General features: G+C 39.0%; 2 protein-coding genes across 8 annotated transcripts; one reads left to right on the top strand and one right to left on the bottom strand.

Annotated features, from left to right (window-relative positions):
- The first annotated feature begins 37,143 nt into the window (after positions 1-37,143).
- On the top strand, positions 37,144-42,716 carry tmem98 (transmembrane protein 98). Of its 2 annotated transcripts, none has more exons than XM_063472319.1 (8): positions 37,144-37,303; positions 38,188-38,278; positions 39,119-39,334; positions 40,923-41,054; positions 41,166-41,199; positions 41,475-41,590; positions 41,669-41,728; positions 41,963-42,716. In XM_063472319.1, exons 3-8 carry the CDS (start codon positions 39,204-39,206, stop codon positions 42,162-42,164), a joined length of 675 nt encoding a protein of 224 aa, XP_063328389.1. In that variant the 5' UTR covers positions 37,144-37,303; positions 38,188-38,278; positions 39,119-39,203; the 3' UTR covers positions 42,165-42,716. The 2 variants fall into 2 exon arrangements, with proteins under 2 accessions (XP_063328389.1, XP_063328387.1); XM_063472317.1 differs by having other exon boundaries at positions 38,185-38,278.
- A 1,750-nt stretch (positions 42,717-44,466) lies between these two features.
- svilc (supervillin c) lies at positions 44,467-65,625 on the bottom strand. 6 transcript variants are annotated; one of them, XM_063472313.2, is made up of 31 exons: positions 63,880-63,977; positions 62,829-63,052; positions 62,199-62,686; positions 60,209-60,243; positions 59,408-59,469; positions 58,421-58,566; positions 57,056-57,284; positions 56,277-56,857; positions 55,893-56,019; positions 54,636-54,695; positions 53,912-53,986; positions 53,731-53,824; positions 53,555-53,638; positions 53,183-53,360; positions 52,797-52,963; positions 52,585-52,704; positions 52,369-52,505; positions 51,053-51,200; positions 50,771-50,916; positions 50,416-50,591; positions 49,687-49,831; positions 49,006-49,324; positions 48,746-48,897; positions 47,422-47,524; positions 47,137-47,344; positions 46,905-47,038; positions 46,667-46,822; positions 46,263-46,403; positions 46,041-46,153; positions 44,871-45,026; positions 44,467-44,638 (listed from the first exon to the last, which is right to left on the bottom strand). In XM_063472313.2, exons 3-31 carry the CDS (start codon positions 62,462-62,464, stop codon positions 44,549-44,551), a joined length of 4,548 nt encoding a protein of 1,515 aa, XP_063328383.1. In that variant the 5' UTR covers positions 62,465-62,686; positions 62,829-63,052; positions 63,880-63,977; the 3' UTR covers positions 44,467-44,548. The 6 variants fall into 6 exon arrangements, with proteins under 6 accessions (XP_063328383.1, XP_063328384.1, XP_063328382.1 ...); XM_063472314.1 differs by lacking the exons at positions 62,829-63,052; positions 63,880-63,977 and adding an exon at positions 65,580-65,625; XM_063472312.1 differs by lacking the exon at positions 62,829-63,052 and having other exon boundaries at positions 63,880-63,992.
- Between the last annotated feature and the right edge of the window lie 890 nt (positions 65,626-66,515).

Here is a 66,515-nt window from a genome sequence, read left to right as displayed (position 1 = left end):
GTTTTATTTTGTTGTATTTATCTGCGACACCTTAAAGGCCGGTCCGTGAAAATATTGTCGGGCATAAACCGGTCCGTGGCGCAAAAAAGGTTGGGGACCACTGGCGTAGACAGTGAAAACATCCAGACAAAAAACTTCCCCGTTTCCACTGCCAGCAACTGATGCAGGTAAATATTAAAAAAAACAAAATCCATCAGACAATAGCTGAATTTTTCAAAATTGGCTTCAGGACTTTTCATGCATGCAACCAAAATCTGCTCAAATCCAATCTCTCAGTGCTACTCGAACTATAAACGGAAAGCAGACAGAAATCAAAATCCTGACATTTGAGTAGCTGCCAGTTCCAAAAACAAAGCTAAAATAAATAAATAAGTGTGTATATATTGACCACTTACGAACAAGATGATGCCAGAGGTCAGAGGAAAATAGTCAGACTACTTCGAGCCAATAGCAAGGCAACAGTATCTCAAATCATCACTCGTTAAAGCCAAAGCATCGAAGCAGAAGCCTGAAGCTAAAATAAAGGCAAAAGAGGGCTCAACCCTTTTAAAGCATGGCGTACCGAGTAAAGTGTTATAGTTGATTGGCTGGACAGAAACTCGAGTGATCTATTTTTTTTTTTTACAATTCAAACAAATGCCTCTATTTACTCATTAGTTCACAATAACTACACAGAGTTTTCCTGCAGACAAACAGCAATGCTACATTCACTGATTCGCACCCTGTTTATCCTTAAGGTCTAACAAACATTTTAAGGTATTTTTCTTCTCTCAAAACATTGATGAAGCTATTTAAATATACATATTTTTCACAGAAGTGCCTGTAAGGTGAAGCTCATCAGTGAGTATTTTCAGCTTGCAGGATACAATCATCTTAGAATCACCTTATTCTACAGTGACTGGCAGCAGTAAATGCAGATTCTATATCAGCTTGTACACATACTGACTTATCTTTTTACTGAAATAATATGTTTTCACCATGAATTATTCATGTGATGGCACCATTTCATCAAAATCAAATATTCTACATTGTTATGTATACAATAATAATGCACAGATTTCATATTCTCAGTCTGTTTGGAAACACTGTACACGCGTCCACACAGAATGATTCTTTAATTCAAATATAACCTCCAATAACCTGATCACAAACAGGTGCACACATTACGTGTACACAACTGAAGTGTTTCTTAGAAATTGCACGTAAAACTACACAATAACAAGATGCCCTTTGCACAGCACTAAGTAACGTGAAGTCATAAATGTTGTCAATAAGCTCCTGACCGCTGTGGTCAGCCAGTCTGACAACAGAGGGGATGCTTCTGTTGCCACATAGGAAACACTGATCCTCTTTCACTCTCCCCTGCTGGTTTAATTATTGCAACCCTGAGGATTATTTGTGCGGCAGTAGTGGAAAATTTACACCCAGCATGGAGTTTAAACAACATAAAAGCCTCACAGAGAATTCCCGAAATCTATCTGACGCAGAAGTGTCTGCCTCTCTGTGTCTTCGTTCCTGGTTGAACCTTTTTTTGATCACTTTTCACAGTGTGAGTCACCACCTAAAGCACAAAGGGGATGATTTGTCTCATCTTTTTGTTAAAAAAAAAAAAAAAGCAGCCACGTGGAAGGGTTTTAATGTAGACTTCAAGATTTAGAAAGCGTCGAGTACAGTTGCAGCTCATCCTGTATTAGCATAAACATTACCAAAGGCAGACATGTTTCATCTGCAGATTTCAATGAAACAATATTCAGCCCATCAAAGAAAACTCGAGCTTTTGTGAATGTTCATAAACTGAGACAGTGCCTACAGTAAAGGTGAAATAGGAAATGTGGGAAATGTCTGTAAGATGCTCACAAAGAGAGTACAGTTTTTACTCTCTGATGATGTAACAAAGTGTCTGTTAAGGAACATTTTGGGACACATTTCAAAGCTATGAAGATGGAAACCACTCTACTATCATATGTGGTAAATGTGAAGCTCAGGCCAGCGGGCCTAAAGTACATTAGCTACACTAAGCCTCTTCTTAAAATAACAAAATCCAGCTTACAGTACCACTTCAAGTACAGTACCACTTTTTCACTTAACTTCAAGTAAAAGGTCGCTAGTTCGAGTTCATCCAGCTAACCGCTGGCAGTACAGCTTATTACTTATCAAAAACTTTTTTGCAGCCTTCATATATTAAGACAATTTCATATAGATTTATCACATTTGGAAATAAATATTTCAAACAAATGTTGCAAAGAAGACTGAAGTAAGGAGGAAGGCGAGGAACCATCATGTGTATTCACTGTGTCTGTGTGTGGCAGAGGTGCACTTCTACTTTCCAGGTAACAGACAGGAACTAAAAGGCATTTAAAGCCTCAGTGTAGCCTTCAAGTAATAAGATGCTGGTGAGACACACATTTGTGGTCTCTGAGCTGAGAATACGATACAGTGATTTATGTTTTTACCCCAAAACATAGCATGTGTCCGTCTGCATCTCAAGTTGATTCATCACTGACATGAGGAGGCGATACACGCACAATACCATCTGGTTACTTCCCCAAAGAAATTATACAAAAGCAGGCTGATATCGGACACCACAAACACATTACCTTCTCACCCTCATGTCTATAAAAATAATCCTGTCTATACGTGTGTTGACTCAGTAAGGATAATATTAAATGAGAAAAGAAACCAATAAATCTTTAAAAGTGATACAGAATGTATCAAACTAAGTACACCACCTGACTCAGTAGCTTGTCGAACCACATTTAGCAACAATACATTGATCTGTGTGACATTATCAGGCCCTTACTTTATTACAGAGAAATTTTGACCCCCTCTTTACAACGTTTTTCTGCTCATTGAGACTTGAAAGCATTTGTTTATGCTCAGCTCTCGAGGTTCTGCAATAGTGTTTTAATTAGTTTGAGTTAAAACACAACTGAATTCTCCAAACCAGCAAAATGACAAAAACTTCTGTTAGAAGCGGTCAGTCTTATTCATTATTAGGTTAAGTTGTGTCTGACTTAACCTCTTAAATCCTGTGGAAGCAGTCTGCGAGTTGGTAGTTTTTCATATGACTGTATAGGTGTAGTCTCACTGATTTTAGTGTTTTTTACAGATAAAGACTTTTCCTTGAACTAATGAAGAAAAAAAAAAGTTGTAGATTCCGGCTAAGAGGAATCAAGCAATCAAATTTCTTCTAAACAATTTAACTTTACTATAATGTTATGAAATTGCAATAAGTTTAATTTTTACATCAAACACTGCAAAGAGTTATTTGTATAAGAGCAGACACCTATGAATTCATTCTGTTTAAATGATTGTAAAGAAGCCTGAGATTTTATTTTTTGTTGTTGTGCCAAGCTTGAAAGAATGTGTAATGATTCCTTGAGGAAGCTGGGTGTCTACTCCACAAGTGATGGCAGAAAAGAAAATATATGGTGTAGTAGAAGAATTGAGCAAATGGGGTGAAAGGGACGAAAGTGAAACCATTTAAATTGCAGCAGGTACCAAAACACCATCAGTATGACATGAGGAGATACAAAGCAGGTCTGCCAGAGTGAAACACGTTAACATTTCTCAATAAAATGCAGAAACTTGTATCACACTAAAGTAAAAAGACAAGAAAACATATGCAGGAGTCTGCACAAGGAAGTGAAAGATATGGGAAAAGAAAAAATGAAAAAAGAAACGTGAAAAAAATGAAAGTGTTTTAATTTCTATACAAAACGAAGCAAAACAAATTGTTATGAAAATGGCAGAATGATGGCCCGATTATGTAAGCTGTAGGCTTTTTTTTTTTTTTTTTAAAGTTCAGATTATATAAAGTTGTGGTAGCAACTTAAAACAGCATGGCATAGTTGCTCAGGAGACAACAATGTTACATCATATTAAATTACATTGTCCACAGAAAATTAGAAACGTTCTTTATCTTTTTTTTGGCAAGTTATTTGCTGAAAATATCACAGGAGCAAAGTGGGGAGACACCACAAAAACAAAAGTGCTTGAAAAAATTTAAAGAGAATTAGTTCGTACATTAGGTTTGATGTCATTAGCAAACTATACAAACCAGCGAGCATCAACTCATCAATCTAGTAAGTCAGCAACACTGTTTCACAGCCAAAACAGAAGAACATTAAACAGTTTGTAAAGCTCTAGTTTGGTTCCACAAAAAAATGAGATATTTTGCATTGTGAATGAAAGTTTAGTCTGTAGTCAAAAGTACCAGCACAAAGGTAAAACTGCTAACCATTTGTATTCTTTTCTATTTTTTCCCCCTTTTAGAGCCAATGTTTGTTTGGTCCATTCTGGACTTCACTGGAAACCGTCAACTGTATATACAGGATTTAGCTACTGTGAATAGTCTGTTACTCAAAAACACAAAGTAACAGACTAATAAATTGCTGCAATACCAAAAACTGGAACACATATCTCCCACGACTCTGTTATTTCTTATAGATAACTGCAGTAAAACCTCTACAAAAGGCACCAACTGCACATAGGTCAGTAACTTTAAGCCAAATCCAAAGGGAAGAATTAAACATTGTTGTAATGAGAGGGTAAGTAAGCTACAGACTATAACCATTTTTTGAACCGGGATGCAAACATGTTACTGTAGTTTCATCGTTTAAGTTTTGCACTTTAACATGTGAGCCTATGGGGATTAACTTGCTTCTAGAGGCAGCCTCACGTGGCTATTGGAGGAGTAGACACTTTTCCATTGGCTTCATTTTTAGTCCCAATGGTTTGCCACTTGGCAGTAAACACCATGGTGTACCACTAGTGTAATGTGGATTACATTTAAAGAGTTTTAAAAGTTTCTTATGTCTGTCTTTTGTCAACGCAGAGGGAACTCTGTAAAAATAACCTTTTTTTTTCAGGATTATTAGTGCTGCAATTTAGCTCAGTCTGCACTTTTTAAAGGTCAGTATTCTGAAATAGGATCACTATGTCTTTTTAATTGACTTTTTCTGAGAGCAAACAAACACAAACAATTATGCTTTATAAGTTTATTATGTTACTGTTAGTAAAGAAAACCAACAACCTCCCTTCTACCCTGACTAATTTTCTGACTTTTAGATTTGTAGTGATAAACACAATTGTTTTGAAAACCTTTATTGAGCTGCCATCAAATTCAAAACTGTGTAACCCTGCTTTAGGTGACTTATACCAGTGTTACACAGTATTTTTAACACCAAAGTCTTATAGTTAAACTCCAAAGGTTAATAATCAGGGTTCAAGAGTCTGCTCATATGAACATAATAGCTCATATAAAACAACAGGGTTGGTATAAAAACACCCTCAGGTCAGGAAGAAATTGACCCAAACCAATCAGTAACAGTTCTGGAACCTTAGCCTCCTCGTCTGACCCATGCACACTGACAACAGCCTGCCTAGAGATTATCTATGCACAGCATGATGGAACTCGAAAAGGTCAGCAACCATGATTAGTTTTCGCACACTCCTTTGTCAAAGCACCCGCCGCTGATGAGCCTGGACATATTAGCGGGTAAACACAGGCATACACAGTAAGCGATTTCGTGCAGTTTTCTTCTGCTGGTATATCTTTCAAAAAGAGAAAATTTGTCACGCATGATGCAAATACATTGAAGATCAAATCTGAAGTAAGTGAATGGTTAGAGTATATCAGGGACTTGGGTGTATTTCAATAAGTTAGGTAAAAGTTTCTATTTAAATATGCATGTAAGAAATCTTCTTGGCACAAGACACTGCAATTAGCTCTTCAATTTTTATGCAAACTTCCTTTGAACCACCATTCTCTCCAGAATCCTTCTCTCTCGCTGTCTCATAGAGCTTGTCTTTGGTGAGTCAGCCAGCACAAAAAGCCAGACATCAATACTTGATCGGAGTCCAAGGCAGCCTGCAGCTACCCAGCTCCACCAGCTGGTCAGGGCAGCTTCACCATAAAGCGGGAGAAGAGACGGCAGGGTGGAAAAGGCTGGAACAGGCACTGCTCACAGGCTCTTCCAGTCTCACAGTATCCAGAGAGCCAGCAGAAAGCAATCTGTGGTGTGCAGTCAGCCTCAGGGGGCACCAGGAGGGCACGACAGGGATCTGTCTTAAAATATACCAAACACAAAAAATAAAAATAAAACTGCTTCCTATCGAACAGCTGAGGGATGCGCCTGTGTTTTTATAGAGAGGCCATTGTTTTTTTGTTGAGTCCCATGGGGTACTAAATGTGTTAAGTCCCATGTGAGACAATATGAGACAGCCCAGCATCTGCCACAGAAACTTGCTTCCTCCATTTCTCTTTGTCCTGTCACAGAGCAAAGCCACGGTTCACCTCTGAGGAGTCAGTCAGACCCATCACACTGCGCTAGTCCCTGTGAGAGCTTTGTCTTAAGGCAGCAGCCTGCTAAAACAGTGAGCAATCCACTGCTTTCACACCAATAATCATGAAGAAAGTATGAATAGCATTTAAATACTATGTCGCAAACAGATTTCCTCATCATCCATCAACGAAAAGATAGCAATTCAACATTCAGAGCAAATAGATAATATTTTTGCTGAGCATGTTTTCTGCACAGTTTTTGCAAAGATTTGCTTTAATTTGAAAAGCTGCGGTAAAGTCAAAAATGTTTATTGGGATCAGTGGACGATGACACATAAAGCTCAGAAACATGTTATAAATATAAGAATGTCAAAATTCTAGCTTTAGCAAGACTTTAAACATTACTGCTTAAGCAATGGCACCACATTGTACCTTAAAGTACACAAAAATTGAAACTGTTGTTTTACAGTAATATAATAATGACTATTGACAAATAAGTATTACCAGTGCATTAACATCCAAATCCTCACAGTGCAACACCCAAGCAAGACAAGGAAACTACGCAGGGTACCCGTACCATACAATTCAATGATCAACAGTTCATGTCACATTAAGATGAGAGGACCATTTCTCATCATTTGAACTCTTTGTTCTTTTCTAGCTATAATAGCTGATCAGCTCTTCATAATATCAATAAATAAAGCTAGCATCAAGAAGAAACGTTATGATAGCAACAACAACAAAAAAAAAGAGCTATAAACCAGTAAACACATCATCATTATCAACATGAAAATAAGAGTCTGGCATTATATAATTATTAATAATAATAAATAGAAAAAAATCTATTCTTTCTATATTTTTAATAAAAGTTATAAAATGTATTTTTAATTTATTATTTCTATTATCATGATAAAAACTTTTCAAAATTATTTTAATTCTATACATTATTTTTCAAAAGTATTTTTAAAAAGCTGATAAAATTTTAAAAAATTTTATCAGTATATTATGAAATAATATTAATTACAATTCAGTTTAAATGGACTGGAATCTTGACTTCTGTCTCAAATTAGATCTTTCAATTACATCTATCACTCTTCAGTTAAGCAGGTTTACCTATGTTTAGGTTCTGAGGAAAGAAGTTGAAAATGGACATGGAAGCAGGTGTAACAGTGAGGTAGTGAAGGTGGTGAGTTAAAATAGCTAGGGTCAGCTATCTAAAAGTAACAGACAGTGCACAAGAGAGGTGGGAAAAGAGTGGAGATGAGTGTCAGGAGGTATCTGTGAATGAAGGACAACACTAAGAGTGAAAGGAGTTTATAAGATGGTAATGAGACCTGCTATGATGTCTGGTTTGGAGACAGTGGCACTGACAAAAAGGAGGTGAAGATGGAGGTGGCAGAATTGAAGCTAAGCTAATTTTCATAGGAAGTGACCATAATGGAGAAGATTAGAAAGCAGTGTGTCACAGGGACAGCTCAGGTCGAGCAGTATGGAGACGAAGTTAGAGAGGCACTCTGGTCTTCCACTCCTGTCCTCTCTTCACTACCATTTTTTCCTCTCCCTGGGAAATACAGCAACTATACATTTAGCTCACAGACAGTTTCTGTGTTTGGTTGTTGAGCTGAAATTGAAAGCTTTGAAATTACCTGGCACTTCATATTTTAACACCAAAAACACATCACAAGATGAGAAGGAGAAAAGATGAGCTGAATCCGTTAGCAGCTGTGGGACATCTTTATTTTCTTATTACTGAGCAAGTATATCTATGCCCTCACTGGAAGCAATGACAAGCTGCAGCGCACGTTCACTTAGTCACACCCACATACACCCACACACAAAATTAACTTATTTAAGAGTAACCTGTATCAACCTATCACATTTAATTACTTATTAACTGAAGGTGCCGGAATGCTATTCCAGATCATTGTGGCTCAGTTTAACCCCAGCAAATGATGTTGAATATGGAGCTGCCAGGCAGGAGAAAAAGACAAAGGCCACAGAGACGATTGATGCACTTAGTGAAGGAGGATATGCAGAGGGTTAGGTGAAAGAAGAGGATACAAGGGATAGATTGGAGGCAGGTGATCCCATTTGGTGACTTCTAAAGCCACCGGCCGAAAGAAGATTATGACAAAGTAAATCTAATGTTTCAGATATTAGACCTGCTGTCTAAAGAGTAGCAGTTATAGTAATGTAGTCTAAGAGAAAATTACACTAGCCCTGAGAGGCCAAACGGACTGCAACTTAAGAAAACACCAGCAATAAGAAAAACGCTGCAAAAGCACACAAAACACAACGGAAATAGGAAAAACAGAAACGGAAATAGGAAAAAAGAAAACAGAAATAGGAAAAAACAGATTTCCAAAAGCACAAAGGAAGTGTTTCTGGGGAAACAATAACCCGACGGACCAGTTGCAGGAACCAAAATATGCTAGGTAAGTGTGTTTTAATCTCATGATTCATATAATACTGATGACGGATTTTTAGGCTAATAGTTAGGCTAACACACTTACCTCTCATCTTTTCTTTCCTCATAAAACCGATAGATCCTCCACTTCTTTTAAGTGTCTCCCAGTGCAATTCTTAGCATATTTTAGTTACTGCAACTGGTCCGTCGGGTTATTGTCTCCCCAGAAACACTTCCCTTGTGCTTTTGAATATCTGTTTTTTTTCCTATTTCCGCTTTTCCTATTTCTGTTTTTCCTATTTCCGTTGTGTTTTGCTTGCTTTTGCAGTGGTTTTCTTATTGCTGGTGTTTTCTTAAGTTGCAGTCCGTTTGGCCTCTCAGGGCCACCGCAGAAAATTAACTAAAATTATTAACATGAATTAGAAACCAAACTTTACTTGCCACTGAACGTATTCGAAATTCTTTATAAGTAAATAACTGAAATAAATTGGTTGGCTCTTTGCATTGAATTTAAAAATGTTAATGCAGAACAGACTAGGATTTACAGAGGGAAAAAGTTCTTTGATGAGCAGAAGAAAACCTGAGGAATGGCTGATAAATTTCCACTACTATGTTATTTCATGCTTTCTATTGATTTTCGTTTTTGTTTTGTTTTTTTGAGGATTAGAAATATGAACATTTGAAAGGTCTGTACTGTTTGTGCTGTAAATCTCCATGAACTGGACATCAGAGAAATGCACAGAAACGTCGGTGATATACAATTTATATATTGCATGCTACAAATGTGTCTACTTGATGCTTGATACTGAGCTGTTTGTCAACGTGCGTACAGGATTGTAGTCCCTGCCTGTGAAGATTCAGAGTTGTATAAACCTGGCTCAGATGCTTGGAAGAAAATCAGATAATTGCTTTGAAAATCCAAACAGCAAGCTGATGCTCGTTTGTGCTGCCAACTCAGTTAATGTTCTGTGTCTGAGCGGGTTTTTTTCTTTCCCATGTAATATTTGTAAATCTTGTCTTGATCAACCACAGTAGCACAGAGATGTCACAGAGAGTTTTTTTACAGTACAGTTGGAGAGGATCAATCTTTAATCTTTCCTAGCTTGGGGGGGTCATGACAGCAAATAGCAGTACTAGTTATTGGTAAAGATTCAGCACATTGTAATATTTATAAATCCCCATCCTCAAGTCCAATTATTGTGGTAAATTTCTCTCTCTCATAAACAGCACTGCAGCTTAAACAGAATGACAGGCTTGGCAGAGCAGAGCAATGTTTGTGCAGTGGACATCCAAACGCAAGATCATCAAAGGATTTATGTGGCGCACAGATCTGAGCATGCGACTTGGAACTAAGCTTTAAACCACAATAAACAGACTATAGGGAATGCAGAGATGAGTCGAAGCGAATGAGCAACATAGGCGAGGATGGGCCAACAGTGCCATGATAACCTTTGAGCACCTGCACAACCAGACACAGCAGGGTAAATGGCTTAACATGCATCCCAAAACACTAGGCTGCATTTCAGCCAGTGTTATTAGAGATCTGGTAAAAATTGATGGAAATATGAATAAAGTAATGTCAGATTCTGATCCATCATGCTATAAAGCATCAGATTGGCAATGGCTTCATTTTCCAACATAACAATGATCCTAAATACATCACCAGTACATTAAAAGAATACCCAGATAACAACACACTCAGTGGAACACTATCAGTCCTGGATTGGCCTTACCAGGGCCCTAACCCTAGAACACTAGCATGCCGATTTGTAACACTATCACTATCATCAGGTATATTTCACACAGATATAATATAACACAAAAAAAAATTCTTCCAATTAAAAGATGCATGGCATACTGAAATATTCTTCTTTTATCGTCCTGGAGAACTATTGTTTAAAGCTTGCTTAAGTGAGTCCTGGCATTGTAGAAGAATAAAGGTAGTCATACTCAATATCCGGTCTTTAAGTCTGACGTCATTAGCCATGTCTGGGCCCAAACTCCACTGCAGGTCCCTAAGTCAAACAAACACTGCGGCATCACTGAGAGCTAGAGAAACTGTCTAATTTCTTTCATCTGCAATAAAATGATGAGTGTGGCTACTCTACCAGGTTTAACAATTAAGTTTAACATCCAGGCATCCATGAAAACAGAATTTATGAAATTTAACGGAGTTAGAAGTTAGCTCGCTAGTTTCCATCTAAAGATAATATATCATGTTCTGACTGAGAGATTTCTGAAAAAATTTAAACGTACAGCTCTGCTATAACTTCCGACATAAATGAAAACAGGAAAGTAAACACCAGTGACATCTGTAGGGTTACTGAAGTTGGACTAGCTGGTATATAATGATGTGCTATGTGATCGCTAGCGACACAGCTACGTTAGCATAACATAAACACAGTGAAGCTGGAGGATGAATGCTAACTTTTTTCCACTCGATAAAAGTTAACATGAGGGTTCCCGATGGTCAGGGAGAAATGCCATTGCATGGCAGGATGCTGTAAACAGACCAAACTTCAGTCAGGAGAACAACTGCAATATAAGGTTAGTCATTAATATACTGCTGCATGGGCAGGGCTGTAGTTACATCGTAAGGTTTTAAAAACAGCTTTAAAATGAACAGTGGTAATAAAAACTGAGGGAGGCCGACAGTGATCACTGACTGTTTTTAGGGGGTGTTGAGATTAAATAGAACAAGATACAAAGCATTAAAACATCTTAAAAACACAACAGGCTTAATAAATGTAGAGTCGGTTGGGACCGGAAGCAGGGTACATCACGTCATCACCTAAAGACCCTAAAGACCGAATTGAATTTCAAGCTTGTTAGCACTGTACAGACTCCGTTTGAAATACATATACTGTATTTCCATTCATATTTGTGCACGTTTCAATATATCATTGCATCTATTTCCAATTTTCCCAGCTAAGCAAAGAATTGAGGTGTGGTTCAAGACTTTTGCACAGCGGTGCAAACTTTTACCACTGTTCATTCATACACGCCTTTAGTTAAATTTAACAGAGATAAATGCTCTAACTCAAATTATTCCCTAAAATCTTCCACTTTGGGATTATTGGGTTTATTGAAAGAGGTAATAATTTCAGTTTTGTTCCTTTATCTCTATTGCACTGGAGTAGAAACCAATATCCCCAAATTTTGGACACCACCCAAAATCTCTGCTAGTGTTTCTCTGTAATATGGCTCTCAACTTTTTTTTCCCCCCCCCTTGATTCTACTTTTTGCAGATATACCAGAAACCCTGATTCAATCATAACCTCTTTCTTTAGAAACTATCCTAAACACTACTTTATATTATGGAGCCTGGGGAGACTTTAAAAACAGTCTCTCTCTGTCCCATGGGTTCTTGGGCTCAGCTTGCAAGAGCAACCCACTGTCAGAGTGGGAATCCCCTGAGAAATAACCTCCTCACTGGGACAGTTCACTCACGAGTGAAGCTGGCAGCTGAAATGCACATGTAAAAGCTTTTATGCAGACACCACAACAAAAAGCACACTCCTGACTGACAGCATGTGGTGCAGGTGCTGTGGTTTACAACCTTTTAAGTTGCACAGCCCTGCAGAAAACAATACGGTTTCCAAAGTACGACTCAAAACTACACTCATATAACTACACATCCAGGGCAACACACAGTCAGAAACAGTACATTCATGTCAAAGTGACACACAGGCAGAGCTCCTCTCTGCTTCACTGAGCACTGAGCACCTGAGTCTCTGGCCTCTTGCCTGGATGCTCCGGTTTAGAGACGGATCTTCCAGGAAAAACTGCAGCAAAATCAGATTGCTTATCCCTCTGAGGAGGGGGGGGAGAAGTGGGTTGGATCTACCTTTTATTACCTCTCTAACACTGCCCACCTATGGACAACAACACACAAGACACTGTGAGCCTGTCATGTGGGCTTTCATCCAAAACTCAAACAGGAACTCAATGCTTTCCTACAGGCTTCCTTTCAACCCTGCACTAAAAATCAGATCAGCAACCAACAGGCTGTCGTTGATGCAGACCAACCGGGAGACATCACTGATAATCCGAGAAGATCAAAAGGACAGAGCAGAGCTGCAGTTTGAAGGAACGGCTTATGCTTAAACCATTTCCCCAGTCCTGACATTTGATATGACTGCTAGTCTGTATCTTCAGGTGTGTGTCACAAACGCTCAGCTTCCATCAACAAAAGCATTAAAGTGGAGGGCTGAAATATCACTGCTGAAATATCCGTGGAACAGGCGATGAGAGGATGAGCCAGAGGACGGCTGAAAGGCCTGCATGCTTTTCTCATCCTTTTTATGAGGTGTCTCACTCATTACTGTGGCGAGCATGAGTCACCATGAATAGCTGAAATCACTGTGGGAATAAGTGCTGCATTATGTATTTGTCTATTAAGCATGTGTGGATGTATTTTGTAAAGACAAATTGCAATGATATGAAAGGAGGAAGGCTGCTGGTGTATATTGATTTTTTTGTAGCTCAATCAAAGCAGAAGAATGAAGCAGAAAAGTCATTAAGAAAGAAATCATTCTGCATGCATCAATATGCATTTGCTTTTCCAAGGCAGCCAGCCACTGCTTACACCTGTAGGAAATATGTATTGCACAGAAAATCGGTGTGATGGGTAAACTGGTTTTATTACCCAGAGGGTGCAGCCAGTCATCAGTCAGCGGGACGCCATCATTTCATTTACAGTGTAAATGAAGCCTGGATGAGTATCCTGTGGACAGTGAACATATTACCAGTCCTGCAGGTGCCGATTTCCCTTTAAAGAGAAAAAAAAAAACCCACAAAAATCACAAACCCACAGTGAGATGAAGGGATGAAATTAAACTATTATTTTAACAATATGTGTATCCATATTAGCCAAAAATATGTTTGTCTTAAGTAGGCGTCACTCCAGGATGCACACAGTTAATTTTTTATAGAAAATGAACATTAATTTTACTTTCTTAACAAATCCAGAAGATGCCTTTAATAAGATGCCATAAGAATAATAAAGCACACTGAAACTGATATAAAACCAAAACATAATTAGAAAATACAAATCTTTAATCATTCTAGTTTGCACTACTGTTTGTCTGTACTCCTCCTGCCGTCTCGTCTTTCTCCTCAGAGGGAGGGTAGACGTAAACCACAGTCGACATGTGACAGCGCTGTTAGAGGTCTGATAATTGACATGAGAAAGTGTGAACATGCAAATGACATCAAGCTGCACAGAGGTAAACGTCAGGGTTAGTGACCTCCCTCAGAGGAAACCCTGCAGTCTGACAAATGTTCTTCCCTGCCTTTCTGTCACTAACTGTTACCTTTACTGTCTGCCTTTAACTCACTCCGAAATATCCTCATCCTTGTCTTTGCTTTTATTTCTCTTATTTCCCCAAAGGTGATATGCACTTAAACGAACAGGCGTCCACATTTTCATTTCAGCAAACAGATTTACTGTCAATAACCATATAGCTACTTAATTCAGTCGGTTGTTTATGGAAGCTCTTGGGAATAAGCATGACTCTGACATGTTAAATAATATTCATAGCTACATGCTCAGATTTGCTCTAGTATCTGCTTTTCCAGTTAGCATGAATATATGAATTCTCATTTGGAAACAAAACCAGTTGAGGCCCCAGTTGTGGAAAACAGGCAGAGTCAGGATGAAGACACAAGAAAAACAATGTCCATAAGATGTAGTGCACACTTTCCAGTCAGCTTATTCCTAAAATGTTCTCAATCCATTACAAATAATTATTATTTATGATATCTTCTGTGTATCATATTAAACCAGAGTTGACTATCATAAGAGAAAAAAAAATATCTCCCATTAGTTTAATGATATAAGTGAACTGTATTCCAAATAAGAGGACGTTTTATGGTTACATTAATTCTCTGTGTGCCAAAAAGACCACGTACGAAAAAAAAGAAAATGTGCAGATTGAGGAGACCGTATTTATGCAACTCCAACAGACGGATAATATGTTCGAGTGGAAACCATAATTGATGCTTCCATATAAATTATGCTCCTTTTCCTTTCCTTTGAGATACTTGAACAACTTTTCAGATATGTAAAGTTGTTCAAGCTAAGGCTTAAAAATATATACTGTGAAGTAGAGCTGGGTGATAGAACGATAACGATATGTATTGCGAAATAACTTTTTCTCGATAGAATAATTAAACTATTGCGATAGACCTCGTCTCTCTCTTGCTCTCTTAAAAAAAAAAGAAAAGAAGAACAGCCAATCCAAATTAAGTAGCGCGGAGCCGAACCAATCACAGCCGCAGCGTCACGTCACGTGACTTGTTACGTACAGCACAAGTGCCAAGCCGCACATGTGTAGTTGTTTGGGAAGTAGCCAGCCGCCGTGCCGCCCCGGCAATGGAAGAAATGAGTGTGCCGACTAGAGAAAAATCAACCGAGAGCGTGGGTGACCAGGTTACCGAAGAGAAAACAGATGATGGTTCCAATTCCGGAGAGACTGTCGAACGGAAGGGCCATAGAAGTTCCGTAGTGCGAAGGTATTTCGTAGTGATGTGTCGGTCGCGAACGAGCCGGATCTTTGACGTGAACGACGCGAGCCGGCTCCTTATCGCGAGCCGTGGGGTTTTTTTCTTTCTTTCTCTCACCCTCTTTCTCGCACTTTTTTTTCGCTTCACTCTGCACGCGAGCCTTGTGCTTTGCGCTGGGAAGAGGGGGGAGGGGCGGTAGTTACACTCGCAGTAGCACAGGAACAGAGCGGGAGGGAGAGAGAGAGAGAGCCAGGGACAACAACGTCACATTAGAAAGGTATAAGTAATCATCAACAACTATTTTCAGTTGCAGATGATAAAGGATTCAGAAAGTTCAGAAAGCTATACAACAAGGAGAGATTGAAAATTTCCTTTTAGTTCTCAGTTTATTTGACATTGACAAAAGTTAGTCAATTTTGTCTGTTCTTCTGTAAAACAAACTAAGATTTATTTTTAGAATTAAAATTTTGTTTCTAAGTGGAATTGACAATTTAGTAGTCTGTTTTGTTTGTTCTATTTTGAAACTTAAACGCTTTAGCGGCTGCCTTTTGTGTAGTTTGCAATATTTGCCTTTATTTATCTGAAAAAGTCTCATGTTCCTTAAGTACATCTACCCTGTTGAACTTATTATGGGAAATAAATATTAAAATCAAGACAAGATGCTGATTATTTCACATTTTACTTGTGAGCACCGGCACATTTAAATCTTACAAATATAGTTATTTGGCTTATATCGTGATATATATCGTTATCGCCTGAAATGAAAAAAACATATCGTGATATGAAAAAATCTTATATCGCCCAGCTCTACTGTGAAGTAAATATTATATTGGAAATTACTTTTTAAATAATAAAGAGGCAAACTTTAATATAATTTCTTGATAAACCTTTTGGTGGAATGTTCCTGCTAGTCATATTTTTCAGTCACGAGTCTTCGCTTCATGAATACAAATCCTGAAGCTACTAACTAGCTTTTGTGAGGTGAAATTACTCCCCTTCAGCAGAAGAGGCTGGTGATAATAATAAGGATAATAATAATTAAATTTTAATTAAAGTTAATTTCAGTGTCTGAAGCAGGATTTTTTAGTGTTCCCGCCCTCGATGTCTCGATGTTAGGTAATGCAGAGAAGTTGTTCTTTGAGTTGTGTAGGAAACAGCGAGCACTCTGGGGGTGGGACACGAGGGGAGGGAGTCTTTTAATTATCACAGCTGAGCGCGCAGCACAAACAGCACCACTGCACAGCACCACTGCACAGTCACTATGAAGAATACAATGCTATCTTATAGTGAACCTCACTGCTGCTTCTACGGCTGTATATCTTATATAGAAAGCATTTAGTTGGGAGCTTCAAATTCCTGGAACAGTTTTTTTGCATATTTGATTAAAAAAAGAACAAGACTGCAGTCACCATATTTTGCCTTTGCCTGTTTTGCATGTTTGTTGGCTTTCTTTTACCAGATAGTTCATGCTGACATTGCAGAGATCCAACTGTGTTTGTTATTTAAATAGCTGTTCAAGCTGAAAGCCAAATAATATCTGGTTTCAGCTTCTCCAATCAAACAGACTTGCTACTCTTTGTTGCACCTGCCTCTGTTTTACACTAACAAATCTGTCTTGTTGCTTTGATTGTATTCAATTTATTATGACAGTTGAAATAAATAAGTTAAATCAGGAAGCACAGCAGCTTACCTTTTAATACAATACAAACAGTCCAGGTTTTTGTTGGCAGCCTTATTAGAAATTCAATCCATGGAGGAACCATTACAGAGTTCAGGCACATTTAACTCCCGTGAGTCTGCAAAAGCCTCAGGCACAGTGCCCCCTCTTACTTTAAAATAGCTCTTCATATTTCAAAAAGATTATTTCTTTTAAATTATCTCTTATAGCGACAAGTGTTCACCTCACAATTAATGTGACACCACAGGCAGGTAATTCTGCTAATTTAGCCTTTCTGGTCCAAGGAGCTGTGCAGTACAATAATTAAGCCAGAGTTTTAACACCGGATTCTGCCACATCCAATAAAAGGAATTGAGTGGTACGGTCACCCCAAGACAACCTAACCGAGCCCTTGGTCAGATCTTCAGATTGATATTAAATTGTTTCCCTGTGGTGCCGCGAGCCAGCATTATTAAACAGGTCAGACTCTAAGAGAAGATGTTGTGTTGCTGCTATGGATAAGTATAACATGAACCACATAAAGTTCACAGCGTGTCTATTGGAGTGGTAGATTTTATGTTAACATGGTGAAAGTAAACTTCACACCAAGCCACACACATCGAGTTATCCTGAGCCACTTTTTTACCCTCATGATGCTCGATATTCGACGTTATGTAACGCTCCCTGATGCTCCATCTGTTCACCTCAGCTACTACTCTGGAAAAAGAGATGAATTTACTCATGCATGCACCTTAAAAGTACTTACAGTGGCGTTCTGTTTGCAAAGACACAAAAGAACACATGCCCAAGGGAATGAAGATGAAGTGGAGGAGGAGGAGTCAAAAGTTTGAATTTTCTGCAACCCCCCACTCCTGATCAGCTGTTCTCCCCTCAACACTCGGTCACGCTTCAGTTCAGGCATCAGCCTCACGTCTCCAGAACAGATGTGATTTATCAGGGCACGTCTATCCAGCAGCCTACCCACCTCTGTACCCTCCTAGATTCACCTCTGTCAGAGCCACAACTCTGGGGTTGATATTCACAACCAGTGAAATTCAGAGGATATGCAATAACTGAAGTTCAGTGAGGAAAAAAAAAAGCACTCTAAGGATATGAAGGGAAACATGTAGAGCACAAATATTCAATAATTTGTACAGTCCAAAGTGCAAATGTATGAACGCTACCTGTATAACTTTGGTAAAGCTACTGTTACTATTACAATATAAGTTGAATTTTCTGTTGAAAATTCAGCATTAAGCTCCAGACTGTGGGCAGCTGATGGTTAGTTTATATTTCTTCTATTTCTAAATAATTGCAGCATAATGTGTTGATATCAGGAGTATTTGTAATAGATCAATAGTAAGCTGTGAGCCCATCTGTAGGAGCAAGAATTCTGGCTGGGTTGTGGAAGGTCAAATACTTATTTCACTCAATCACTTACTAATCAATTTATAACTTTTATGCATGTTTTTTCTGGATTTTTGGCGGATATTTCATCTCCATTGCTTAAAATAAAATACCATTAAATTTTAAGACTGTTTCAATGTAAGTGAGCAAACTTAATTCAGCAGGGAATCAACTAATTATTTCCCTTAAGGTTGGTTTAATAAGAGGGGACATCCTATTACCAAAATGTTTCTACTTTCTGTAGATAATGTCTAAAGTCTGCAATCACTGGATTTAACTAATGCTGAGAAGCTTTTTTGGATCACCTGGGAATCTTGTTTGGAAACATTGATTTTGCCCTCTATGCTCTCATTCCTCTATAAAAAAAAAAAAAAATCTTAAAAAAAAAATTTATGTGCATTTGCTTCATTTAGAAAATGGGGTATGAGTATGGGTAAAAACATACTAGCTCTACCAGATATTCAGTGGAAGGAGTTTGTAATGTAGATAAAAGCTTGAAAATTAAATAGGAAATCTTGAGGAGGCTACAGAGAGCGATGCAAGTCATTTTCCTTCACTCTTTGGAACAAAGACCTCAAAGGTGCTGTGATGCTGTGAGTTAATCACCCATGTGCAGCAACCTTCATTAGTATCTCTGAGAATCGATGAACAAAAGCTCAAGCAAAATGAACCCTCCACCCTCGACACCTTTCCAAGTATCTGATTTATTTTTATGAGTCACAAAACTACTTAAACTATTGAGTGATTCAAAAGTCCCAGAGTGGGACGTGAGAGAGAAAAAACAAAAATGCTTCAAAAAATTAGTTAGTAAATCATTTTTTAGAATTATTTAGTCAATATTTTTGATTATAAATAATACAATTCATTTTTGATTAATACTTTGATTGGTACACTTTTCAGTGTAAACATAAAACTGTATTAAACTTTAGTTTACACTTTATAATATTAATAATAAAAATAATAATACACTAATAAGCAACAGCGTTGCTGAGAATACTACAGACTAACAAATGTGATTTAAGCTGAATCCATGGAAACAAACTGCCTCAAAACATTACAGATACATATATATTATGAACACTAATAATAATAAGTATATTTTTCTGCACAGTCCTCAGTTATATGGTGGCTACCTAAAGTCATACTCCATTAGATAAGTGCTGCATACTAACCACAGCTGGGCACTAAAGCAATAAAGATAATTGTCACTAAATAACTTTTTCCTCAATAGGAACCTGAAATACAAACAATATCATGTCTGTAGAACTTATTCTGTCCATGTTTTGACAGACATGTCTTGTATTCAGGTTTACTTCCGCAATTCTCTGACATGCATTTAGACTTATCCTGCTGGAGTATAAAACATTCTCCATAACCACACTACCAAAAAGGTGGAGCATGACTACAGAAAAAAGAGGTAGTTCAATTCCAGAGTATGCACCCACACACCGGTAAAACACAGTGTTTACTGTGAGTCTAATACATTTCTGTTAATGCCATAATCCTCAAACTGGGACTCATCAGTAAAAAGTATTTTTTTTCCCGTCATCTGCTGTGAAATACTGGTGTTCCTTAGCCCATCACAACATTTGACCTTATTTCCTTCTTTTGTGGTTTAGAGGTTGTATCTGATCATCTCAGAAAACTAGGCATGCTTTACTTAATCCTTATGCAGATATAAAGCTTTCTATATGTATTTAACAAATGCTTTACATGCAGTGAAGTTGCTGTTCTCTCTTTTCCAAAGCTTTATGTATCGATTTCATGATGGTGTAGTCACTTTTTATCTGACTAATCATGCTTTGGACGCAACTGATCCAGTTTTTGTAAAGTGCTTTATAGTGCAACGCACTGCATGTTTCACTCTAGTCATGATTTGATGCCTCTCTTGGCTCAAAACAACACTTTATCTTCTGACACTTTCCCTTACATTCAATGTCACATTTCTCACTATCACAGTGCTACTTGATAAGAAATCCTTTGCAGAAAACTTGAGAGAAATAACAGATGAACAACAGCTGTAGGTTGAATTAGTTATCTGGGTGTCTTCTGAAGTCATGCATTAGTGGAAAGAAAGCTTAAGGAAATGTGGCAGCTTCTATAAAAGAGTTCATGTGAGTGTCAATGGTGCTTAATTGCTTGAGTAGTGCAAAAAATATAGATTTAATTTTTTTTTTTTTTTTTATTTACATCAAGTCATGACAGAATCTCAATGTGGCCTCAGATTCTACAGTTATAATTCAACATCAAATTATTCTGTAGTTTCTTGCTAAAAAAGGACATTTACTTTTAGAGCTTTGTTGTATATACTTTAGATGCAACCTTACAAGTATTCATACTTGCCCTTCTTGGGGTGTTACTTTTTTTTTCTTTGCACATCGCTGCCACCAACTGCCAATTACTGGAAGAGAATAAAAGCTTTTTTGCTAATATTTGGGCATTTAAAAAAACAGAAGCCTCCGGGTCAGCATCTCCCTTGGCAGCAATATTAGATCGCAGGCATTGCTACTGTAATAGATGAACTAAAGCTTTGCAGTGCAGTGCTAATTAGAGCATGTCATAGTTCTTATTAGCCTACAGACACATGACACACCATCATGTTTTTGACAAGCCAACATATTTTTATTACAGTGATAGATTCAATTAAGACCCCTGTTGAGTTATAAACGGTGCCTGTCAGAAAGTTTAAAAAAAAAAGCCAACTTGAATTTCTGATTTTTGTATCGATAGTTTTGAACAATGCTATAAGTGTAGAGGTGAAACGAACACAAAAATGCACTGTACATAATAGTTTTAGTTCAGGGTTCAAAGATCCAAGTGTGTCTTTTTAAAATGTGCATTTTAATTTTTAAAATCTTTCAAACTCTGGTAGCCAGCATAACTGTTTTAAGACAAGAAAGGAGATGGTTGTAAATATTGGTCCGAGTCTGCAGATGCTCATGTCAGAAAAATAAATCAGCATGCATATTAGCAACATGTTAGATTATTTTTAAGACTTGAGCCATTTTCAGATCTCATTTTTCCAACCTGGTCCTCTGTGAGATGATAGTGTCCCTTCTGCAAGCAACTAATCAGTGTTTAGACATGTACGCCATACAGATTTATTTCCCCTGAGCACACCTGCATTACCTATGAGAGTATGATATGCACAGTCCTATTTGCAGAAAATATAAGTCATTACCATCCTATGTTCTCACACAAGTCTCTTGTGTAACAAGTTGAAGCCTGAGGTGTCATTTTGTTCAACTGAGTCATGAGGATGAAAACGGCACTCTAATGTTCGCCAGAGGCAGCTTCTCAAATGCATGCACATGCAGTCATGTTCGTCCCTTAATCCCATGTATTACAATGGCATGTCAGCAAAGCAACATAAAAAAATAAATAACTGCGCATCCTTCATTGTGTAATTCTCTGTTCAAACTGACTATGTCTATCACCTGTACATCCACACAAAACTGAAGAACAAAGCGTGGGCTGCGGTCTGTACTGACAAAGCCCGAGTGAAACGGTGTGTCTGAACTCTTCCCCACTCCACCGTGGGAGTGGGTGAGGAGCAGGGGTGATGCAAGCTCAGGCAGTGGCAAATTCTCATTTCCCTGCTTCAAAAAGCCAGCAGCTCTGTAGTGTTTCGTGCCCTGCCAGTCGAGGCTTTCCCTCTGCTCCACTGGTGAATACAACCTGACCCAGAATCCACTGCGGGGGAGCTGCAAGCGCAGACTGCAGGGATCGCCTTCTGTTCAGTGTCTGCTTTCACGTGGAAGTGAGAGTGGGCATTTGTCTATGGTAGTAGCTGAGTGGGTGTAGGGTTTCAATGTGATACTCGCTACAGGTATAATTAAAGCAGTAGGATAATTAGGCCTGCAAAAGTCTGTCATTCCCATTTTTACTTCTCTTTGACTATTTCACTCACAGATACGGTCTACATCACCACCCTCTGTCTTTTCACTTGTCTTTCTTCCAGAGCTCTGTCCTACTCACTCACTATTCACCACTAAGTACAAACTGGACCCGTTACCAATCAGTAATATTTGAATAACACAACTATAATGAAGAAAAATGCTTCATTTGCACGTCTTAATGTTCCTGTTTATCAAGTCTGACTATTTTGCACAGCATGTGTTGTTCTTTAGGTGATTAACTCCGTCTCACTGCCAGCCCTCAGTGGTTTCACCAGACACAGAAAAATATGATGCTTTTGGTGATTCCCCCTCTTATTGCAGAAAACACGCTGAGAACTGACACCCAGAATCCACAAAAAACACATTTTTGACTAATAATTAATTGTCTTTATGAAAGTGCTTGTAAGAGAGATCTTACGAGCAATTAGCAATTAGCCTCAATAAAAGGATTTAGTAATAATAATAATAAAGTGCTAATTCACAACAACAACAATTATCTCAAAGAGTTTTATATTGTAAAGGCTCTATAATATTAAGAAGAAAATCCCAACAATAAGAAAATCTCCTATGAGTGAGCACTTGGCAACGGTGGGAAGGAAGAAATTCCTAAATTTTGCATCATAGCTATTACCACTTTCACCATTTTTTGGAGTATGAAGTGATTTCTTGGCTGGAGTGCCAAGTTAGCTAGTAATGAAAGTGAATCCAAAGCAATGTTTCACATAAAGCTGCATTATAAACTAAAAAAAGTAGGGAAACTTGTGCTTGATATATTATTTGTTATAACAACGCTTCTTGGAAATATATTTTATACAGTTGGAAAGCCTGTTTATTTCCCCCTAAACTGTGCCACATTTGTAAGGAACATGCATTTGAAAAAATGATAAATAACAATATAAGTCGTTTTTATGCCTTTCCAGGAAATAGCTGGAAATAGCATAAAAGTTGTAAATTTTTGCATGTCAATAAGTGAGATAAGTATTTAATCCCCTATATCCTGCAAACAGATTGCCATCTCCTGACCTCAATTTGTTATGTGAATAAAGTTTGTCCCCAGAGTTAATTTTTTCCATTAAGTCCTCTCACTCTTTAGTTTTGCCCACCACCATGGGCAAGACTAAAGAGCTGTCAAAGGACATCGGGGACAAGACTGTAGACCAGCACCAGATGAGAACGAACTACAAGACCATCAGGAACAACTTTGGACTTTGGTGAGATCTGTTTTAGCAACAGAGTTATGTCATTTTATTGGGGGGGGCGGGGGGGGGGGGGGGGGGGGGTTCAGAGTGTAATTTATTTCTGCTGTAAAGTTGGACATTTTAATATGGGGATCAGCCACAAGTGCAGTTTTATTTCTAAGATTAGAGAGATCTCCTCATCTAATAAATGCATGTAAAAATATTCACACAACCCAAAACAGAACTAAAAATGTAAGCTTTGAGTGCAGTAAACTTTAGTCTTTTTAAATTTTCTCTCTTCATGCTCGGGATTATTAAATTTGATCCTTTGACGTCCATGCAGGAAAAACACTTGACATGCTGCATACACATTCATACCTAATGTGTATGTAACCTGCATGGAAAACTTGAGTTGTAAGTAACAGATTAACAAATACTTACGGTTAGTAGAAATTTTTCATTTGCACTGCTAAGCTTTAGCTGCTGCTAAACAAGCAGTTTATATACAGAAAATCTTTCCAAAAAACTTTTAATTTAGGTTACTTTTACATTTGCTAATATATTCCAATTCACTTGCACCTCTTCGTGCATCACTGTCTATGAACGTTGCTTTGGTGACTACAAAAACATTTGAAACGAAGGAGAGCTTCAACTCAGCCTTTGAGAGGTTTCATAACATCCCAGGGCCAATTAGGAAAGTTCTGCAGCAACAAAGTTGAGATGAAACCTTCTTCCATCATATGTATGCTTAGCATTACTAATGAGTGCCACTCTAAAAATGTTAGTGAAAAGCTCCAAAACACATTAACAGCATTCCACAGAACCCCCTACAGCTGATTTATGATGTGAGACTCAGAGATAACTGAACAACAAAAGTCTCCAAATGATTTTTTTCTTTACATTAATATTTTAATGTTAATATTTTGACTGCAGTTTAAGAACAGCTGCATGCACAGAGGGAGCCTGCAATAACTGCACAGGAAAACCATGAGACACAAAGCAATCAAAAAGATCCTTTTATAAATATGCAGGTGCATGCTAAATGAGCATGGCACGAGTTACTTGTGGGACTGTGTGTTTTAGTGTGTGCTGGTAAACAGTGACAGTGACTCATTTGGCCCTGGGTGGCCCTGTCAGGCCTCTTTTCTTGCCACTGACTGAATGCTGCTGGTTCTGTAAACATAGACAAATGTATCCTACAGGAGTGCCGCCCTGCAGCTCCCCCATGCCTCAAACTAATGAATTTTTAAAGACAGCATCAATCAAACTGCAGGCCAGATCAATAGACCATAGAGTGGATTTCGTCAGCACTGCGGAGAGAGGTTTTTGGTATAAACATTGTTTCCACTGTCAAGCGACAAGCACCCTTTCACTTCAGCCAAGCTCCACAGTTACCAAAGCAGTCAACCAAGAGTATAGCAACAGGACTAAGGCTGCTCTGTCCAGTAATAGAATCTTATTAAAGAGCTTAAGTGCTTATGATGGCAGGGTGTCTTCTACATCGTACTGTTTGTCTGGCAACATGGTTAATTAGGACATCTGATATCCACTCAGTCAGACCTTCACCACATTAGCTATTGACCATCATCCATTTCATTTAATTAGAATTACAGCTGAGCCTGGGCCTGTCCAGCAGTGTCATTAACTAGCAGCGTACCAGCAGCGATTTACCAAGAAATCAATACACGTTTATTTGGATGATTTGAGTATTTGGTACAAACTGAGCTACCATACACAAAAAAACTGGCAATGTTTCTATTTTCTTTTAAGTCATAGATGGCAAACTGTACTTGTGGCTACAGATGCAATAAATGGGTGGAAAAATATGAGACAAAGATATAAAACTTCCAACATACACAAGTGGAAAAGGCATGTAAACCTTCAGTGATAAATGTGAAAGTAAAATTAGGATTAAGCGTTTTCAGTGGAATGTCAGTGACGTGTGAGTGGGTACCCTCCTTTTAAGTAGATAACACCGATCTATTAAAAAAAAAAGTCCAATCTTCACAACACATGTCTAATGATGTGAATCGTGGCATGTCACTTCAGAAAGTGGCTTACTTTTGTTAGGCTGGAAAAGGTTACAAAGCCATAACGAAATAGTCTCGACCAATTTGCAATCAGACTGTGTACAAATGAAAGAAGTTAAAGTCCTTTGTTAACCTCCACAGAAGTGGTCGGCGAACAAATATGACTTCAAGAGCAGGGCTTGCAGCAGTCTGGGAGATCAAAAAGGAACCCAGGACAACTTCAAAGCAACTGAAGGCCTCTCTAATATTGTATAATTCCAGGAGACTGCAGTCCATCTGCAGATTTCTAAAGATTTCCCTTTTAAGAGCCAGATTGTTTGAGCAATATTTTCTTTTAAAAAAGGAAAGGAAAACACTGCAGTCTAGTAGCATTTTCCTTCTTTGAAACCATTCTGTAAGTGGCTTTGTTATGATTTGTTTATGTGCTGATGCATCTGAGCCAGCACTACCTGCCATCACTCAATTTTGAATTAAACCAGCAAATTATAAGGAAAAATGAACAACTTAAAGGTAATGTAAATTGTGCTATAACAACACAAATCACACAAGCTATTCCACTAAAAAATGGTTACAGCAGAATAAAGTTGATGTTTTGGAAAGGTTACAAATGCTGTAAGAAAGTCTGAAACAAGCAGCTCGCGTGAATTAAAAATGCTTCTGTAAATCCCTCCTATCTGATGTGCAGAAATAATAGACAGTTACAGGAAATGCTGAGCAGCAATTTTGGTATATACTATATTCTGCCATATAGTGAATGCAAAGGTTCACATACAGAGTTATAATACTGTATCATACTTCTCCTTAAGAAATTAAAAGTCTCCAAAGTTGTTTTTTCCCCCATTTCTTAAACTGGGTTCTATTTTTTCAGGATGTGTTAAAATCTGACTCATTTTTTAGTCTATATTAGTGTCAACAGACCGAAACTTCTAAACGGTCCAAAACTTCGTCATATAAAAAAAAACATTTACAGAGATTTAAAAGAACACTTACAGATTAAACTAAAGATAAAATTGAGGCAAGTCATAACTTTCAGTAAATCTGAATAACAATAAATCCCAGTTACATATTTTATTTATTAAAGCATATGATGTCCACAAATGTCAGCAGTTCCTATATCCAGCCTACCTTCATGAATACTAAACAGATGGTAATGCTATTAAGTTGGTAAAGAAATCTCACACAGGCCAAGCTGCCAACTTTTAAATGTTGACTGGCAATACAAGTGATTTTGAATTTTCCAATATTTTTTTCATCTTCTTACTCCTTATATTTCACAAAGCTTTAATGTATTCATGCTGGATAATTATAGTTATTACTAGTCTAGTCTAAGCAATCTAGTTTAAAAGCATGGTACCAATTTCGGGTTACCTCTGCATTATGTTAATTTATCCATCTGTGCAGGTCCATCCACTCTAACTTCCTATATGAATAGTAAAGTAGTGGATCTATCAATTTACCTTCCACAAAGATAAAAGTCTTGGCTTTCTCATCTTCTCACTCTCCCTTCGGGTTTTGGGAAGCAAGAAATTGCTTAAAGATTAAGGACAGAATCTGAGCAGGAAGCAATTTCTCAGCTCTATGGTGCAGTGATAAGAAATCGAGACGGGAGTAATCCCTTATATCAAATTTGATTCAATTTAATTCAATTAGAAATGTTGGGAGGAATACAAAAGAGGCAATATCATCAAAAAAGATAAATGGACAGAGACGTGCAGTTAGAAAGTGAAGTGAAATGAGAAAGAAGATCTCTAAGTAGAATATATTCATTTGTTAGTTGTATTACTTTTCAGTCATAGTGTCTATTAAAAAGCAAAAGTAAAATGCTGAGGAACTGGAAATATCCAAAATGTACACAGAGCTCACAGAAATAACTGGCTAATTGGGGAAAACAGTAGACAGATGTCTTAATAAAAAACACACAGTTCTGCCTGCAAGCTGGAAATCCCATGTGAAGTCAGGAGGAACAAAGGACAGGGTCAAAGCACGTGGACGGTTCAAAAAGCTGGAGGCTCTATACGACGCTGAACAAAGACCAATTTCCAGGATGCCCTTGTCCTATAATTTCCCTGCCTTTAATAAAAAAAACATATTTGAGATATTCCAAGTCTGCAGTGACTTGATCTCGACTGATTTCAAAATTACATTTCAGCCTTTTGCCTCTGGCTCACAGAAACTGCATTCCCCATGATAATGTTTATTAAGAAAAAAGAAACTCACAAAGACCACAGTCGGGTGAAGATCTAAAGAAACCTCCTCTGATAAATGAATTACGTTGTATGTAAGCTTTACAAATGTGAAGTGAATTTTCTGCTGGTTACGTCGAATTACAGCAGGCTTCGCCTCAGATGAGTGAACAAAGCGTAAAAACTGAATGTCTGCAGAGGCAGGACCGCACTAACCATCTAAGTAGTTCAACTACTGTAAAGTGGATTTAAACACAGCACCAGAGTTTCTGTATGCATCTTTTAAAACTTATATACAGTGTGCATTTAAAGGAGACACGTGACTGATGACATCAATCATTAAATTGTCTTCAAAAAGGATTTTTGGGTCAATTTTCATAACTAAAATGTAACATTAATTCAATATACATGTTTCATGTAGTGCTATCCATCTATTATAATGCTGATTGTGTGGTGGCACAGGCCCATGCTAATTAGTGGACTTTCCTTTTCTTTCCTCTTTTATTTCTTCATACAAGTCTTTCAAGTTGTGTTTTTATGTTTGAAATGGGTAAATGCAGAGAACAATTAGATAACTAAACTAAACATTAGCTTTTTCTAAAAATATAATATAAAATAAAATACTAATGCCAAAATGCCAATCACTAATCATTTTGGTGCTCAGACAAAGCAAGGGGTCAATTTAGGTCTGCTGTAATATACAAGCAGAAAACCTGCAGAGTGCACAAAATCAGAACCTCCACTAAACACAAAATCATCATAATTAATACACCTGTGCTTTCCTTCTGTGAGACGATAAATTGTCTATTATTGTATTCTCTCACATTAAATGTGACTCGGTGCCTTTAATATTATTGCACAAATATACAAAAAAAACTGAATTCTCCTTTTTAAAGTAGATTTTAGCTCAGCCTAATGCAGAAGAAGTGATGAGTTGCTGGGGCTGAGAAGCAAAGAGACAGTAGACTCAGAGAGCAGCAGCGCAATAAAGAAAATAGCTGGTTTCACTCTAAAATGATCATCTACACACATATCACACTGGCATCAAACTATTAAGATAGATGTCATTTATGATGGCAACAAGCATTTACAATTTACTTTATTAGAAGCACCTGTTTAACTAGTGGGAAAGATGAGAAAGCAGAAAAGCCATGATCACTGGTGTCAGACGGACTGGTTTGAGCATTTTAGAAACTATTGATCTGCTGGGATTTTCCTGCACAAACATCTCTGGCGTTTACAGAGAATGGTCAAAAAAAAAAAAAATCCACTGAATGCACAATAAAAACCCTGAAGATGGGTTACACAAGCAGAAGCCCATGCGAGGTGTCACTTTTATCAGCTAAGCATTGTTTAAATGCCACAGTTAACCCAAGTATTGTTCCTGACCATGTCCATCAGTTTGATAACTGGACTGCTTCTTATATAGCGCTTTTCTACTTTCCCGGAGTACTCAAAGCCACATTGACCCATTCACACAAGCACTGTCTTCTAAGTTTCTTAGTGTTTCCTAACTACCATTCATACACATTGGACACGTCGGAGAGCAATTTGGGGTTAGTATCTTGTCCAAAGATACTTGGCATGCAGACTGGAGGAGCCAGGGATCGAACCAATAACCTTCCAATCAGTAGCTGACCTGCTCTACCTCCTGAGCTACATCTTCTGATAGCTTCTTCTAACAGGATAAAACATCATGTCACAAGGCTCAAATCATCTCAAACTGGTTTCCTGGACATGATAGTGAGTTCACTGCACGGCACTGTACACAGTCACCAGATCGCAATCCGGTAGAGCACCTTTTTGATGTGGAGGAATGGAATTTACATCATGGATATGCAGCCAACAAATATGCAGCAACTATGTGATGCTATCATGTCAATATGGACCAAAATGTCTGAAGAATCGTCCCGTCAGCTTGTTGGCTCTATCCCGTTTTAAAAAAAAATACAAAATAAAACAACTATCTCTTACACAGAGTTAAGAGTTAAATAGTGCCATGGTGCATTACAACAGATTTTTTTGCATTATGCATTAGATATATAAACTGTTTTCTACTATAAGTGCCACCTCTCACACTGCTGGCTTTCCTGTGCCTTGCTAAAATTTGGGATACTTCGGACCCATTTTTCCTCTTTTAAATGTAAGGAAGACACCATGCTTATATTAACTGCCCTGTGCACAGATTCAGTAGCTGAGACACGCACACACACACACACACACACACACACACACACAAAGATCCAATCATTTCTACTGTGAGGATATTTTAATTTTCACGTTTGTAAAAGTACACCCTAAAAGCTGTTAAGCACACCGATGTGGAATGTGGTCTCTCTAATCAATAAAGACTAAATATGACAAAAGGCAGCCTGGTAACATTGAAGGCACATTTTATTGAACCAAAATTTGCTTGAGGGACTTATTGCACAATTACTGCAGTGTTGTTAGACAAATCATCATTACACATAGATAGAATTTTCAGTGTTTGTGAAACCTTTTATCAATAGAAGCCTTTATAGAAATGACCCTCTCTCAAATATGCCAGGCCTCGTTTATTCCTGAGCCAGTTTGTTCAAATTAATCTCCTAAAAAAAAAAACCTTTATTCTGGTGGTATGCCTTTACAAGATGGCAATTCACATTTTTAGTATTTAAGATCAGGTCACATGATGGTATTTCGAATACATGTAATCTACAAATACTAGGATCATGCAGTACCCTAAAATCACCCTATAATCTGCAGCAAAAGCAACAAAACACTTGCCTTTTTTCTCTGTTTGCCTGCCAAAAAACGGATTTCTGCACTACTGAGGAGACTAGGATGAGCAAACTAAAGAAGCAGGGCCGTCTGGCTAAAAGCCTGCTCTATTCTGTGATTCTCAAGGACAATTCTATGTCCTATCCTCCACCGAGTCCTGCACCCTTTATCTAAGCCCACCCTACCGAGCGCCATTGTGTTGTTCTCAGTTGCAGAGAGCTTCCTGCAATTCCAGCTGCTTATAAATCAGAAAGCCATGTAAGCCTTTGGAGCAGCAGGGACTTTAGATCCCTGGAGTAAAGCTGGGAACATTCAGGAAAAAATAAAAAGTTTTTCTTTGGGTCTCTCTCTTTTTAAGTTCCTCGTCACAGAAAATTGTCTTTTTAAACATTTGAAAAGCTAAAAGAATTTTATAAGCAGCACAGGTCTTATAAAATAGGGTCATTAAAGGCAAAGTATATCATACGGTAGCTCTGTGTGGAAATACTCGATATATCCATATATCCATTCCAGTGATTCAGTCACGCCCAGCCATAGTTTACATGATGAGCTGAAACATTTTGTTCAGTTCAGGAAGAATACACAGCAAATAAAGCTAAACCTTTATTCTGTTCTTGTTGTCCATATAACAAAGCCTTTCCACCATTAATAACAGATATAGTGCCCTGGCACCAGGGACCTCTAGATCAAACTTATTCTTTATAATAAATTGTTATGACGAGGTAACTAAAGCTTGCTTTCTATTCAAGTTGAGCACTTCCTACTATAAATCTCATTTACCCAGAGCTTTTATCTATATTTTTCTAGTGTGCACATACAAATGCATCGAAATGTAAAGATGCATTCAGAGGGAGACTACGAGTTCAGTACTTCAACATGCAGACTGGAGACTTCACTATACAGACTGGAAGAGCTGGGGGATTGATCAACTGACCTTCCAATTGATAGATTACCCACTCTACCATCTGAGTCACAGCCGGAATTGAGGAACATAGAGGCCTGAACTACCTGCAACAGCAACTTCTGTATGAATGACACCAAATGTACCTTCTCTAAAGGAAAACATTGAGTCTGGCTTTGTTCTCCTAAGCTACTTTCAAACCAAACAGTTCTGGTAACACCTGTTCAAGTCCCTGGGGAATTAGATACCATCCAAGCCTTTATATTTTTACAGTTTTTATTTTCAACACCAATAATGACTCTGATGTAATGTAATAGTCTGTCAGCACTGATAATCTTCTCTTTAGTGGTCCTTAATTTCCTTGTAATCCTGTTTCAGTCTCTGCTTCACCGTATAGTGCATGAAGCAAAGATTTCTCCATTGTGTATAAGCTCATTAAAGACTGGACTGACTTGCGTGTTTTTGTTGGAATGCACTTCACTGTTTGGGCTGTTTTTGCTTCTTTTTAAATGACATTTATATGTTCAGCAAATTAATGTACACATATGTCTAGACCAATCACAGTACAGCTACATTAATCAACGACCCGTTTGGCTGAACAAGCACAAACTCCACCGGAGTGTTCAGTGTGTGCTCCCAACTTGTTTTCACTGCCCCCAAGTGGCTGAAAAAAGTGCCCTCACACAAGCCCCTTCAAGGTGTACAGGCTCCACATTTTTCCCATGCAAGTAATTCACTAAATTGTTATAGGCACTACACAGAATTCATGACTACTGGCTGAAATCAATAGACCATCTCATTCAACTGAAAGATCCACAAATCTTGTAACTTAAAATAAAAACTGCAAGCTGCAAATACATTCAATCCTCTTTGTATTGATGATAGAAGTGGAGTTGTTAAGGACTTCTTCTTTTTTTGGCCATCATGTCTAATGTGTAATGATTCTTAAAATACATAAACTCATCTCATGTAACGAGCATGAAGCAAAACATTCTCAAACCACTTCAGGTCACTGGGACATTTGGGTTTGCACTTTAATCTTACCTTTTGCACAACGTGTTTTGAAGTAAAGCCTCTCTTGTTGTATTTCTGCTTCTCCTGCATTTATGATACAGATGGTGCTGTCATGCTTTCCTCCCAGCTTCAGAGTGCTGATAAAACAGAGAAAACAAAACTTTTTTTCCTTAAATCTGGGAAGCAATACCACCCCCGCTAAACACATAAGACAGGCATAGAGAATACAATAGGGGGTAGACTGGAAAATAACATTTTCCATTATATTGTTGGAGGTGCTTGTAACATTTTCTTCATCTTTATTTCCAAGCAAACACATTCTCATTTTCTGGCCCGAGCATGTTTGAAAGCAACGGCTCAATTCATATGGGAAAACATAAGGAAAAGTATTAGGTTTAAAAACGTTTAAAGAGAGCATTTGATTAAATCTAAAGGATGAAAACAAATTTTATATATCTGTTTATGAAAGCACTTAATTTAATTTGATTAAAATAATATAAAATAACCCTGCAAAAAATTGACAAAATAGATTTTCTGCTTAAACAACCGCACCTGCAAGGGAGGCTGATGGAAACATATTTGTATAGCCGCTCTTTCAGCAGCAGGCATCAAACACAAAGACTGTTGTCAACCACTGATGGTGAAAAATGTTTCCCACCGTTTCTGATTAGGAGACAGCGAGGAATAAATAAAAATCACCAGAGCGCTGCTCTAGATCCACAGCTTCGCTAAGACCACCCTCAACCATCCATTACAGAAGACAGACCCCCTCCTCTCCACATGTGAACCCTTAATGACCCTCCATCCCCTGCCCGCAGAGCTGCACAGGGTCACAGGAGTCATGAAAGGGCACAGGGGCTGTAAAAGAAAGCACCTCCTCCTTCCATATCAATCAGCTGAAGGTGGATAATCGCCAGCTACTACCCTTCCTTTACATTTATGTTAAGGGTTCAAGGACAATACCACAAAGACTAACATGGTGTTTCATTATCGTCAGGAATCGGCTCATGTTCTAAGGAGATAGTAAGGAGAAAAAAAACAAAAGAGTAGCAAGAGAACTGTGCATTTTTTTACAACCTCCTGCCGGCAGCAGGACTCTACAGCTGGTGCACCAGTTTGTTACAAGTTCAGGAAAAAAATAGCAGATGGAGATTTCTGTTACGATACAGTCCATTGGTTCTGATTATGGACAGCAGGCAAACCTTCCCACATTTTGATAGCACAGTAATTGCTGTTTAAGATTCAAGATTTGAGAGGTAGCTTTAGAAAAATCAGTGAATGTCTTACCTGCTAGACAGAACCTTATCCTCACAATATGTCCACAAGAGAGAGAGAAAAGATTAAATGCAGCTAAATGTAACCTTACACATGGTGCCACTTCAAAGCTGGCTGATAATGATCATAAAGTATTGCAAAGGTAAGAGTAAAGTTTGCTTTAACAGACATAAGTTGGAGTACTCTACTTCCATGAGAGAAAAGATAAGCAACTGCCCTCAGGCAAGGTAGATGAATGAGCAGCACATACCGAACGACTTTTTGTGGTTGTGGCTTTAAGATGAAAAATATTTTAGTGAAACTAAGAAAATCGATACTGCGGCTCAGAGTCCAAAAATAAAAAGACATATTTTAGCCAAAAGCTGGCCTAGTTCTCTCTTTCCTGTCAGCGAATTCACTATTGTGCAGGGATAAACTTCAAAGATGCAGCTATACCAGGATGCAGCACAAACACCTAATGATGCACGGCAGTGACTGACAGGATTGCTCAAACATAAAGCAGCTTTTACTGGCTCTATGCTGAGGTACTCTGCTTTTAATGTTAATTTCCAAATTCAGGATAATTATCTCTGCCAGTGGTATGGATCAGCTCCGATAAAGTAGAACACACAGTGGATGTAAGACATTAATATATGAGAAACAGCACCAGACTGGAGTATCAGTGATGGATTGAATGACAAAAAACACATGTTACAACTTTGCACAGGGGTCATGCCTCTTAAGGTTGTACTCTATTAATTATTCTCCAAGTCTGGGATGAGAAATGGCCCTCTACAACTTTAGCATGGACTGAAAGCGCTGCAAAAGTTGCAGGTAGATCATATCATCAGGGATTTGTCATTTATCAGGGTATTGTGGATTCTTGAAAACTTTAAGGACTTAAGATCCACGTTGTCTTAAAAGTTTTAAATGCCATTCTTTAAAAACAGCCTTCTGACTAAAATTATTGAGATCGTGCTGTTTCACGGGTCACTAATAAAGGAAATGTATTTATTCAACTCGATAAGAAGAAAGCACACCAATGACTCAATATTCAAAACTAGTTGTAATTTGATATTTAAAAAGAAAGATAATCCATACGTTTTATGATGATTTTAACAGTGAAATGTGTAACTGTCCGAAAGTCAGACAAAACAGAACAAAGCAAAACAGACAGCATTTTTGACACGTAACGGCAAAAAGCTTTCACAAAACTCCTGTGGTTACATTAATTATGGCTTTAGTCTGCTGTTTGTTAAACAGAGCCACACCATGGCACATGTTTGCTTTTCCAGACGACTGACTGGAATGAAGCCGCTGCTAATTAATGCTATTAGTTCCACCTATGCTTCTCCGGCCATGAAAAACACAGCAAGGGTCTAAAATGCAGATACAGTGGTGAGCGAAGCTAGAGACTTATTTACAGAGTACATTTAAAACCAAAAACGGAAGCGCTGATCCTTTTTAACCCAAATAAAAGCCCACTGTGTAGAAGTGTTTAGTGTAAAAGTATAAGCGTTTGAAGCACGGCAACGGTTTAAAAACTTTCATTATGGAGAATAGTCCATTTTACAAAGTGTAGGCTGTTATATAGGCAGACTGTGAGGTATGATACTTGGCCATTTTTTATTTTAAATACATTACTGTCGGATAAGTATTTGTATTGATCTGCACTATAAAGATATGAATATATTCATTTATGTAGCCCAAAGATGCATCACCGGTTTCATGTGGCTATTTAAATATGGGGACAATTGAATTATTGCTGCTATTTAGTCTTATCTCATCTTTACTTAGAATTTTATTTCCTCAGTTTGTTTTCTATATTTCTAATAAAATTAGATTTTATACCATACTGTTCATACATCTTGAGCCACCCTCCATTTCTTTATATTTTGCTTTCATCAATTTACTGAAACATCAAAAAATACATGGAAATACAGTGTATAAAACAACAGCACTTTGATTTGATATGACCAATTTTGTTCTTCAAACCAGCCTGAACTCTCTTGGTAGATTTTCTTGCCATTTCTTCAAGCAGTCTTCAGGAATAGTTCTCCAGGCTTTTTGAAGTACATTCAAAGGTGTTCTTTGGATGTTGACTGCTTTTTGTTCCATTCTCTGTCAAGATGATCCTACACTGCTTCAATAATGTTGAGGTCCGGGCTCTGAGGAGACCAATCCACCACTAACAGTGTTCCATTTTATGTTTCTTTTTTTAAATCCAGGTATGATTCTGTTGGTTTACAGTCATTACTGCTGAAGAATGGAGCTGTGGCCAATCAGATGCTTTCCAGATAGTATTGCATGGTGGATCGAAAACTGACTGTAGTTTCCTGCATTCATAATTCTATAATTTTTGACAGGATCTCAAAGAGCACTGACAGCGCCTCCACTGTCCACCACAGACACTCATTTTTGTACCACTCTTCTGACTTCCTCCTTATACAATGATAATGGCATGAATAAAATTCAAAATTGGATTCAGCACTCTGTGAAACCTGCTGACACTGATTTTCATTCCAATTCATTCCAGTGAATTCTGCATAACTCATTCTTGTCTCCCCGTTTCCTTTCCTTTAGAATAGCTTCCTGACTGCCACTCTTCCACTGAGACCATTTCTGATGGGTCTTTGGGAAAGTATTAAACTGAAGCAATTTGTGAACTTGGAAAACTAACTAAGCTAAAATAAAAGAAAAAAGAAAAAATATCCTTAGTTTTAGTATCCATTACTTTGGTAAATAATTGCATTGCCACTTATCTGATGAGGCACTGACTGACATTTTTAGAGACTGTCTACAAGCCTGAGGTAATGGTTTTCAAATCATTTTGTTTTATTGTAATACTTGTACTGATTTTCCCCAGATCTTGTTACTAATATGTGCCCTTCATACAATAATAATTAAAAAACTAATTTAAAAAAAAAAAAACTAAACATTTGGAAACAATAAAATAACTAAACTGAAACAAGAAAATCAATTCTGTAAACTAATTAAAAATGAACTAAATGAAAAAATTTCTAATCATAAAAAATGATTAGAAAATATGCTGACACATGTTTTCAACTAATAGCTCTTTGGTATAAAAGAGTATTAGGACCACATTGAGAAAAAAATAGTGATCCTTTTTGAGAATAAAGTCGAAATTTCAAGAAAAAAGTCGAAATGTGCAGATAACAGTTGTTTCGAGGCAAAATGCCGCAGCTGCGTGAGATCAACATTGTAACTGAATATACTAAATGCGATGAAGTACAAATATTTTCCTGCCTATGAGTATATATGCAGATACATATATAAAGAAAAACGCGCAAAAAGTTCTTCCATAAATGTAATTTGCAGGTGTATTGGCAACAGCATCACTAGTAGCCCTAGTTTGCTAATTAGCTTCAGCCACTGCAGTAACTTCAGCACGGGACCTGACGGGTGTGGCGAGTCACCTTCGCACAGGTGTTAGATGAGCAGTGAGGGTACGCCACCCAGTGTTAGCTGAACAGCCGTGTGTGTCACACTCGCTGTAGATATTTCCAAAAGCAGCTTAACAGCCCAGCAAGAGCGCGCCGCACGCACACACGGTTCAAGCCTTCCGCATGCGCGCGAGACTAAACGCTACGCTGTCCGGCGCGCGCTGGGAAAAGTTTGATCATCAGTCACTCACCGACAGCTTCAGCGCTGCGCCTTCAAGCGGCTGCTAACGAGCTGCTTTCCTGCGCGTTCACGTGCCAGGTCTGGGGATGTCTGTGCCGTCTCCGCGCTCTCGGCGGCGGAGCGTAAACTGTTTTGTCTCCTCACAGGAAACGACTAAAAGGACAAAAATGTCCAGGTAAGTCACCGGGAAATGCATAATTTGCTATCTTCTTTTACATCAAAAAGTGGCCTGGGTATTAAAGCGTAACATTAGAAGTATTTACTAAGTTTTAGCCTTATTTAAAAAGTTAGAAAGTCGATGTTTCTAATTGTGAAACACCGAGAGTAGAAAAGTTTTATTGGGATTTGATTATTAACTGAGAATCAGAGTAGAGGTGTGTCTTCATTGATCTCTTGTTCAAGAAAAGACGATAAGAGCATGAATATGAAAAGGGAACCCAAACTCACATTTGCAGTGGTGATGTTTAATTGCGTTGCTCTTCTCGGCTGTTCTAATGAAGGCCTTGTAGTGTGTGTGTGTGTGTGTGTGTGTGTCAGTTTAGATTTATGTTTAGATGGACTATATGTAGTATTCATAATATTATCACCAGTTCCAGTAACTTTTTAACTTAGGTGTTTAAGTTTTGTTGCTCTTCTTTTTTCCTCTTCGGAAGTTACAGCTTGTGCAGTTTTAAAGTACTGACTGAGACATGATTATTCCTCATTACCGAAATGCTGTATTACCTGTGGAAGCTCTTTACTCACAATCTAAACTGACTCTGTACTTACAATTTTACTTAAGAGAAAAAAAATGGCATGGTATTTTTTATTGACTTTTTATAAAGGGCCACTTTGAGTACAGTTTTTGCTTTTAAGCATATTTACAGTTTTTGCCTGACTTTTGAGATCTAATTAGTTACTGTAGCTGTCAGAAATTTTCACTGAAGTGTAATGAAAAGCTGTGCTGCTGCTCTTATTAACACAGACTGCACTAAGGAATGTGGGAGCGACTCTGTGGAGATTTTCCATGCCCCAAAATACCTCAAATCAATCTGTTTACCTCTGTTTCTCTTTTAGCAGAAGGCTTTACTGATTTTTCAGAAACCACTGGCCTGTGAAAAGACAAAGAGTCAGAAAAGCTCTCAGGCAGGAGAAAGCCCTGTATGATACGGTGAGTGTAACACAAATTAATCTGATTAGAGAATTACAGCATTCCATGGCACACACTCACAATCATCCAGGCAAATATGCAGGTTTACAATGTTGTAATGTTGAAAGTTCAGCTGCCCTGCCTAATAAAATGTGCTTGTAACCATTTATAAAACCAAATCACTGCTTTTTAAGCGACCTCACAAATAACAAATCAGTTGTGCCGCACCTCGAGGCCTGCATTATTATTCAGTGAGTTTGCACACATAATAGTTACCAGGTATGGCAGGGGAAGTTAATGAGTGACTAGACTGGGCAGAGGGTGTATACTTTACAATCTGATAGGCTAAATACCATCTATATTAAACTGTGGATGATCCAAAAATACGTCGGTAAGTAGAGGTCAGGAGACTTTCTCTTTTGTTTAGACTGTGAGCTTAGCGACATGTCTGCATGTATACTAGTTACACTATTAATCAAAGTGAGTCTTAACAGGCTTTTTGCCACGTAGGAACGTTTAAGCTGTTGACTTTGTGACTTGCTACTGAAGATGTTTACCCAGTCTTGGAATAAGACTATGTACATTGAACAGTCTGTTCCCATTACAAATACTGTTTGAAGTGCAAAACAAAAGGGCAAGTGCACTTAGTATGCTTAGATAAGGTTCTCTTTTATGTGTGTATTATAGGTGTACCTAATTTAGAAAGAGACAAAACATTTATTGTATTCTCCTCTCTGGCATGCCTAAATTGTACTGCAACAAAAGTTTGTGAGAGAAATATCCAGAAGTGTTGTGATAATGTCTCTCCTCTGTGTTTTCATCCAATCAAACTAAACCTACCAATTATTCTCTCCACAACAGATGAGCGCCCATCTGTAATTGAGCTTGGGCACTTTTCCCCCTCGACGAGTTGCCATCTACAGGAGCTGTGGGAGCCAGAGTCACCATGGAGACAGTGGTGATTGTGGCAATCGGGGTATTGGCCACCATATTCCTGGCCTCCTTCGTTGCCCTGGTGGTGGTGTGCAGACACCGCTACTGCCACCCGCACGACTTGCTACACCACTTCGACTCAAAGTCAGTGAATCGGCACAAAGCCTCTAAATCTATGAGACATGAGTTTCTTCCAGTTGAATTCAGGGTCACAAAACTTTTACCACAATTCAAGTTTTTTAAAGTAAGAGAAATATCCGTACTGTAATTTTCCACAGACTTGATACATTCATGTGGCATTTTTGTTATATACATAGAACAGTAATAAAATAAAAAACATCCGGTTTTATTAATTTAGAAGTGCACCCTATTTATTCACTTTGTCTTGGGACTTACCAGCATTTGACAAGGCTTGTAAATACCGGGTTGGACCCCATTTACTTTTACAACTACCTGAATTTTTTGTGTTACATAGTTCCAACTAGTTGCTGGAAACATTACTAAGAGATCTTTCTCTATACTGACACCATAGCATTGCACATTTCCTGCAGATTTGTCAGCTGCACATAGATGATGCAAATCTCCCATTCCCTTAGTGTTATTCTGCTGGAAGTAATCAGTAGATGGGTACACTGTGGTCATAAAGGGATGGAGATGGTCTGGAAGACTGTGCGGTTTAAATAACTCTCAGTTCGTACCAAGTGGCCCAAAATGTGCCAAAATAAATACCCAACACTCCCTTATATCACTAACCCGAAATGTTTATACAAGGCAGAATAGATCCATGCTTTCTTGGTTTACTCCAAATTCTGACCCTACCATCTGAATGCCACAATGGAAATTGAGACAGACAGTTTTGGTGAGCTTGTGACAATCATACCCTCAGTTTCCTGTTCTTTGTTGATAGAATGGTACCCAATGTGGTCTTCTGCTGCTGTAGCCCATATGTTGAGTGCATACCACAATTGTAACAAGTAGTTAACTGGGTTACTGTTGCCTTCTTGTCAGCTTAAAACAGTCTGGCTAGTCTCCTCTGACTTCTGGTAGCAACAATGTATTTTCTTCCAGAGAATACTTGCATATTTTCCCTTTTTTAAAAAAATTTTGGACTGTTCTTAGTAAACCCTAAAGATGGTAGTGTGAGAAAGTGCCAGTAGAACAGTGGTTTCTAAAGTACTTGGACCAGCCAGCCTGGAATCAACAACTATTCCATGTTCATTATCACTCAAAGCACCTTTCTTCCCCATTCTGGTCTTCGGTTTGAACTTCATCAGGTCGTCTTGATCATGTTTAAATGCAGTGACGGGTGCAATGCAATCATGTGATTGGCTGATTAGATATTTGGATTAACAAGCAGTTGAAGAGGTTTATCTAATAAAGTGTCTGGTAAGTGTAAATCAGGCCTTTCATCATAATAATCTAGGCATGTAGGAATATAATTTGGCCTTAACAAATGAATATAATATGATTTAAATTAATAACAGTCCATCGCCATTTAATCACTTTAATCAGATTAAATCTGATTAACAGAGTAGAATACCTCCTTTTAAGGGACATGGTTTGTGTCTGTTCAGCATTTAGTCATTTGGTTTTTAAAAAGTTCTTATTTCTTAAAAAGTGTTTTGATATATTGCAACACATATATGTAAATGCTAAATAATCCCCAATCTGCAGTTACTCTCTGCTGTAATGAGTCTTTATTTCGCTTCCTCTTATTTCTGTTGTTTCACAGACCCACAGTGGATCTGATTGGAGCCATGGAGACCCAGAGCGAACCTTCTGAGCTGGAGCTGGATGATGTAGTCATCACTAACCCTCACATTGAAGCAATCTTAGAGAATGAGGACTGGATAGAGGATGCCTCGTATGTCTTACACGTGTCATTGTAGAACTATAGAAGTTTACAGCTTTTATGCATGTACTGTTTTCTGTCAGGGATTGCAAATAATTTCTTGAGTTTTCTTTTCTCCAACAGTGGTTTGGTGTCTCACTGTATCTCTATCCTGAAGGTAACAGAAATATTTAACTTACTGATTTAGCTCTAACTTTAATTTATATGTCTGTTTAGATTAAGTAGGCATATCAAAGTCTTGAAGGGTTTTCTGACTTGAGAATGTCTCGGTTGTCAGCTCCCGTTCGTTTAAGCCACAAAAGCAACTTGTTGTCTACTAAGCATCAAAGTTAAAGTTAAATATTGAGATTTAATGACATGTATGTAATTTTCTAATTGCTAGATGTTATTAACTTGACTAACTGCTGCTGTTACAATTACTTCCACATATAGATCTGCCACACTTTGACTGAAAAGCTGGTTGCGATGACGATGGGCTCAGGGGCAAAAGTTAAAGCCCCAGCCAGCCTGAGTGATATTATCACTGTGGCTAAGCGGATCAGCCCAAGGTAACGTGATACACTTTTTATAACTTTATCTCGTAACTAAGATGGACTGACCGTCTTTTATCGTTGTCCATCTCACAGGGTGGATGACGTAGTCAGATCTATGTACCCTCCTCTGGATCCAATCCTCTTGGATGCCAGGTAATTTGATCTATTTTTCCAGAGAGGTGTGACTTCGATAGCCTAATGCAAAAGACTTTCAGCTTCAGTGATTGGTTAGGTGCCTGAAGAAGCCAGAAAGGAGTGACAACATGACTTGATTTATCTGTAATAATTTTGGAGATGGCCAAATGGATGATAGAGGTTGGGATAAAAATGCTTTTCTTCCTTCAGCAGCTCATTGATTTGAATACGTTTGTTTTTATTCATTCTCAGGGCCACCGCTCTCCTCCTTTCTGTCAGCCATCTGGTCCTGGTCACCCGCAACGCCTGTCACATGTCCGGCAGTTTAGACTGGATCGACCAGTCACTCCATGCAGCGGAAGATCACATGGTAGTTTTGCGTGAAGCAGCACTAGCTTCTGAACCAGAACGATGCATACCTGGAGCTGATGCTCAGAGAGAACAGGCCATCTAAAGCAAACCACCTGGTTCGTCTGAAGGGTCAAAAAGGCACACTACCCAAACTCATTATTCATTCCAGATAAAAAGTTGTGATCATAGATGCAAGGACCATGAAATATTTTTAAAGTAACTTTACTACACCTGCATAGTGATATTTTCAAAGTAGATCTCTCAGGCTGACACACAGACATTTTTATGTAACCCTACAGCAGATATTTTTACAGCAGAATGTCTTTGGAAATGTCTTCGAGTGTGCCATCACTGAGCGGTGGGCCTAAATCCAGCCTAACCAGGCCTGCATAGTCACATGGTGGCTTAGTCAGCTAATCCATTTTGAGGAAAATAATACCCATTAGCCAGTGAACCCAAACTGGGTGAATTGAAGACTAACCCGAGATGGTTCCAATTTTGGAGGTCAGCTAGTCGTGGATGTTGTTTTTTTTTTTTTTTGTTGTTGTTGTTTTTTTTTTTAAATCCCTCAGATACTCTTATGCTGTTAAAAATCACCCAACTGTGAATTTTCTAAGATCAGCAGCAAAGGATTTAGATATTATTATCACAGAAAAAGATTTTTCTAGTTGTGTTTCTTCCTCTTGAAAGTTTTTAGCCACACTGGCAAATCTTAATATTAATTCAGATATTGCAATGCTGGTCTTACAATTAAGCTCTCAGTAGTTTGTTTGGCAAAAAAGAAACATGTACAGACAGATTGTAGAAGACCCCAAACAATGTTTTAATTCTTTGACTTATTCTTGAGAGATTCCTCAACAACTTACTATGAAAGTTGGTATAAGATGATTATCAAACACAGGCCAAGAACGGCTGATTTCAAGCCAGCCCACTATTGCGGACTGCTCGTCTATTATACATATATTAGCAAATCTTGCATAGGACATGATGTTTTAGGTTGTTGTTACAGTTGCTGCACATGTGCACATCACTTTGCATTGTTCAGTGTCGGACTTAATCTCGTCGGTTGTCATTTAGGAACCTTATTTTCTGTGAAAGTTGTTCTCCAGACGTAGAGCCATATTGTAAAATATAAATTACTCTAGATGGAAAAAAAATCTTAGCCTAATTAGCAAAGATTAGCATGCTATTATTAGCATGTTAGCATTTTCTCTCCATGACTCTGGACTTTGTCGTTGCTACACAGTAAGTCAAGAAATGCTGACAACAAAATGGAAAAAAAAAAAAGTGTTTCGAACTCAGCCACATTATGCTAAATATTAGCATGCTAGCACTGTCAATGTGATCATGTTAACAAAGTAGTAGGGGTTCTTTTTGTTTGCTACTCTTGTTTCTGTTTTGTTTTAGGGTCTTTTTTGTTTGTTTTTTTTATGTCAGAGATGGACAATGAACCAACCTGAGAGTGATATCTTAAAAACAAATAACAAAAAATCCAGCTGTAGCATCAGTTTCTATGTGCATACTACAAAAAAAGAAAAAAAAAACACAAACATTAAAGTAGACTGACACATTCACATCAAAATTTGTTAAGCAGTACATGTGTTACATAGATTGTTTTTCCTTTAATAAATAATGGGCTTCCATGCATCATTGAGAGATACAGTATGTCTTTGTGTACTGCTGTGTTATGAGGATGTTTGGAACAGTGTGTTGATTGAGGTGAAACTGAATTAGCGTGTTGCTTTGAGCTAAAGGGACGTTATTGGAGCATGTCTACCTGTCCCTTCATGCATAGCTAATAGTGAATCCCCAAGGAGCCTTAATAAGGCATCGCTCCCAGCCACAATGAGCACGTTGGCCACAGCTACAATACACATGGCACAAAGCTTTGTGCACACAAGGCTTCCAGACAAATGAACACATCAGTGTGACACATGATTGTAAAGTACACGTCACAGATTACAATGCCATACACTCTTATTTTAAGATTCTTGCAGCAATCGTTAAGCAGGGAAGAAGAATCAAAATTGAGGAAAAACTGCAGCTCAGAACATTTTGATGGAAAGATATTGATCAAGGAGGAAACATTTAGGAAGTGGTTAGCCTTTTTTTGTCTGTTTACATTGTTTATTAGCATTAATCTTTTTTGTAAGCACTCCTGTTTTCTTTCCAGTGTTTGTTACTGATGTCCTTATTTTACTCCCATATAACCTTTTTTATTATCTTTCACTGATTTGTACAGACAGTAAAAAGTTGTTTTGTTTTGTTTTCTCTCAACCATTTGGTAGCTTCAGAGAATGTCCAATAAAAAGTCCACACACTAATTTGACATAAATAAAAGTGATCTCTTTGTAGTTTTATTATGCTGTGAGCAATCCTTTGTGTGGAAACATGGTTCTTATGTCCCCCCATGCCATTTTCCTTTCGCAGCAGACAAGGAAGTCTCTGCTGTCAGAGCATCAGTCAGCCTCCAGTTTATTTCATTGTCTAACAAAACAGCCCTTTGCTCTTCTTCAGATCAATTTGCTTCCAGCTTGGGAGGGAGGCATATTCATCTCTCTTCATTTCCAAAATAGTCTGAAACATAATTGAAGTAATTTATTTATGGAGGAGACAAAGTAGGAATCAATTTTTAAATCCAATACAAATGTAAACATTAAAGTTGTGGCAAAACTTCCGCTCTATATTTATCATTAGCTTATAAACATGAGCGCATCTTCAGTATTTTCATTCGGAAAATCTGGTGAAGGCTGAAGCCTGCTGGTCAGGGGACATCACTGCAAGCTGGTGACATCATCCATCAGTTTACCTGAAAGTCCTCGTTGGACAGGTAGACCTCCAGGCACTGGGGGTCCACTCCTTCAGGAAGGGGGCTCCGCAGCAGCTCCTCCAGAGGATACTGGGTCTTCATGAGCTGGGCCAGGGCGTCCTGCACCAAGGTCAGCTTCGCTCGCCCTGTATCACCCTGAGTCACACCCAGGGAGTGAGACATGGCAAAAAAATAGACATTAAATGTGTATTCAGTAAAATTCTGCAATGCTTGAAGATGTATTTAAGCCTCAGTTACTGACAAACAATTTTTTGCCAAATGCGTGTTTTTTTGTATCGCCACATTCGACCTGTGACTGACACGTGATGCCCTTTCTTAACTAATGACCACACTGAAGGGACTCATGAAGGTGGGGCTGACCACTTTCAGATATGAGAGGTTCTCCACAGGTGATGTTTAAAGTTTTGAACCATGTGCAAAAAAATGTAAAAAATATTAGTCACCGAGACCCCCCTAAAAAATTGTTTACAATAATTTCCTTTTTAAAATCCACAGAGAAACAACAACAAAAAATTAACCTTGATTCTTGTGTGTGACCTTAAAGTTTTAAAACTACAGATATCACTTCTGCAACTTTAATCTTAATTTTTCTTATATAAATGAGGTTTAAGGAACAATTAGACCCTCACTTCCTTAGTGTTATAGTCATTTTGAGACCTGTGATGTAAGGACAAGGCAATAAAATAAGAGTGAAAGAAGGAAAGCTTTGCAGGTTATTCAGCAATGAATCTTTTTTATCCCCAGACATCAACATGAATTAAGAATTTATCCAACCTCTGTATCATTTGTGATGAACATAATTAAATCTAAAGTACCAAACACACATAGTGTTGTGATCTTGGTTAGCAGCTGCACAGCCTCTCCTCTGGCACCCTGCATGCAGGTGGTTGAAAAGAGTGCAGGACACCGAAGTATTAGGACTTGTTTTTGTATTTAGAAAAGGTGCTGCTCGTTGGCTAACTTATCTTAGATGCTACAAGGTCACCTTCTTCTATGACACAGTTAAAATTTGCACATGAGCCCTAAAAAGGAATGCTTTTTAATGTTCACAAAGTGGGAAGAAATATTGATTAGACAAGATTCAGAGGTTTGTTAAAATTAAACCAAATTATAGCATTTGAGCTCATTTCTGGATAAACATGTTCATACCTGTGCATGAGGTTCAAGGCTTTTCTCCCAGCGCGGGAAGACATTAGTGAAGGTGAGAGGCTCGGCCCCCTCGAGGATGAGATATGCATGTGGCGGCCTTCTCTGGTTTTTTTCTGGGATACAGAATAAACAATACATTTTAAAATTCATCAAGAATCGGCAGTACTTTAACTTCCAGGCAGTTCTGCATGAAACCAACTCCTCTCCCTCAGTTCTTACTACCTTTGCAGTACTGCAGCACTGTCTGCATGGCACACTTCCTCTCATGATGCCAGAGTCTCCAGGCTGAGGAGCTCTCAGTCTGCTCAGGCTGACCTCTCTGCCACAAGTAGACCTCCAGACGGTTGTCAAGAAGGAACAAAGCTGGCACGCAGACAACAAAGAGGGAAATTGGGCAATAAAGTGGAATTACATTAGATTGTGTATGACTTTGATTTTCCCAGGGATGTTTTTGGCGGGGGGGGGGTTAAGGATAGATAAAGTTAAACAATAGATGAGTGTATAGGGAAGCAATTTTCTGTTACTTTTTAAATGTGTTTATTTTGCTGATAAAAGGACAGAGGTGAGAAACTGAAAAGCAGAGTTTAATATAAAATGAATTTAGTTTGTTTTGTGTCTGTTTTCACCTGGTTGTGGTACACTGTACAGGCTCTCCTGGACAAAAGGCATTGCCATCACAAGCCCCGGCATCTGCATCGGACTCTGGAGCTCCTCGGCCTGGAAACTCCCAGAGGAGGCACTCAGGTGGAAGAGGCGAGGCGTGAAGTTATACTTTCCTGGATCTGCCATTACAAAAGTCTTGTTTCTTACTATGATTTGAAGGCTTACAGTCCAGAGCAAAGCACAGCGTGTGTTGTGTTGCACCTTGCAGCATGCAGTCATAGGCCTTCCTGTCCTTTTGTCCCAGTGCTGTCCAGAAGTCGTCTGGCTCTGAACCTTCCTGTACTATCTGCACCTTTACAGGGCTGCTTTTGCTTAAACCCACCTCTGATGGACAGCTAAAACACACAAACAAACAAAAAATAAAAGTACATTCAAGCTAAAAAAGATTGATACTGAGTACTTTTAAAAAGCACAATAAGAACATGTGACTCACATTTTAGTGAGGACCTCCACCACCCTCTTGCCGACTTCCTTTGTGCTGCTGTGAGCCTTACAACCAATCCAGAGATAGAGCACTCCCTGCTGGCCATTTAGCAGGACAACACAGCCTCTCGACCTCAGACCCGCACAGCAGCAGTCCACCTCTAACAGAAAAGCCTCTTCTGGGAGCTCCCCTCGCACACAAAACAGACGCCAGCTTTCTGTGTTTTGATAATCACAACATTAAAACAAAAAAGAGAAGGAAAATGGACTGAAAACCAAGCTGATTTTACTCCACCTGTGTTGATGGAAGCTTCCTCTTGCTTTCCTTTGTGAATGACCAAGCCTCCCTTGAAAAGCTGCAGGAAACAGGGCGGTTCTTTTCCCTGAGGCACAACCACCTTACAAAACACACCACACAAAAGATGGTAAACAGCTGCATGCACTTATGTCTGCTGGAAATATCATCAATAGTACTGGCTTCTCAAACTCTGTCCTGTGTTCCTCTCACTCTTGTAATATTATTTTTTTAAAGAAGGATTTGTTAGTGTTGTGAAGAAGAAAAAGATGCAAGAATGCGTTCTAATTGCATTTCATATGTCCTTTGTGAGCTTTTGCAGCTTTTTCATACTTCAGTTGTTTTATGGGATCTGGATTTTTTTGCTTTTAAGGTTTCGATGCCTTTCAGGCCCAACTGCACTAAAACGGACTAGCTAATACTGCTCATCCCAGAGCTCGAACACTAGTGGCTATCAAAGGAACCTCATAATAAATTCACCACCGATGTGCACATGCCAGCAGAAATAATCTCAACTTCCGTGGCTAACACTGTGTAATAATCTGTTCTCAAAAGGGTCAATGTGTGGGCAGGTTCTCAAAAGGCACCAAGGCAGAACTAGTAACTATCTAACTAGTAACTAACTCCAGTAACAGTAATAACACTGACCATAAGGTGGAAAAGATATATATAAATCCTATTCCAGTTTACTTTCCATCACACAAAAGCAAAAAATGATCTCATACAGCAAACCGTTAAAAAAGTTGTAGTGTGGTTTACAAAGTAAAATGTCATCACCTATGTCTGTTTTTTCATTCTTAATACTTTAAATACTTTAAAACAAGCCACTTTTCTCTAAACTACATTCAACTTTTACTGCAATTGTAAACCAACCATATGCCTCTGTGTATTGAAATATACTCTAATAAACATTAAAATGTTTCAGGAGCTTTTGCTGGGTGTTTGTTGTTGTTGGTGCCATTTTTATTGTCTGTTAAATTATTTATGCATTTCTTTCACTTCTACACACTTATTTAGGCTTATTTTCTCCTCCTACACTGCCTCTTTGCATTTTGCATTGTAATAAAAAAAATACTTGTAATAAAATAAAATAAAAGAGTTTTGCTTTTGCTCTTTGTTTCTCTTAATTTGTTTGGGTATACTCGCATAATGCAATGTTTCTACTAAGCGAAGTGCGTGCGTTCTTTGCCTTTATTTTATTGTGCTTTCTTTATACACAGTAAGTGAGGATAAAAACTAAGCTTTTCACTGCTGTGAAAGTTAACAGTTACCAGGGTTCTACTTTATATAAGAAGGTGATCTAATCTGACTGCTATGAGCTTACCTGCGACTCTTCGAGGTTCCTCATCCCGATGGAAAGGAAAGCAGCTGTGTCCCGTCCACTGACACTGGAGTGACGGCCTCGCCACAGGAAGAAGGCCGTCTTTTCCTTTGGTGCTGGATCTGTCCCACACTCATCTGAGCTGTCTGGGCTGTCTGTAACGAAGAGAGAGTGTTAACCATTATTAAGCTGCCTCAGACAAAATATTGCCATAGCATTAAAAGTACAATCTAGTTAGAAAAAAAACAAAAATGGTTACTGACCAGCTGTACTGATGCTGTACTTCCAGCGGATTACATAAGAGTCTCCTTCATAAAGCTGTCCGTTGCTCTCCACTGGGATTTCACTGTCGTCAAACTCCTGGACGTGCCAGGTGTCCACCGCTACTGTTTTAAGCTCCATCTGACGTTCCTCCGTCAGCATGATGACACCATGACCTCTCTGGACATCGACCCCAGCCAGCACAGCACGGACCAAACCGTCACCTTCTAAGCACTGACCCGATACTAGAGCTTTGGCATCGCAGGGACTCAAGAGGTCTGAAGGAGGGGAGAGCGGCTGGGATGACTGGACTGGGATGGACTATGGAGAGGAAGCGCAGAAACTGAATTTCAGTGGATTAAAAAAATCACTTTTAAAAAGCAAAAGTCAAAATTGAAATTTAGATATCTGCACATGAGTTTCAGTAGAAATAAAAGGTAGCTAGTTATAAATAGGTTTTAGATATTTCCAGTCAATATTTACAGTAATAAAAATTTGTTTTTTAGTAAAAAATTTTAATAGAGACTAATTTTCTATCAAGCTGGAAACTTAATAAAACTAACTGATCTAGATATACTCTTCAAATCTATAATTTTACACAAACAGTGTAATAACTGAAACACACTGGTTTGAGTGTCTGAAAATTGCATGTGCCGCATCATATCTCTGAATGTGATATGAACCTGCGTCTGATCCGTCCCTGAAGCCGCTTCCTCTCTGCCTCCAACCCTGCACATCCAGTCCAGGAACTTCTCCCTGAACAGAGCCGTCTCGTTGCTCTCAGTGAGGACGCCGAACAGAGCCCAGCTGGGACGGCCTTCTCCTCGTCTGTGGACAAAGTTATGCCATGAAACCGATAAAAGAACTAACACAAGCATTAAACAAAATAGAAAAGAGAGTCTACCTTAGTCCAGACTCAAGCTTTACAGACATCCATTCCCAAGAGACATAATTACGCACACTATATATATACTTTAAAAGCTTAAATCTCATTAAAATGCAAAAAAAACCCAAAAAACCTCTTGAAATAAATGAAGAAATGAAGCCCTTTAAAGACCTTATTTAATATACACAAGCTGTAATATATTTTCTGACTGTGGAATATGGTACACTGAGAGAAGAGCTTTACTCTCTGCAAGTATTTTGTAGTTCATGTCCACTTGCTTGCTTTAAAATATGTCTTTTAAATTTCAAAATATAGTCTGGACTTTAAACATCAAGCAGGGTTTTAGAGCATGTCACATGGGCACACTTAACCAAGAATTACTTTCTACAGAGTGCATTTTATGAATGCACAGCAAACATAATGTTGTATACAGAGGAAAGAGCCACTGCTTGGATTATCCATGCTTCTTTCATGTGGTGAGTATTTACTCTGCTCCTTTTTTATGTGTAATATATTAGTGACTTACAGCTGAATTGCAGGGTTACACTGAGTGGGATCCAGTGGGTTTACTTGACAGTTGCTGTAGTCATAAGCTCCAACCCACACCTGGTGAGTCAACTGGAGAGCAACATTTCTCCTCCTGAGGGAAACATCCTGTCCGAGCCACAGATAGACCTCACTGCCGAAATCAAACACCAGGGCCTGGGAATACATGACAAAGAGATATGAACAGAGTCAGAGATTAACTTTTCTTCCATTATTTTTCTACAATCAAGCATTTAATGAACAAACCCCCCCCCCCCCCCCCCCCCCCCCCCCCCAAAAAAAAAAAAACCAACTACAATATAAGTAATTAGGGAGCCGAGAATTGAAGCTCAGACCTCAGAGGAGACCAACAGGGTTATGCTGGGGATGGAGGCCCAAGCCTGTTCATGAGGCACCAGTTTGTTTTCCACCAGCCTGTACACACAGTTGGACTCCACCACACCGCGCTCATAGAGCTCATCCTCCTCTGGAGCACCAGCTCCTGTGAGCAAAAGAAAAGAAACAACATTTTCTAATGTTTTGGATGGAAAACAATAGGTGAATTATAAAAGGAGAAAAATAGCAATTCAAAATGTGTTTCTCTGAGATATTTGAAAAGTACATGTTTTACTTCCAACCTCTGTACTGTGTTCTTCCTCCCAGCAGACTCCAGAAGTCTGCAGCCACACTGCTGTCAGAGTTCATGCCCTCCTCCAGGTGGACAACTTGGGTAGCCAAACAACCAAGGTCCCTTTGGCTCTGGATGAACAAAGCCAGCTCAGAGGCCTGACAAAAAAAACCAAAAAACCAGAATATAGTTCATCCATTTTCTGCCACTTATCCCATTCAGGGTCACAGGGAGGCCAGTGTACCCAGAGAGAACCCACACAGACACAGGGAGAACATGCAATCTCCACACAGAAAGGCCTTGAGCAGATGGTGGATTAGAACCTAGGACCTTTTTGCTGTGCTAACCCAAACAGAACATAGTCTATAGTGAAAGCATATTGTAATTTCTTTTTATTTTACTACTGCAGTCTTTGCTGGCCTATATTAGAAATCTTGCAGGAAACTTGCCTCACCAAACCAAAATATTTCCAATAACAAGAACATGGCTGAGTGCTACATGTGAAAAGAAATAAATTCAGACAGTGTCACAACCCGTTCATGTGTGAAATCAGTTATATTTTTAGACAAACAGATATTTGAACCTTTGTTATAATAACAGAAACGTACAAATAACTATTTAAAAAAGAGTCTGTGGCAGTGTACACTGTCCTCTCAATAATATCACTTTTTTATTGAATCTTCTAAGGAAAAATTTGGGGTTATTATCTCAAAATGTTGACTTAATTACTCATTTAGTGCTTTGTCTCCACACTTTGTTCCCATATATGTTTAGTACACTGTTCCATAATAAAATATGTTGCGCTATAACATTTAAAACGCAACCAAGATTAATGTTTAAAAGTAAACATACATACTGTGATACTTAGATAATCATTAACTGAACTCTGTGATGTATGACGTTCTTGATTCATATCATCACTGTCCTTTATTATGCATTTAACACACAAACTGTAACCAACCTTTATGAGTCCATTAAGGTTTAATGCTTACAATTTACTGCAAGAACTGCAAACAATGCATTTTATGCACAGAATGCTCTTTGGGGCTTGAAGGGTAATATTTTATGCCATTTTATTTATTTGTTGTGCATAAATGTAAACCAATGATATTATGGTATATGTATGAAGTTATTAAAACATCCTTTCCCATGTAAATTTCTAAGAGGAGTAAGTTTAAGGGATGGCTAGATATTTCCTGGCAATGGGAAATAATTTTAATCCTACTTTCTTATTTTGTATTGTATTATCCACCTCTTTACCCTTTCTCTGTAATTTTATGTGTCATACATGCTGCTATTACACCATAACATTGTCCTGGGTGGTACCTTTGCTTTTTCTTGTCCGTTGGCAAACTCTCCACTCCACAGGATGCAGTGCTCTGGAGTGACCAGCAGGAAGCAGTCTCCGCTGTTCAGTGACCGCACTGAGGGCTCAACCAGGCGGACCTGAACATGCCGCCTACCTGTCATCACAGGTGTTGGTTAACCTTAACACCTGACCACAAGCAGATCATCACACAGATGAACCAAACCTTTCCTGACCTTTGATGTGAATTAGCATCAGGCTGCTGAAGGGTGGGTAAGACTTAGCTGTCTCGGCATCTAAGGAGGATTCTTCAGATCTTAAGGGAGGTGAGTCTGCCATAGACGAGTTCTTAGACTCTATAGTGAGAAAAAAGGTGCAATATCAGGTAGCTGAGCAACATAAAAGAAGGAAAAGTAACAAGAGAAGGGAACAACATAAATTAGCATACTTTTTTCTGCTTGGATCCTCTCCTGAGCCGATGAATTGACTCTCTCCCCCATGAAGTCCTGCCTGATGTCCTCTCTGGCTGCAAGAGCCCTCAGAGGGTTTCTGGAGCCTTGAGTCCGACGGGACGGACGTACCGACCGCCTGTGCTCTGCTACTGCTGAGGTCAATCTGCAAACAAGCACACACAGACAATACAGAGTTACTGAAGATATCAGCTACTGTGTGTGTTAATATACATTTGCAGGAAAATGTCTTTTTACTCTAATCTTTCCCTTTTAGCTTTAGCATAAAAACTACATTAGATACACAAATATATTTTGTATTTACTATGTAGAAATTGCAAGGACTCAATCTAATCTCACATTTGCAGGAAAAAACTATGCTTACATGGGTGTGTTGGTCTGGCAGAAGACTCCCAGGTCCTGCTCACCCTCTGAGGCAGCAATCCCACCACAAGCTGGGGGGCAGGCTGAAGGAGGTGACTGCTCACTGTAGAAACTGCCAACAGGCATCTCTTCCTTTACCTCCTGAGTAGTGACTGTTGGTGAAGAACTCTGTGGAGTCACTGAGGGGGAAAGAAATGAAAACGTTAAAATACTTTGATCCTCAATGAGCTTTTACATTGTGGGTACCAGCGTTGCCCATATGATAATCAATGCATGATGGATAGCTCTGATATATAAAACAAGCACTGAGTCTGAACACAGACTTGTTTGTTTATTTGTTTGCTTGTTTTTCGTGGTGTAAAACTACTCTGACCTTCATTTTTGCATGATGGAGCATCAGTGGAGTGTCTCCTGTTGTGAGCGATACCATTTCTCTGTGATTCACCAGATACATGGCCTAGATGTTGCAAAGACAGGGGGGAAAACCCATAAACAAGGCCAAAATATGCTCAGCAGAACTGTATGAGAACTGGAGAATGAGTGAGTTACTTGTCTTAGCCGTGCTTCCAGCCTCCTGCTCTTTGCTTTCCTGCTGTGTTTTCAATTCTCCAAATTCAGTCATCTGAATCTCAGTTCCTTTATCCTGCAGAGCCCGAGAAATGCATCCGTTACAATGCAGCTTTTCCGCAGATACACGCACAAATATGAAAAAAATGCAGATGTGCGTCACCTTATGTCTCCACTGAGGCTGACTCTGATTGCTCGTAGGAGAGGAGACTTCTTGTGCCTCAAAGGAGAGGTTAGTCTGGAGGTGAGAACAAAACACAGAAATGGTGACTTTTGCATTCAGTGAGAGTGGATTGCACAGAAGGTACAAAATATACAGATTTGACATAGAGCTAAACTTTCTATGTGTAACATTTCATTCAGTCTGTTCCTTTCTGCCGAATCCTGCCCTGCACTAGATATTATAAGGAGTTTTTGCACAATGCACATTTACTTTTGTCCATTAGAGCTAGGTCAGAAACATGCACAAAGAAACATGGGAGTAAGATATAACTTTCATGACCAAAATGAACATCTGGTAAGCACACACCTAAATGGAAAGTGTGAACTGAGAGCTGTGATGTGACACATTGTAATTTTGAGACAAGGTGACAGGGTTGTCACATCACACCGCCTGAATCTGTGAGATGACAAAAGCCTTTCACAGCATACAAAACACTCCAAATCAAACAGCAGCAATGCCATGCACCGGCTCACACAATTACCTGATTAAAACACATGATATATTGGGGCGTATTGATAGAATAGACAGAGGCAAAGACGGGCTCCTGGGAGAGAAGAGAGAGGGGCAGGCTGCAGATGTTCAAAGCTATTCAAAATCTAAAGGGCTGTGGTTTCAAAATCAAGATGAGGGAGGATGGGTTTTGAATCATTAGTTTGAGGCTTACCCAGCACTGAAGGTTGGCATTCTCAAGATGAGGGTTTTCTGACTCTTCCTGCACATGATACTATGGAAAACAGGGAGATGCACTTAAAAGAATTCAAAACAATCATAAATGTTACCAGAAATATAAATATGACAGAAATAAAAAGGAAGTAGGACAATGGTTAATATACAAATCCCATACATAGTGTCGGCATGGTGAAGCTGAGATCATTTAATTGCCAAATAATCAGTGTGTTTACATTCCACGTCGTGTAATAGGACAGCCAATCCCATCCTGGTACATAAACACTCACTGGACTCAATATATTCCGCGGTAACTCGAGTCTGATCTCAGGACATTCAGCACATACCACATTCAGAGTGCTGCAGATAAGAGATGCTATATCTGGTTTCAGTGGTATGACAAATACCCAAATGTAACCACAAATGTAACCTCTGCCTCAATTTAAACCAGGCAAGAAGTGTAAACTCTGTAACCTCTGTAATGCCACCAAATATTTTCTCACTGAATTCTTTCAGAGAAATAAAAATGCTTCAAAACCTCTGTAATGCTTTTATAGAATTGTCTAATATCATTCAGTTAAACTATAATGTAGAGTCCCCATATACAAGTATCATTTCTTAAATGTTGCCAATACAAACAAAGAAAGCAGAATTTAAGCAAAGTTTTAAAGATATTTTATGAATATTTGACCTTATCTGACCTTGAAGAAGAGGTCAGATCTCAAAAGTAACACACTGTTTACAATCATATATTATTCCCTTTATTCCTTTATGTCGTCACTACAAACAGTGGCAGCAAGAAACAATATTTTAAATAGTGGTATCTAATTATTATATACTTTGACCTTCAGATTATCTATTGACCTTGAAGGAGAGGTCAGAGGTTAAATGTGACATGATATTTTATCCTCTGCTGTACTTTCTGTATGCTGACACACAACACTTGTAAGAATCATAGTTCCTGAGTTGTACCGATTTTTGTCAATAACTATCAATAATTCATAAAGTTGACCTTGAAGAAACTGGTGGATGTAAGCTAAATTTTAATGGATTTACAACATGACCCTACTCTACACCAATACAAAGTTTTATTAGAATTCGTTCAGTGTTATCAGACAGAATGACATGCAAGTAAACACTGACAAAACCTTTTTTTTTAAATGGTCCGTGTCTTACGTGGTTAACCTTGCTGCTGAATAAGTTGGACACTGAAGACATGGAAACCCTTGACGTGAACACGGAGCTGGTAGCTCACCTCACTTCTGCTACCGTTGGTTGTCTCCTGCAGTTTAGGCGCACACTCTTCTGAGGTGACCCGGACAGCTTTAATATCTGTGGTGTTGTCATGGATCTTGTTCATGGCCTTTAGGTCTTCCTCCTGCCTTTAAGACACATTACACACAGTATGAAGTATATAACATATCAAAGAACAACAACAAGCTGCTGAAAACTGTCAATATTTCTGGTGAAAACTGTAAAGAATCATTTTTACCATCTAATTTACAGATGTCACAATAATATACGTTTCAAAGTCTTTAGCAAACCTTTCCAATATGCAGCAATATCAACAGTTTGACTCTATAGAAGAAAAACATTTACAGTTCTTATCAGATCATGTCATTTTATTTACATGACTTACTTGGCTCTTCCATTGATGTCTACGCTGTTTTTCTCAGAGGAAAAGCTCAGTTCATGTTTGAACTGGCAGGACCTCTCCTGCTGTTGAACATCCTGTTCTGGCAAGGCTCTTATTGGTGTGCAGGCAATGGTTTCCCTCCTGTTTCTAGCCCTCTGCCTCCAGGGAGCAGCAGACTGCGAACCTTCCTCCATACCAGAAGCCTCTTGTCTCTCTCTCTGTGGTGCTGCAGAAGTTCCCTCCCTCTCACCTTCGGCTTTGCTCCCGTGTATCGCCGCTTCTCTACAGCCTCCACCATTCTGTTCGTGGCTGTGTGATGCGTCTACCTGACTGGCTTCTGTCCTGCTCCACTCCGAGCCTGCAGAGCGGCTCTTCTTCAGGATTCCTTTTAAGCCTGGCTCAGAGTCGTAGCACTGTGGTCCCTGTTGAGTCGGACCAGATTTTCCGAGTCCAGTGTCAGCATCTGATGTGGACTGTGAAAGAAGTACCTCACTGGGTTTCAGGTTGACAGACGAGGCCTGCTGTCTGTCGGACAGATGAGGGGACAAACAGAGGGCAGGAAGCTGAACAGGGCCTTTCTGGAGCTAAAAAGGGGCAAAGAAGGTTAAAAAAAAAGAAGGTAAAGAAGATCAATAATAGATTTACTTAGAGGACAGCAGGCAAGAAGTGAAGAAAGACAACAAATGAACCTTGCTATTAATAACCACTCCTGCCCCTTTTCTGGTCTATGAAGTTCTAAATACATTTGTTTCCCATTTATTGTTCTGTTGCTTTCTACCCACCAGACTGACCTCCTCCACAGTGATGGGCTGCGTGCGGTACCGAGCCCCCTTTTGCCTTCGTCTCTCTGGGGGCCCGTCAGCAGGCCCGGCTCCCTCCCTCCCAGGCAGGGACAGTTTGTTGAAGAGGGCCAGCTTCTCGCTCATGCTCAGCTTGCAGCTCTCATCGCCATCCTCCTCTGACTCAGCCTGCACAGACTGGACCTCCACTGGTGGTGGTGGTTTAGGAGTGCTGAGGTGACAGACACCAAAAAGTCAAAGAAGAATTATGTTTAGTCAAAATCTAATATGCCTTACGCATTTGATCTACACTGCTGTGCAAAAGCAGTGGAGAAAACGGTGGGTGTTTTTTCGTTACCATGAGCACACACAGGTTATTTTTAGTCAATTTGACAAACATCGTCCTGCTGCTGCTACTCCCTACAACAGCAAATGTGTAACTGAAAATAGCCCTTAAGAAATTCATTTAATTCTGGTTGAACAAACTAGATCTGATGCCAATTTTTTCAACAATCTCATTCCTTTAAAAAAGCATATATTTGTGACCCATTGCCATGAGTTACAGCCAAACGAAACGTGGCACCAAAAAACTCCTGAACAGAAACACATGGGAGAAATCTATAAGAGCAAAGATGGTGACACTGAGCCAATCAGTGGCTCATGATTGTGACAGAACAAATTCCTTGCAACTTGTTTCACCAAACAGAAAGGCTGGGAAACGTATGAGCCAACCATGTTTTTGCATGATGCATGGGTTTATGACAGTTTAAACTGTTTGTTGTTTCTTGGTCTACTCGTTGTTGTAGAAAAGAAGCATAACATAACATGAAAAAACTCAGTGATCTGGTGAGACTAGTCGAAGAAAATAAACCGAGCCTTAATGAAGCTGTAATATCAAGTTTAATCTGTAGGGGAAAAAGGCTACTTTGAAGAGATATGTCACCAAAGCCTTGAAGAAAATGTTGTCACATTTAACTACTGATTCTAAAAATGCAGATTTTTTTTACCCCCTAACCATTGAACAACTCTCTCTTTACTCATTTACATAGGAGCCTAAAAATAACTGCTTAAATAAGACATGCTTCTAGAAGTTCTTACTTTTAAATAAGACATACAGTGAGTACTTAATTCCACTGAAGCAAGGTCTCTTGCTTTCACAGATTTGACTTTAATAAGTTGGAGTTTTTAAACATTTTACGTTTTTAAATCATCAGACATCTATTTATTTATTCACACAAAACTAAAACATAAAAACTACACATGCATAATCATATCATAAATAAAACTAGATGACTTTTTTAGTGATTGTCAATCAAGTCAAATAGATAATTATGTGATGTGGGTTTGGTAACACTACAACTCTCCCACCTGATTGCCACTATTTCTCCACAGGTGATTGGCTGTGTCAGAAAGCGATGGTCGTTGCCACGCCGGCTCCTGCGTTCATGAGAGACGCAGCCTGAGCGAGGCTTGAGGAAGGCCGAGGCCTCGGAGGCTGAAGACTTCTCCAGCTCCTACAGAGAAGGATGTGGGGAGGACATTTATGTGAAAAAATCAGTTTGAACCCAGTCTGTGATGCAGATGGACGACAACATTCAGTCTGCAGCCTCCACCTGTTGCATAAATAATGAGGGAGACCACAAAAATGGCAGTAAAAAGTCCCCTCGAGATGTCCCCTGTTCTATTTGTATAAACAGATGGAGGGAGGTAAAGCGGGTCAGATAGCTGGTGAATAAAGCAGTGAGCTCTAAGGTGCAGCATCTTGGCCACTTGCTGCATGTTGCAGGTCACAGTGTAACAAGAGACCTGCTGGCTTCAGTTACCTCCCCTGCTGCCTCTACAGAGCAGCAGGCTAATTATACCACAGCTGCTGCGGTTGTTGATGTTAATACAGTGTCTGGCACATTTTCACCTGATGCCTTATTGCTAAAAGTGTGCCTCAGCTGAAATGTTGGAATAATAGAAAAATCCACAGTGCATTTCATCATCTGTGTCAGACTAAAGAGCTTAAAGAGCTTCCAGATAAAGCTCTGTATCTATCATATTACAGACTTGGTCTTTCCTTTAATAAGTACTAAAGGACACACTGTAGCATTAAACCAAAGTGTGGATCCAAGGAGAGCACCTGTTTGACCATTCATATTCCTTCAACAGGACCAGGTAGTGTTCTGCGTGCTCAGCGCTCAGACTGTAAGTTGAGCAGCTGAGGTGACAGTAGAGGATAGAGGATTCTCTGTTGAATACATTTCTTTAATTTTAACACCGTAGAGTGATTGCATTTAGTCTGTGTGTTTAGGCGAGTTTATGTGGGATCTCACATTCTAACAAAAAAAGCATGTAACAATGCAAACTTACTTTAAACAGAGACATCTTGGCTGCCACACTCATTTTGGCTCTGTCATCTGTTTTTACATCTGCTGTGGAAAAATACACACCATCATTTGAAAATTTAAAAAAAAAAACCAGCCATTAAGAGATTTTGATTCATCAAACTTTTAAACAGTTAACAGCAGGAAGAGACACAGGTGCAGACAGAGCAAACACAGGTGCAATTTCTTAGTGAACTGTGCTTAAATACACTGCATCTAAGTCTAGGAATTGGGGATATCTCTGTATTGATGATAGCTTTAAGTAAAAAGTTGTGAAGAACAATTTTAATGATATACAGTGTGACCTGAAAACAACAGTCTAAACATCCATACAGCAATAGAGGCCACTTGTGTCTGCTGTCTTATTATCTGTGGTGTAAACTCTCAGTGAGTCAATCTCTGTAAAGACTTGCTTGTCATCTTTTTATGACGGGGTCAAGAGTTAGATGTACATAACACCGGTCCACTGCCCGAATGGTTTGCGAGACATAAATCTGTCGTTACAGAAGAGATTGAGCATTGTGATCCTCTAAATATAACCCAGTTTATTTCCTGAGCCATTAAATGAATTTATGGATGCAACTGTGCAAGTTGGAAGCTCTCTGCAAGAATTAAATATTGTACACAGAATTTTTCAATTTGTTCATGTTTCTTTCATACCTCACGTAGTATATTACATGTAAGTTTTCCCTGTTGTCATTTTTACTTCCTTCTCAACCAGACAGTGTACCAGCAAAGCACAAGGAAATAACAGATGATGACAAACACATGGGGGAGAAAGCTTTACCTTTGCTGTTTTCCTCATTCTCTGGATCCAAGCACCTAGAAGAATCGGATGAAAATAGCCAAAGGATGAGGTCATCAGGTGAACAGGTTGGTGACATATGCTTGACTCTTTAGATAATGTTGTTATGGAGATCTGGATCCAGCTTGGTGTTTACAGTATGTGTCTTTTTGCTTCAATTTGCAGCTCAGACAGTCAACACACTGTGCTGTTTTGCATGCTGGGTAAAGCAACACTGTGGAGGCTATTAAGGAAGATAAACTCATGCAAAATACACCGCCCATTGGTTTTTTATGTAAAGCTGCTCCACATGCCACACCTCAGCTGAAGGGTTAGTGCATTCTTATCACGGGGAACAAATATTAAACATCATTCAAGGGTAAATAAGTGTTTTCTATAAGAGAAAAGTTGTGGTACTGTATCATCAGGTAAGGCTGATATTTTGTTCCTAATGAGTTTTCCCATCAAATGTTAGCCGTACACTATTTTAAATATATGAAAACACAGCAAACAATATTTTCTTTAGTCCTAGCCATGCCAGGCACCTCATCTTCCTATTTATTTATTTCTTTTTTTATCATGCCCACAAGAAACAGTCCCTACCCACTGCTCTCCTCCATCTCATTGGCTGTGATTGGCTGTGTCCTGAAGCGTTCGCTAGTTTTTCTGTTACCGCCTGACGCGCTAGGGAGGTAACGCCGAGTGCGTCGCCGACCCCCCTCAGAGCCCGGGTTTACAGCCAGATCCAGAGAGGATGTGGCTTGTCCAGCATCAGGGAAGCTACTATTCACACACAAAGTAGGATAAGAAGAAAGTAAGAAGGGGAGAAGATGCTGAGATGAAGAGAAATATTATCACACAGTGGAACACAGTCTGTTAGTGACAGGCCGGATCACACGCGCATGAAGGCGACCCTACGCTTTCTCAGGCTGTGCTCCGCTCTCCGTCTGCTGTAGAAGAGCACTTCTCAACTGGCCCACGGACACCCGAGTGTGGAGCTGTGGGCTGTCGAGTCCATGAGGGACATGAGGCTCTTCCCCACTCTGCATGCTAGCAGAGTTCTGGGAACCCTGCCTAGAGGGGAGGGTATGAGTGAGGGAAGGAGGTGAGATTGCAGATATCGGGGACATGACATGAGGAGCACAAAACATAATCTTCTGTCACAGTTCACATCAATAATGCAGAAGTCTCAAAAAATCACAAAAATATGTATCAAATTTGATACATTTGGATTTAGAAGGTTAACTGTCTTTCCTGGGACAGGCTGATTTGGATGTCTCAGTTTTAACTAGCAACCAGAGCAACTGGTGAAGTCAACAATCTGGTGCTGCTCAAAGGTCACTAGTCAAGATGAAAGCGTATTTAAAAGGTAAAAGCACGGACTTTCTGGATTTAATGTTTTTAAATCTATTGCTGTATATGTTTCGTATTTTTGGTTCAGTCAATCGCTTTCTCATTTTTCATGCTTGATTCTCAAATCAAACGAATGAGCCCATTTTCATGGTTTCAAAGAAGAGAAGAAGCCAGCTGCAAATCTAAACCATCTGCACTACATGCACGCTCACTGTCATCTGACTGACTATTAATATGATGCCACACACTGTTCTTAGCAGTTACCATGATACAAACTATTGAAGGTATCAACAACTTGTCAAGTTGTCTGAAAGCTGTGAACAGGTGACAAGTGTCATGGTCATGTTGCCAGAATTAGGGTTTTATTGTTTTTTGAGCAAATTAGGCTCGCAGCACCTGCTACCCTGTACAGCCACAGCAGGAAGACAGTGCTGTATCTAAGGTCATCAAAGAGGCTTATCATGTTTCTTGTGTGTGTCCTGAAGTGCTAATTGTATTGTTTTTGCACACTAAGAAGTTGTTGCAAGACTTTAGCCAAACTCCTGTAATTCTAAAATAAAACAATGACAATGAGCTATGACTGAAATGTAAGTCTTCAAGGCATTCAATGAAGTCATCTTTCACCCTTGACATGGCTCACCTTCTCAGGCAGTCGGGCTCAGCAGGAGTCCCTAATCCATTTGTAACATCCTGTGTTCTGCTGTTCACTTTTTCACTCAGATCATGGGAGCTTAACATTCCTCCATGCGCTTGGCTCGCTGGCTCATGAACCTTTTTCTCATCCCTTCTCACCCACTTAGAAGGAAGCTCGTCAATGCTGCCATAGCGTTCGGCCAGTTCTCGCCTCCTCTCAGCCTTGTAGCGGGCAATCCGCTCTGATCTGGGCTCCAGGACGGCGTTCTCCATCGTAGAAGGACTCAGATGGTTGTTTGCTCCTCAAAAAGCATATAGGAACAAAAAACAGATGAGCTGTTCTTCTTCCACTTTTCAGCTGGGGCAAAACATGAGAGCCAAACTTTCTTCCAGTACAATTCTGTTTCCATGAGCTTCTTGTTTTGGTTTTCCTCACAGATTACATTAATCCAAGGTTAAAATCCAGCCTGTTCCACAGTGAATGAGGTATTTCTCCTGAAAGATAAAAAATAGATTAGTTAAATAAGAAACATTTCACTATACATTACATTAGTGCCCTTCAGGCTTCCTAGAAAAGTCAGAGACAACACCAATGAGCTTCATTACATATTAACCATTTCTTCTAAAAGTGGCGTACATCAAAGTCTTATCAAAGTCCTTTTCTTATATTCATGTCTGTGTAAGATGACCCGTTCCAGCCTGTCATGCAGGAATCTCCCCTTGCACTGAAACTCAACACCACAGCTCAACTCCTCTCCGGGTCCAGGTCTCGATGGCAGTTTGCAGGCGTGCTGGTCTCTTCCGCTAAGCTGAACAAGTCCCCGTTTCTTTTTTAAATTCCATCAGGTATTTTACCATGACCTGTCAACATGAAGCATGTTTTGCATCAAAAACACAAACAAAATCTTATCAGCTATGGCTCCAATTTTTTTTAAAACATTTAGTATAGAAACCTGTTTGAATTATAATATTCCAAATACGTACAAGGAAGAGAAAGTCCCTGATGGTGTCATTGTGACAAACAACATTAACAAAACTGAATATTCTAATATAGCATTTAAAATTTAAAAAGAGCAACAAACTGTCTGCTAGTTTCCCAAAACGAGTGCTCACAAATATACGCACACATAAATGTGTGTTTGCACATGTATCTGTGTGTTTTCCAAAACTGTGGATGTCAGCATTCCTGGTGCAGGAAGCACAATGGAGCGAGAACAAAGCGGCATGAGCCACAGACTTAGTCCGCCAGATGGATCTGCCACAGGGCTCAATGCTGCTGGCAGCAGCAGAGTTCACAAAGTAGAAGATGCAACTTTTATTATTAATTTGTGGGTTTCACTGCTCCTATACTTGTAGATTAAAAATAAAAAACACTGAGGCACTGATAAAATGGATATAGATTCAACAAATTACTCTATTAGAGAAAAGTCTCCATAAATCCATAACCAGCTTTCATTGATAAAAACCCACTCAGAATATCCAGATGTCACATTTGATAGACTAAACTGAAGGCGACATTGTCAGCAGTGTTTGCAGATCCCAAATTTCCATGCCAGAGAGCTTTAATAAGCTCTATTTAGATGCCGTGATCCCTGCATGAGACAACCAGCTGAAGGATTTGTGTTGTCACTTCGTAACACGTGCACATATCCTTTAAACAAAGAAGTCAACACAGAAGACTCACCTACCTGTCCAGACCCAGGAAGAGCAACACTCCAGCATCCCCAGTCACACTGATGCCACTCTCATGTATGCATTTGTGAAGAAAACATGAGTAAAGGTGTAAAGAGCGATGTGTCATGTGACAAGCTGGAGGATTGTCGATTGGAAGGGAGAGCACCACTGAGGCTCAGCGAGGATCATGGGGTTCTAATCCAGTGACACTAGCTGATACTGGCTTTGGATATGCACACAGCCCCAGGGATCTGAACTCATAAGCTATAATATTCAAATGAATAGGCAATGATGGTTAAACAAACAGCCTCTAATTGTTGAATTGAGGCAGTAAAGTGACATCTTTCAACCATGACTTTCTCTGTAGGAATTAAACCCCCAAATTCTGGACCCAAACTCAGTGTATGCTTAAGTTAATTGCTAGTTTTCTGACAGACAGAGCAAAAAATGTATGCATTTTTAAAAAAAAATAGGCCCTGGGTGCTGAGCAGCAGGAAAGTAAACCAGATTAAAAGCTGGCCAAGATAAAGCCCTCAGCCAATTACACCTGCCCTGTTCATCTACCTGCACCAACCTCGTCTAATGAATCTCCATAATTCAAGGGCAAATTATCAGAGGAGCATTTCAAAAACAGTCTATGATTATAAATCATGATGTGGATGTTTTATATTAACACCAGCAGCAAAAGAACGTGTTAAGCCTTTGAATATATTAAAGGGAGAGGGAACGAAGAGGAAGAGCAGCTTTCTCACATCCTCCTTCTGCACCTACTGTAAGCCTCATCAGCTCCTCGTGAGATTTAACACACGACGCGTCTGTTTTTATATATAGATATAAACTCACAGTGTGGCAAAGTCCTCACGCTGGGGAGAACATTTTTTATATCAAAACTCATTTGTTGTCTAAACAACTCAGCATAGGGTAACAGCCTACATACGTAGCTACCAAAGAGCTGAACAATGAGTCATTTAACTTATTTACAGGACTCAAATATTAGGTTTTACATGAATCCAGTGTTGTGACAAAAAGTGATTCCCCAGTGTTTCCGTGTGTTTTTTATGCGTAATGTCTTTGCTTATATTGGTAAATAGACTGTAATCAGTAGGTGTTTTATATAAAATCAAGAAATTACTTGTTTTGCATTTATATTTATGACTCTACGGTATTGTACCTACATTATAATGAATGCAGTCCTTTTTGCCCCACTTTAAGTATTTCATACAACTATTATCTTAGATTTTGGCGCTTATGGCCAGTTGTAACGTCAATGAAACTTTTTAGCTAGACAAATAAAGGTCACTACTTTGTGACTTGATATCATTCATGAAAGCTAAGTTTGACGTATGTTTGACGGATTATACGACAAGAAGTAATTTCCAGCACTTTGAATACGGACACTCGATCTTTTTTGGTACATTTCGGAAGCACTTTCTGGCACAGAAATTAGATTAATGCGTAAACTGTGCGTAACAGCAATATTTACTCTTCCACATGAAACTTTTTTACTCACGGGGCATTTAAAGTGAATGAACACCCAGACTATAACCATTCTCCCTAATGTGCAATGCACAGCCCGAGTCTCCCCAAGTCAGAATGAACAGGTGACTCAGGCAACAAGTGACCTACTTTGAAATATTCTCCAAGCTGCCTTCTGCTAGGATTTTGTACTTTTGAAGATGAGAATGGCAGAATTAAGCATTTCATTTGTACTTACATGCACTGCTCGCCTCGAGAGCCCTCCTCAGCCCCGGCGGTCCCTCCCCAACGATCTGTCGCTCCAAAAGTAGTCCCACTGGCAGCTGTGGATGGCGCACCGTATTAAGGGGGGAGAATATAAATAGATGGACACACCGGGGGACGCCCCTTGCTCTGTGCGAGAGACGTTTCTAACAATCGCTGCAGCCTCTAAATGACCTCTGAAGCCTTTGACTCACTTTATGTCTGCTTTATTATTATTTCACTTTTGAAGTAATAACCTCAGGAATGTACACCTTTTAAAACCTGCTTTGAAGATCTTAATTATGTCTTATATTGCGCCTGCGTGATACAAATTCCCCATATTATTAATTACTGCAAACCAGCTGAACGCAGTGAACTGAAACTGCTGTGTAATGTAGAAACCCTGTGCACTTCAATCCTTAAATTAACTGAATCAAAGTGGAAAATAATTAGTTATACACATAAATGAAAAAAAAGTTCATTCTTAATTGTATGTATTCATAATGACCTTTATGGATGCATTTTTAGTAAGCTGATTGTAAGATTCTGTATCTGTACCTGCTCCTCTCTTAGGGATCTTCAAAACGTCACCACCTACACCTAAAAAGAGCATCCAAGAGAGGCGAGAGGCTGATTTAGATCTCACCGACCGGCAAACAGGTGACTGTAAGCAGATAAAACAACATAAAGGGTTTTAATTAGGTTCTGAGCCAGCACTGGCTCCCTGGAGGACATTGCCATCTTGGAAGGAATTTTCCCATCATGATGTAAATGTTCCAAAGGATAAGTGTGATCATTCAGGATAATATTAGTTTGCAGCGATTATTCCCTTAAAGGGTACAAGTGTTTCCTCAGAATATACCAGAACACGGTAGGGGTCAAAAGTTCAGGGCTTTCCTTTAACCTGTCCCCACTGTGAAACCTGTAATGG

This window comes from Pelmatolapia mariae, linkage group LG4 (genome assembly GCF_036321145.2).
Source record: "Pelmatolapia mariae isolate MD_Pm_ZW linkage group LG4, Pm_UMD_F_2, whole genome shotgun sequence".
NCBI lineage: Eukaryota > Metazoa > Chordata > Actinopteri > Cichliformes > Cichlidae > Pelmatolapia > Pelmatolapia mariae.
Note: the sequence above shows the minus strand (reverse complement) of the source record. Positions and strands in the feature narration are given on the sequence as shown.

Bases quoted from the DNA above. Each gene is read 5' to 3' on its own strand.
- tmem98 (XM_063472319.1), top strand. From the start codon at position 39,204: ATGGAGACAGTGGTGATTGTGGCAATCGGGGTATTGGCCACCATATTC. The intron at 41,200-41,474 runs GTAACAGAAATA...TTCCACATATAG, and splicing joins ACTGTATCTCTATCCTGAAG to ATCTGCCACACTTTGACTGA. The intron at 41,729-41,962 runs GTAATTTGATCT...ATTCATTCTCAG, and splicing joins CCAATCCTCTTGGATGCCAG to GGCCACCGCTCTCCTCCTTT.
- svilc (XM_063472314.1), bottom strand. From the start codon at position 62,464: ATGGAGAACGCCGTCCTGGAGCCCAGATCAGAGCGGATTGCCCGCTAC. The intron at 57,285-58,420 runs GTGGGAGAGTTG...CTGTCACCTCAG, and splicing joins GGAGAAATAGTGGCAATCAG to CACTCCTAAACCACCACCAC. The intron at 56,020-56,276 runs GTAAGTCATGTA...TGTGTCTTAAAG, and splicing joins GACATCAATGGAAGAGCCAA to GCAGGAGGAAGACCTAAAGG.